Source organism: Galendromus occidentalis, unplaced genomic scaffold, assembly GCF_000255335.2.
Source record: "Galendromus occidentalis unplaced genomic scaffold, Mocc_1.1 scf7180000077530, whole genome shotgun sequence".
In the NCBI taxonomy this organism is placed as follows: Eukaryota; Metazoa; Arthropoda; class Arachnida; order Mesostigmata; family Phytoseiidae; genus Galendromus; species Galendromus occidentalis.
The window spans coordinates 861116-923558 of record NW_003805518.1 but is presented as its reverse complement, the minus strand read 5'-3'; the positions used below and the strand labels follow the sequence as shown (position 1 = coordinate 923558).

At 50.8% G+C, this 62443-nt stretch overlaps 7 protein-coding genes and 1 long non-coding RNA gene across 8 annotated transcripts; 4 read left to right on the top strand and 4 right to left on the bottom strand.

The window, feature by feature from the left end:
* Window positions 1-1716: 1716 nt before the first annotated feature.
* On the top strand, window positions 1717-5704 carry LOC100902810 (armadillo segment polarity protein). The gene is made up of 7 exons (XM_018641365.1): window positions 1717-1762; window positions 1893-2941; window positions 3057-3206; window positions 3284-3913; window positions 4022-4157; window positions 4264-4527; window positions 5242-5704. Exons 1-7 carry the CDS (start codon window positions 1717-1719, stop codon window positions 5421-5423), a joined length of 2457 nt encoding a protein of 818 aa, XP_018496881.1. The 3' UTR covers window positions 5424-5704.
* Window positions 5705-7992: 2288 nt separating this feature from the next.
* Window positions 7993-10679, bottom strand: LOC100902663 (CTD nuclear envelope phosphatase 1). The gene is made up of 6 exons (XM_003748284.1): window positions 10571-10679; window positions 10025-10359; window positions 9452-9523; window positions 9190-9345; window positions 8891-9086; window positions 7993-8810 (listed from the first exon to the last, which is right to left on the bottom strand). Exons 2-6 carry the CDS (start codon window positions 10241-10243, stop codon window positions 8530-8532), a joined length of 924 nt encoding a protein of 307 aa, XP_003748332.1. The 5' UTR covers window positions 10244-10359; window positions 10571-10679; the 3' UTR covers window positions 7993-8529.
* Window positions 10680-11165: 486 nt separating this feature from the next.
* Window positions 11166-13258, bottom strand: LOC100903145 (probable serine carboxypeptidase CPVL). The gene is made up of 4 exons (XM_003748369.1): window positions 13016-13258; window positions 12611-12938; window positions 11778-12115; window positions 11166-11666 (listed from the first exon to the last, which is right to left on the bottom strand). Exons 1-4 carry the CDS (start codon window positions 13256-13258, stop codon window positions 11166-11168), a joined length of 1410 nt encoding a protein of 469 aa, XP_003748417.1.
* Window positions 13259-28897: 15639 nt separating this feature from the next.
* On the bottom strand, window positions 28898-30991 carry Rep (Rab escort protein). Its single transcript, XM_003748283.2, has 2 exons — window positions 30692-30991; window positions 28898-30478 (listed from the first exon to the last, which is right to left on the bottom strand). The coding sequence occupies exon 2, from the start codon at window positions 30475-30477 to the stop codon at window positions 28906-28908; it is 1572 nt and encodes a 523-aa protein (XP_003748331.1). The 5' UTR covers window position 30478; window positions 30692-30991; the 3' UTR covers window positions 28898-28905.
* An 891-nt stretch (window positions 30992-31882) lies between these two features.
* LOC100902380 (uncharacterized) lies at window positions 31883-32677 on the bottom strand. The gene is made up of 3 exons (XR_145705.1): window positions 32500-32677; window positions 32177-32284; window positions 31883-32040 (listed from the first exon to the last, which is right to left on the bottom strand). It is a non-coding gene; the product is annotated as an uncharacterized LOC100902380 (long non-coding RNA).
* Window positions 32678-32911: 234 nt separating this feature from the next.
* LOC100903007 (transcription elongation factor A N-terminal and central domain-containing protein 2) lies at window positions 32912-34047 on the top strand. Its single transcript, XM_003748368.1, has 6 exons — window positions 32912-33028; window positions 33159-33270; window positions 33356-33551; window positions 33637-33741; window positions 33850-33917; window positions 33998-34047. The coding sequence occupies exons 1-6, from the start codon at window positions 32912-32914 to the stop codon at window positions 34045-34047; spliced, it is 648 nt and encodes a 215-aa protein (XP_003748416.1).
* A 720-nt stretch (window positions 34048-34767) lies between these two features.
* Window positions 34768-37948, top strand: LOC100902858 (uncharacterized). The gene is made up of 7 exons (XM_029112855.1): window positions 34768-34966; window positions 35198-35533; window positions 35620-35853; window positions 35943-36926; window positions 37011-37241; window positions 37365-37640; window positions 37730-37948. The coding sequence occupies exons 1-7, from the start codon at window positions 34889-34891 to the stop codon at window positions 37838-37840; spliced, it is 2250 nt and encodes a 749-aa protein (XP_028968688.1). The 5' UTR covers window positions 34768-34888; the 3' UTR covers window positions 37841-37948.
* A 1311-nt stretch (window positions 37949-39259) lies between these two features.
* Window positions 39260-40689, top strand: LOC100902712 (FMRFamide receptor-like). Its single transcript, XM_003748366.1, has 4 exons — window positions 39260-39371; window positions 39462-39587; window positions 39793-39951; window positions 40031-40689. Exons 1-4 carry the CDS (start codon window positions 39260-39262, stop codon window positions 40687-40689), a joined length of 1056 nt encoding a protein of 351 aa, XP_003748414.1.
* Window positions 40690-62443: the final 21754 nt, after the last annotated feature.

Sequence of the window (62443 nt, the reverse complement as noted above, 5' to 3'; positions counted from 1 at the left end):
CTTCGTGAATTCCTGTTTTTCACTTATAGGAGGGATCGAGATTCCAAATGAGGAAAGGAGAACACATCAGTCACCGTCCTATCGTAGTACATTATGGAGTATCAAAAGTATTCGACAACACCTTCACCTGAGTGACTCAAATAGGCCTTCCCAGGTAATTCCCAAGAGGCGATCGCAAGACGATCGTGGAAAAGATTCTGTGAGCCACTTGTGTCTCGCGGTGCACGTCTCTGACGCCCCTGATATAAGGAAAGCCTTCACACCTATGATGCGCGAAGTCTCGGAGGTCCCGACTGAGAAAGTGTGGGAAGCATAACTTCTGGTCACTCCCAACTGCCTTCTGGCTCAGCCTCAGCCGCGATGCATCAGCCGAGCGGCACCGACGATGACCCCTATCAAGAGATTGCTCTCAGGTGGCTCTTTGAAGCATCCATCGATGAATAAGTCGAAACTCGGAATCTAGAGCGTTCGTGTGCCAGTCCTTCAAGAGAGTCCTCGGGATTCGAGTCTCTGGGGAAGATCTCTTGAAACGAGCGATGCTTCGGATTCTGAGTGCAGATATGCTCGTGGCCCTTGATCGCTCGATCATGAATCATGAGCCGAAGCTTCTGCACCTCGAGCTCAATATTGAGCCCGAGATCGGGATCACTTCCAGGAGTGCTTCGCTCCCCAGGTAAGTATAGCCTCCCCTCAGGCCGCCCGGCTCTTGTCAGGCGAAATGCATCCATCCGAGAACCGGGCAGTTCCTTTCATGTTCACCGACAGCGTCTAGCGCTATACATGATCTGGGTCTGTGGAGTGAAATCAGTGTTTCGTACACTCCACATGCGTGTATTCTAGCGGTGAGTTCCCTCGCTCGAGTCAGAAAGAGCAAGGAGGATGCAGAGCTCAATGGGCTAACTCTTAGCGACGAGTTTCGAACAGGTTCAAGATATTCCGCTTCTGCAATCTGTCAATCGTGCTTTGTTGTCGTTAGTCAGTCGAGGAGTTTGACAGAGCCGAAGCTTGGAGCGGTGCTCAAATAGCGGGCTCTGACCCGTGATTAGATTGTCTCATGGGGAGACTTCTCATTGGGTAATGGCAGACCGAATCTGGACTCAGAACATTTGCGCCCCGAGAAAGTAGGGAAGAAATTGGGGCCTAACTGGCTCACCTCCACGGAGTGCTCAGGGGCTCATATCTAAATTCAGAACTCTACTGTGCCAAACTCCAGTTAAACAGATTCTGTGGAATCATGAAGAAATCCGATAACCTCAATCCAGGGGAACCAATGGGAATCGCGGTCCCTCTTTTCCTTGTGCTCACAACACACGGAAATGTAATTTGTGATCGAAATATCAGAGGAAGGCATCAATCATGTAAACTCTTGAGGTATCCTTGAAACTTAGACCTCCAACGATTCGAGCTCCCCCCTGTCACGTTACACGGCTCGAAGTCAGCCGGCTGCGCTTTTTGGCTCAGTTGCCCGGAGCCGGTGGTTTGAAATGAGTCTCAGGTCTGCGATTCTAACCGGCTACCACTTTGTACGACTGGAGCCGAAAAATATGGTCTAAAGTGCCGATGTCTCTCCCCTCGCTCCTTCAGCAGATACCTCGATCTCTCGGAATAGAATGCATTCTGAAGAGATTCTCTACTGAATATTTTGCTGAGCTTACCAACTCCCGGTAATTTCAGAGCGGATACTGCCTCCGGAATCCAACGAAAATCGGAGATTCGATGGCGACCGTGCAACAGGCAGCGCCACGGCGCCAGCAGCATTCCGGTGAGAACGGGCTTCCGAGATACGCGGGATCACATCGAAGTTTCGACTATGCTACATGTAGATGGCACAGAGCAGGTTCGATAATCTCGTGGCCCGTCAGTTTCGCACACTAAAAGAATTTTTCTTTTAGGCTCCCAGCAGCAGCAGACCAATCCGAAAGTCGGCTCTGCAGCTGGTTTGGATCTTTCCCGAGACCAGGAGCTCCTGATGTGGCAGCAGGACTCTTACCTGGCACCGAACCCAGGCACAGATTCTGGAGTGGCGAGTGCGGGACCCGTATCCTGCGTCGGACCACTGGACGATGACATGTTATTCGACTGGGATCACAGTTCGACTGCAGGAAGGAATTTCGGAAGCCACATGAGTGGAGACCAAATCGTGGAGGAGGTCGGCCAACAGCTCAGTCAGACGAGATCGCAGAGGGTTCGAGCGGCGATGTTTCCCGAAACCGTGGATGAGGGTCTCGATATCCCATCGACACAGTACGACCCCAATCAGCCAACCACGGTGCAACGGCTTTCGGAGCCGTCTCAGATGCTACGGCACGCCGTTGTAAATCTGATCAATTATCAGGACGATGCAGACCTAGCAACGCGAGCTATTCCAGAGCTAATAAAACTGCTCAATGACGAGGATCAAGTGGTGGTCGGGCATGCGGCAGTCATGGTTCACCAGCTCTCGAGGAAAGAAGCCTCCCGGCACGCCATCATGAACTCTTCGCAAATGGTGGCGGCTCTCCTGAAGGCCATGACAACCTCGAACGACTTGGAAACCACGCGCAATGCAGCCGGAACGCTCCATAACTTGTCACAACACCAGCAGGGTTTATTGGCCATATTTAAATCTGGAGGCATATCGGCGCTGATCAAAATGCTCTCATCACCGGTGGAAAGTGTGCTGTTTTACGCAATCACTACTCTCCACAACTTATTGATGCACCAGGACGGCTCGAAGATGGCGGTCCGACTCGCTGGAGGGTTACAGAAAATGGTCTCCCTGCTGCAGAGAAATAACGTCAAGTTTCTGGCGATTGTCACCGACTGCTTGCAGATTTTGGCTTATGGTAATCAGGAGTCAAAACTGGTTATTCTCGCATCGGGGGGACCCGCGGAGCTGGTTCGAATCCTGCGAATATATTCGTACGAAAAACTTCTGTTGGCCACCACAAGAGTTCTCAAGGTAAACACGAAATTCGAGAAGTGGGGATATTCGACAGAAATCCAGATGATGATCCGATTACAGGATATTTGAACACGAATTATCTAGAAAATCAATGAGCTGCCTCCCACCTTAGGTGCTATCCGTGTGCTGCTCGAACAAACCAGCTATCGTTGAAGCTGGCGGTGTGCAGGCACTGGCTCAGCATCTGAACAACTCGTCTGAGCGTTTGGTCCTCAATTGCCTGTGGACGCTCCGGAATCTGTCCGATGCTGCCACGCGTCAGGTACGTCCGTGACTATAGCCGTCTTCCGTGGGTTTCCGTGCGCATGTCATGACTAATGAGGTTTGACGGATTTGCAGGACAATCTCGAGGAACTTCTCCGGAACCTCGTTTCGCTGCTCTCATCTCAGGACATGAACGTGGTCACATGCGCTGCCGGCATCCTGTCGAACCTGACTTGCAACAACCAGCGGAACAAATCCATCGTCTGTCGGGTCGGCGGCTGCGAAGCGCTTGTGACCACGGTGATCCAAGCGGGCGACCGCGAAGAAGTCACCGAACCTGCGGTCTGCGCTCTTCGGCATCTCACCTCTCGCCATTCGGAGTCTGAAGTTGCGCAACAAGCGATTCGCAGAACGTACGGCCTACAAGTTATCGTCAAACTCCTCCATCCGCCGTCAAGATGGCCGCTAATCAAAGCAGTCATTGGACTGTTGCGGAACCTGGCGCTTCATCCCGATAATCACGCCCCGCTTCGAGACCACGGGGCTATCCAGAGGTTCGCGCAGATTCTCCACGACGCTTTCGGAGACATGACGGCAAACAGAGCGAACGGGGGTTGCGGTCCCGTTATCGACGGCGTTGCGATGGAAGAAATAGTGGAAGGCACCGTCGGAGCCTTACACATTCTCTCGAAAGAGGCTCATAATCGCGCTCTGATTCGATCATTGAACGTAATTCCGGTTTTCGTCCAACTTCTCTACTCGGAGGTAAGACCGTCATTGTGAGAGAAGCCTCTAGTTAAGCATCCAGATCCCAGCATCCGACTTTTCGATCCGGAGTGCGGCGAGGATTTCGAAAGGTTTTTCTGTCTTCAGGTCGAGAATCTACAACGAGTTGCAGCAGGCGTCCTCTGCGAGCTGGCCGGTGACCGCGAAGGAGCCGACCAAATCGAAGCAGACGGGGCAACGGGACCTCTGACAGAACTTTTGAGATCTGGGAATGAGGCGGTCGGTGAGTGAGCGAGACTTTTTTTCGCGGAGAATGTGAGACGAGAACGGGGGGCATGCGAGAGGGTGCTGAGATTCATTCCTCTTCCTCAATGACCCCATCCTTTCAGCTACATATGCCGCGGCAGTGCTATTTCGTATGTCCGACGATAAATCGCAAGACTACAAGAAACGACTGTCTATGGAGCTCAATGCCGGCCTGACGCGACCAGGGGACCGTGCGACGCCGCAGTCTGGCCACGGGGACCAGATGGATCTCGGCTTTGATGCCGACCTCTACAATACGGCAATGTACCCCGTTCCGCCTCAAGGGGCTCCTGGAGGTCCTCGGCCTCTCCCAAGCCACAACAACAACAACAATTACGCGACCCACGGTGAGCTATTCGTCCTCAACATCTGAGCTAGAAATGCGGCGGAGGCATGATTAGTGGATAAATCGACTCGGACTGAGTTTTGGAGGCCGGGGCTTGCGGAATCGAAGGGTCTAACTTTCTCCTAACAAGCCTATGATCTCCTTCGCCCGCCCGCCCGCCTCTCAGTGTTCGATCAAAATGTCCTCTGCTTCTAAGCAGGGAGTCGAGGAGTCTGCCCGAGTTGATACAGAAATAGAAAAACTCGTTCCGCGAAACTCCGGGCGGGAATTTCAAATTCCATTCCTTCCCATTGAACAAAGCTCTGCCCGATCTCGAGACACATGCTTGTGTTCAATAAATGACCAAAATTTCGCGGAAGCTGACCGAATTCCGGAGACTCTCCCGAAAATTTTACATATATGTATTTGAATGGAAACTCTAATCTTCTGACCGCTGCTCGGAGGGATCTGGCATTGAGTCGAGGCTGATTCGGATTTGAGGCCCTGCCTGTGAGTTCACCTTTACTTCGCGTAGTGATTGAGAGATGACGCAGTCATCGATCGTAGTTTGAAGTGCTCTTCGCGAGCCCGAATCCCAACTTAGAATTTCAGTCTCCCGCCTCCCGAGTTTCCATATCAAGTTATCCCGCCCCTTCCACACGGAGAATCGTGCCGTTTCTTCACACCGCCCGCAGCATATTCTTTCATGCTTTCTGAAGGCTATCGTTCTCTGCAGGTACTGGACAGGAAGTAAAACTCGACATCGCTCAAAGCGGAACTCTCAGCCCGGTCGCGAACTACAGCAATTCGATGCATGCTGACGCGATGGAAGCCGAATCCGATTACGATAACCCTTTGTCTGCGGTGAACATGAATACTGATACCATGAATCCGGATTGGTACACCAGTGATTTGTAGATATTCCATTCCATGCAGGAGAGATCAACGAATGACAAATCCTTCTAAAGAACGAGATGACTGCGATACTTGAGATAAGAAATGTTCAGACAAGAATGACTCGGGATCGTTTGATTGCAATGATTAATTTATTCAGTGACAAGACTACGTACATAAAGAAGGCTCGAGTTGCAGTATTGTGCTCAAGCGGTTCCTATCCTGCATTTAACGAGCCGTGGAGACAATCCCACCCCTTATGACATGACTCATATATAAATTTGTACCTCAAATAAAACGCCATCGATCTGCATTGTACTATGAGCGCGCTAAATCATCTAAGTCCGCCCCTCCGAGGGTCGGCTCCCATTAGATGCCGAGGATATCCCGAGATTCCGCCCTGGCGGATGAGAACCGGCCAGCGACCTCAATCGACGATCTCGTCGTGGAACGTAAGCGTACCGGAAAGTGTCAAGGTTCCTACATTGATCGCCTGAATTCTCACGCGTAACTTATCCACGTGATTGAGCTCATAAACCACCCTGACATCCGGGTCGCTGTTGCTGAGCCCCGCGATTCGTTCTATCGGTACGGAGTCAGCATCGGAGACAGACAGTCAAGGCTAGATCAGCTTCGGAAGAGTTTTTTTCGATGAACCGATCTATGGCGTAATAAAAGTCATACGGATGGCGTGAGCTGCGGCCGGCAATAGTTTCCCTGTGGGAGGATATCAGAGATTCTTCTCATCGTCAGAAACTTGATGTAGCAAAACCGTTACGAGGAGCTATTGTCTCTTCTCCGCGATGAATCGATATATTTGAACGAACCTGCGGGGGACTCGCGCGTGAGATTGAAATCTCCGTTTGAATACTCTCCTAAAACAGTGGCGAAGTGCCGCAGTGCTTCGATTAGATCCGACGCAGCTTGATCGAACGTTCTCGCGCTGGCGCTCGCACCGTCTCTGAACGGAACCTCAGGTGCCACTGGTTGATCGGAGATCGGAGTACTGAACTTTTGGACCAGAGTATGTCGGCGGAACTTCAGCTCCAGGCTTGCATCGAGCCGGTGAGGACCGGCGTTCAAATCGAAGAGCTCTAGCAAAGATAAGGATCCCGCCCGGCCTCGCGGCCACGAGAGGATCGGTCAATACAGAAAGTTGTTCTGGAATGCGTGGAATCCGATTCTTCGTCAATGAGCTCGGCCAGATTGTGGGGAGGGGAGCTTCCAGCATTCTCAGACTCGCCGGAGCCGGGGAGAAGTAGAAAAACAAATCGGACCTAGGTAGTTTTTGCATTCAGCGTCATATACTCTGGGTAGCCGGGAACGTTGAATCCTCCAGGCTCTCGAACCCGGTTCCCGCGTTTTGCGCCGTGGATCAGTGGTTCCAGGAACACAGGGTCGGGGGAAGGACAACACAACAGTAAACTTAAGGGCATTCTCTCAACTTGAGACGTGAGATTGGCCTCGCTGAGCGATGAGGCAAGGCGAAACGATCAAATCTCGCCCGCACTGACCATGAGCAACCAGGAACATGGAGAAGCCCCGCTGAAACATCTGGTCTTCCAGGACCGATATTCGCGTCTGGATCGCTGGATCGTTGAGTCCCGAGGCGAGAATGAGGGGTTCGCACATGAGAATAAGCCAGTCTACTTGGAGCTGATCACTGCTTGGAGCCAAGCTTGTCCAATAGTGAGAGGCTGCTTCCTCTATGTGACGGATCGAATAGTCGGCTTTTTCCGCTGGCATTCCCTCAATGTCAGCCACGCAAAGCTTATATCGTATGCAAAGACTGCGGATCGATGCGCTTTGGTCTCTTCGTGCGCCCCTGTGGTCCTTTTCCCTGGTGGGAAAGATTCCCCGAGTCATTGTGGCTGTTCCGTAGGGAATCCTATCGTGCACAGACAAGTCCGAGATGAAGCGATTTCTGAACACCGTTGCTTACAGGAAAACGAAGATTACGCTAGATTCGCTTGAGGATTATCCCAGGTCTGTGAGCGCTCCAGTCTTGCCCGAAGAAGCTCGTCGATTCACATCCTCGACGATGGAGACATCTCTCGTGTTGCGACTCGGGCTTCCGCAATCGTCTTCCGTGACGATTACACCCCGGAGTCCAATAATGATCGTATAGTATTCCCTGGCACGCGTTGTGCGATTAGAGACACTTTCTGGTGGTCATTCTCATGCGAAGCTGGAGAAGAGGCAGTCGAAATGCCAAACGCGTCAGTCTTCGAAATCGATTCTGTGGTCAAGGGAGACGACGCGCTCGTCATCTATCCCCGCGGAGCGGAAATTGAAAAAGGAGACCTTTGGTTAAGTACGGCTAGTTTCGCATCTTGAGGGTGAGAGAAGTTGCATATATTCGGCAATATTTAGATCCTCTCTGGAATTGGATCTGCCCGCAGCCGGGAGAGATGCTGCTCCCGCTCGTCGATTCAGAATTCCACGATCTGATGGACTCGGGCTACCGACACAGTCAAATTCATTCGTGCCAGCCGTTTACGATGAAGAGCTCGCATTCATCGGCTCTCAAAGACTATCCACTTCCGAATATCGGATATCGGCGCTCAGATGGGGACGAAGGAGGACTACCAGGTTTCATATCGTTTACTCTCAAGATATCTCCATTTATTTCAAGTTCCTATATTCGTCATCTGTTTCTTATTTAAGGTCAGGTTCTGTCATCCGTTTTTTTGTACGGAGGTCAAGTTGGTGGTCAATTTTCTGTCTACTACCTAGTGCGTATCCCTAATACATTCCGAGCTGCCGCTGAAGTCATTTGGTAATCACAAAAAACTCACAAAGTCTAGCTTAAAAGTAATTCTAAACGGCGCTTGTCGGTTGCGGGATGCATCAGCTAGGGTTGCTCTGAATGATGTTTGTTGCACAAAAGCGCCTTCCGAACAAAAGTTCGTCGCTACCCCAATTCAATCATGACCGCTCGCAAGGATCCTCCCAGGATCTTCAGCCGAGCCTAGGGTCACCTCGATGATTTCGTCCGAACGTGCGGCCGCCTCCGAGGATGTAAATCATCTCTCAGTTTTCCGAGGCACATACACAAATCCGAAATGGAGAGGCAAGAAGACTGGAGAGACGACCCAATGTGATTAGAGTACGCTGCTGTTCCCGAAATTCAGTCTTCTACTTCTTCGTCGTATTCTTCCAAGGCTCTGTCCTGATCTGGGCAAAAATGGATTCTCTTCCACTGGTTTCGGTATCGTCTGAGCATTGGACGAACGTCGTTTTTGCCTTTCAAAATCTTCAACAATTTCAGAATAGATAAGAGCGCTTTGTCGTTGTTGTCACCGACGAAAGAACGGATCGGAAGCGCGTTCGAAGGTTGCATCATGTACGCCCCGGGGAAGTTATCCACGAAGACAACCTTGCTCATCGGTCGCCCGAGAGCCTCGAGATCTGTCAAGTTGGAGAAGCTTTCCGTAGATTGAAATTCTTCGTGGCTTGAAATCAAGATCGGGTAGAAAAGCGAAACCAACCTTTCACGTAGACCCCTTGATAGAAAGAGCAATGTCCGCGGTAGAGTCGATAGCTGAAATATTTCCTATGCGGATCCAATCCATCGAGGATACTGTCCGCGTACGACGGGAGCGCCGCGGTGTACACCACGATCTCATACCATCTTGATGTCGTTCTCAAAAACGATCTGACGTTCGGACGCATGATGGCGCACAGCTATCAAGGGAAAGTCATCTCGGTCATCTTTGGTCGGGACGGAAGGAGCGGGAGTAAGAGAGAGACCCACCGTTTCCGTCGAACCTAGTATTGAGATATTTACTTGTTCTACGTCATGGGCTCCCGGTGGACATTCGAATGTTGTGTGTATGAGGGTCTCGTCGAGGTCGAGAACTAGCGTTGGTCTATCGTCACCCTCAGCCTTCGGAGGTAAGAGTGCTCTTCTCAATGGGAAAAGTTGTCGGAACAGTAACCGATCCTGTGGGAGAATAGCTCATGATTGCTGATGGCTTTCGAGACTTTGAGGACTCCCCAACATCGGGATATCTATTTCGCGAATATTGGGCGCAGTAAATGATGCTTACGGATGGTGAAAGGACGAATCTGTCCGGGTTCTCGTCGAAACAGACTTGCGTCGCTTCGATGGGAGTTTGGAGCTGAGGATATAATGAACGTCAACGTTTACCTTGCAGAACTCGCTCACAACACAGGGTCGTAAGAATCTGGTTTCCATTCGAATTGATTGGGTTCATGAGGGGAATTCACCAAAGTGGCCATTCTTTACTGTTCCTGATATCAGTCAAAATTTTGATGGTATTCTCTAATCGATTTGGAAGAGTTTCGTTATCGGAATGGTGTCGACAGAGATTCTTAGATCAGATAGGTCCTATGAGATTTTTGGGAGTACGATTCCTCGTCGGCAGGCAGTCGAATGGTTTGGAGATCCGAGAGCCTCGCTGGCGTGCCCGATTAGGAATCAGGGACGGGAGGCGTGTATGCCGGGCCACTCCAAGAGCCGAGACGTCGTCGATGGCGACGCCACCGAAAAGGAGGAATCTCTTGCCCGACCAGTCCGGCTTTTCCCCCCATCTACCTAGACAATCGCGTTCCGGAACGCGTGACGGAACGATTCACGGCTCATGAAATCTTGTACTCACTTCTGGACGTTGCGCGCTCGTGATTCGAATGCTGTGTAGCTCGACTGAGAGATGGGAGTGGAGCCGCATTGGTTGAGTACCGATGACGAGGAAACCGTCATCATTATAGCTAGCGTGGCCCCAGGGCTGACGCCAATCGACCCCGATGGGTTCGTAATCACGGATCGGGTACATCAGGTATGGACGTGGCGGATAATCAAAATTGTGGCACCACGGCATGGTCTTTCTGTTCCTGTAGCAATCGAGTACGATTCGCGGTCTCCGATATGGGGTGTGTTGAAATCGCGGAGTTCTTTCTCAAATGTACGCGATCCTCATGAGAGATGCAGCCTTTGCTGGGAAAATGTTCAAAAACATGCAGCTTAGCCATGGAATTCCCAGATCCGTGTATCGACACGAGCCCGTTGAAAACCTCCGGAATTTCGCGGTTCTCGAATCGCAAGTTCTTGAGAGGCTCTACGAAGAGCCTGTGTGGGAGCCCAGGTCCGCATCGTCTCCATCATGAATCTCATTTCTCACTAGCCTTTCATGATGGAATCCACTCACCTACAGGCATTGAAGTGTGAACCGCTGCACGGTGGGCTCTCGAATGACTCGTTCGAGGTGCATGTCTTGGCGTTCGGTGCGACGTCCGCCGTCCGGCACTCGTGATCAACGTCGAGGCGTGCACATCAAAGGCAGAGCCTGAAGTCGGAATCGCTTGTTGCTCTATCAATCTTGAGTCAGCTGTATCCGGGAGGTGCAAACGTTCCTCCGGAAAAAATCATGCTCCCTCAGCAGCTATCTCGGCATGAGATTGTCTCCGCTTGTCGTTCATAACTAAGAGGGATTCTTCCTCGCAGCTCGTGAGAGTACCAGCTTTCAAAGGAGCACGGATTGACTCGTGGAAATATGCACCATGAGTCGATCCGTGATCCACTGAAGGCTGATCTTACACGTTCCGGGAGAAACTCTTTTGTGCAGGGGGAATTTCCCCGTTCGTACTCGTAGAGCTGATTCCGGACGCGAGGGGAGTCTTTCATTCGAGAAATCTCTGCTCTTTATTGAGTCTCTCCTAAGTGATACCCAGATACATGTCCGAAGCATACGCTGCTTTGCTAGACTGATATTTTCCAGATCGAGTTGGTCGATGGAGAACGAATCATTGTTTCGCCCTCGTAGGACTTGTGCGGATCATTCTCGAAGATCGACCGAAGGCTTTATTATTTATGAAGCGGTCCATCATGTCGTAGGCTTGACGGGGAGCATCAAAGGGCACGAAGTGGCCGGCGTTCCGCACGAGAACTTCTGTCAAGACACCGAACTGCCTCACATACCCTACTGGCTCACCCGTCGTCTCATTTCGCCATATGAGTCGTCTGGCTTCTGAAAATGCCTGCGCCCCACCCCATCCTATCGAGTTCACGAAGGACCTCGACAACGGATATGGGACAATGATATCGAACTGTCCACTGTATATGAGAACCTTGAGACGCCTTTCCAAGGCCTCCTCGATCCATGGTTTCACGGATTTCATCATTTCGCCCTTCAGGCTCTGTCGTACCGTGAGTCCGTCATTGAAGCTTGCATTACCCACATGGAGCGCTTGCCGGGTTCCGTTCAGTTTGAGGAAGCCCTTGAAGTAATTGTAGGCCTCCGGTTCCTGATTGGGGATTAAATCTTTGAGACGAATGACTCGAGATGCACAAGGAAAGCTACACCACTATGCGGAGCATTTGGACATCTTTTCGTGATAGATTTTTCCGGATGATACCTTCGCCTGGAGAGCGTTGAACTTCAACGAGAATCCACTCTTCCTCTGAAAGTAGGACTTCGTTCTGTTGACTCTGTTGCCATTGATGAGCTCGCTGAAAACTTCGAAGGCTTTGACATAGTCGTTCTCTTTCAAGGATTCGAGAACGATTCGCTCCTGTCGCTTGAAATACTTGGCTTGAATTTCGCTTATCAGTCCGAGATTGAGTAGAAAGTCCGCGTAGCTCATCATGGTTGGGGGATCACACAGACTGCTACCGATGATGATCCCTTGGAGGTTCATCTTGGCGGTGAGGTTGTTCCGGAGAATTTCATGAGCGAGTGCAGGTACGAATTTTCCTAGAAGAGACGATTCCCTTAGTCCAACGATCGGATCATTAGTTACAGGAGGCGGAAAACAATGAGCTTCAAGTGAGCGGGCTGGCCTGCAGCTCTTCGAACCAGGTAGTCCGAAAGCGCCCGAGCCGTCCTTGCTCACTCAAGAAGCGCGAGAAAAGCCTCCAGCGATCTGTGACATTGGTTCGTAGCTTCCAATAGAGCTAATGTGGGATTTCATGCCTTAATTCTTCCACGCTAGGCGGAACTGCATATTTTTGTGTCACCTCCGAAAGCGGAGCCGTTTCCGAGTCGTTCCGTACTCACACCATCGAAGCACAAAAGATGCTCTGCGTGTGAAAGGAATTCTGCTCACAATGGGATCGAATCCCATCTAAGTGACGCCCCGCAGAGCTCATGCGAACTAAAGTCTCAGCTTCAACTTCATTTCACAAACCGAGAGACGGTCGACCGTGAACGGAGACGTGGAATTCACGGTTTCCCGACAACTCCACTGACCTGCGAATGATTCCCCGGCGACGTAAAAGTCGTTCTCTCCATATTCATCGAAAAGCGTGAAGAACTGCTGAAGTCCAATGAAGAGATCTCTTCCAACGTCAGAGAAGTTTCTAGCATGCCCGTCGGGCGAAACGTACGAAAATCCGGCGCCCACAGGATTGTCGATGTATAACATGTTGAATGATTTCGCCCATGTGGAGGCGCGCGGTTGAAGCGACAAGTTCTTCGTTACCTCATAAGGGCCATGCTCGACGAAAAGGCCGAACAAAGACGAAGACCCTGGACTGCCCTGCAGCCACAGGACCACCGGGGCCGTCGGTGAGGTATTCTGTGGATTTTGATATTTAATCAATAATATTTTTTCTTCAATTTTCTCGATCTCTCATCTACGATGGGAGCACTCACCATCGCCGGGATGAACCAGAAGAACAAGTTCGCGTTCGTTGTTTCGTTCACAGTCAAATATCCAGAATAAGTTTCAGGATTGTCACAGCCATCGAGACTTCCGACGAGACTGAGATTCCTCGCTCGCAGCAATTCGTTCCGAGAAATCAGCGGCGTCAAGAGAAGGGGAGACTGTTCGGCGCTCGAAGCAATCCATATGAGAGGCAAAAGCGTGAAGATAGCGACCCTACGGCACGGTGACATCCTCGAAGTGGATGTCGATGCAAATTCGATCTGCTCGAGAATCATCGAGGGAACTAGGCGCTCGCAAGACTGTATTGGGTCGGAGAGAGTCGGAGAGGGAGGACGGCTTTTTGAGAGACAGCAGAGAAACCAGATAGTGAGTGGAATCCGCGGAAGCACGTGGAGCCCTCCACACGTAACGGACGAAGAGTGGACGCGTCCGATTCTACAACGATCCTATCTATTTCAGAGCAGTTTGCTTGATGGGGCGAGGTCCGGTCACCAAGAATATCGTTCTGCGCGGATGGGCGAAGATCGGCGGAAGATTCTCCCACCGGGACATGGAGAACCTTCACCAAGGACGTGGCAAGGCTAGCTCCGGGAGAGGAGAATACTATCGCGTTCGTGTTCCGCCGTTATCAAGCGGATTCGGATACAACTTTCTTCGATTGAGATTCTGGCTTTCTATGTCTCGCCTTATCGGTCGAAACGAAGCATCGACCTTGACCGGGCGTATTCTGAAGTTGCTCTATGACGACCATTGCTCCAATCGGAGGGCTCGAGCAATTTATGAGGCGATCGGTCCCGTGAGCGCGGACCTGAGAGCTTAAACCTCCTCTTTCTCTAGGAGAAACCTATCGAGCTGGTTCTCAGAAGCGTCCAGAGGAACACGACAATCTCTCACCGCTTGCTCCAATCTGAGGATAATCGAGGGGTATCAGTCATTCATAGCTTCATTCTAGGCCATAGGGAAGAGCGTCGAGCCTGGACCGTCGGCATCTGGCAGTGATCTGAGGACCGCTGCGGCATTGCCCTTCTGCACCTCAATGGATATCCTCTGCAAAAGAAACTCTTCGCGAATCTGAAGCGGATGAGTTGCCGGGAGAGAAGCTGTGGGTTTTCGGTCACTCCTTACGAGAAATGCTAATATCATAATAAATATCTACCAGTTTTTCTTTGGCATTAAGATAATCGAAAAGGGTCGCGGGAGGATCGGCCCGCGGACCAGGGCTGGCCCACCCGCGATCCAATAATGGAATCCAAGAGTTAATGGGGGAGACGCGAATGCCCTAGATACAAATAAGGAAAGAGAGAGAGAGATCCTGACTCGAATTTCGATTTTTAATTCCGAGGAAGAAGTTTGGAATGCACAGATTCTGGATACCAACCTTTACGCTCTGAGCGAGAGAATCATTAATTAGCGCAGAGAGGGGTCCGCCCACGCTGGAATTCAATCTCACCCCAGCGGGCCCGGGGTTATTTATTTAGCCCACTCTTCGCTTGAGGGCATTATTCTCGAATCGTTGTTCTAGTGCAGATGCTCGCTGATTCCACTCGGCATCTTTCTCAACAAGCAAATTCACTAGTTACAATGGCTTCGATTGTGTCTTCATCGAGGAGGACGTCCGCGAGAGGATCGCTAGCGTCGATCTATGGAGCGAATCCCGTCGGTGGACCAGGAGTGGGACGCGGAGCCCTGCTCCACGCTCTCTATATCCCACTAGAAGAACTGAGGAGGCTCCAAGAAACGCCCGCATGGTTGTCGGTGTGTTCTGAGCAGATAGCGAAGCATATCGCTCGACAGGTCGCCGCTCTGAGCCGGAGGTCGGGGAGGAAAATACGGGTATTCGATCCCTTCTGCGGAGCGGGTGGAAACATCGTCCAAGTGGCTCTCATGGACGAGGTGTCTCACGTGTTCGCTTCTGACATCGATCCGTATGGAATTCGCCCCGCTCTGGACATGGCGACGCTGTATGGCGTCTCGGAGAAGATCTCCTCCAAAGTCAATGATTTTTTCGAGATGAAGGAGACTCTCTTCCAAACGCCCGTCGACGCCATCATTTCGAGTCCCCCTTAGAGGGGTCCATCCTATTCCAATGGGATTTTCGATCTTCCGAGAATGGAACCGGATTTCATCGGCATCCTGCAACACTGTGCTGACTTTACCGGGAACATCGCACTGCTGATGCTGAAAAACGTTGCGATGGACCAGGTATCTCAGACGGCGAGAGCCGCGGGATTTTCGGGTGGCGTTGAGCTTGAGCTCAACTTCCTGGCGGGTCGCGATAAGACAGCCACATCCTACTATGGGGATTTAGTGAATGATGTGAGATGAATTTCGTTTTTCTTATACTCAATAACCTACTCTTCGTTGGAATTGCTCCAATATTAATTCTTTGCTTCTTACATGTGTGTGCCATGAGGGATCATTGAGAAAAAGTAATTTTGATCTTTGGCCGGAGAGAAGCAGTTCTGCGCTCCGCATAAACCTAGGCAGTTCGCCGTGAATCTTTAGATCATCAGGACCCGAATCCCGATGTCGAAAGCGCGACACGCCTTGGAGGAGCAACGTAAGGTCAAGTTCGGAATGTCTCGTGGGAATTGTAACTAGATGTCGATGAGCCGATCCGACACCACTCACAGTCATCGAAAGATGAGGTTTCATATGTTATTCGACCTCCGTGCCCATTGTCATGGACTGCTTCGTGGGACGCTTGAGATTTCCGTGGGGCGCGTTCGGGGACACCCTACATCGGACCACGATAGTCCCACATTAATTCCCGGGAGTTGGCAGATATTCTCCGGTGTGACTTCATTGGAACCGGACAGAATTCCATCGCCTCCCCCAGGGCTCGGTGATCGGACCTATCCTGTGGAACATTGGGTACGATGGCGTACTCCGAATCCCCCACCCAGCGAGTATCCACACGGTCGCGTACGCGGACGACCTTGCCACAGAGAGGAACCCCACAGTACTCGAGGCTCGCGTGAACGAAGCTCTCGCCAAGATCAGCGAGTGGATGGGACAAATAGGGCTGACCATGTCTCCTCAGAAATCAGTGGCAAGTGAGGAACAGCAAGTTGAACGCGAGCTCGACCCGCCCGTGATGCATCACCCATTCGGAGACCACGATCACGCTTCTAGTCATCTCGCCCTTATTCCAATCGACCATGTCATACCCATCACTCATGGCACAGACAGCTTTCAGCCAACGAATATATAATAAATGTTTACTGTCGGAGATCTATAATCGTCGAGTAGTTTGCGGTTTCTCGGCCATCTCCATTCCAATGATAACGTAAGGCTCATTGAGAGGCTCTGTGTTTCGCAGCTTTCCCCCTTCAGAACCCTATAAATATGCTTCATGTATATGACCCTCCCGGACATATTTGGAACGACTCTTATTTCGTAGTCCCGGCAGATCATTTCATTTTTCTCAGCCCTATCACCACGATAGGTACATAGTCCGTTAGCTCCGAAGGTGGGGGCGATCTAAGAATACCTAAGTCGCCAACTTCTCGCGGCCCCAGGCGTTCTGAACCCAAGCACCCCAAGCAGCCGGGCGACGGAAATTTTTCCGGCAAACTTGGCAGGCAGATTGTGCAGACTTCGGCGCCTCTCCAACCGCCCGCTCATCTCAGACGAAGAGGAATGCATCCATCAGTGTAAACATGAAGGCTCTGTTTACTACCCTTATATGAGAGTGTCCCGCGTTCGCCTCTGTCATAACGCACGGCTCAGAAGACCTTCGGCTTGCGAGTATCCAGAGCTTGGTTGATGATATCCCGATCAGAACTCAGTGCCAGTGAGGCAAGATGTTCAAGAGCCGAGCAGTAGAGGATGATGATTACTCCTCATCGGAGGTTCATTTCTATCGCTTTCCGGATCCTAGTATCGCTAGCTTTTATGGCATTCGTGAAAGGCTGGCTCGAATGGACCTCCGCTTAGATCTCCTGGAGAGCAGCATCGGACAGCTGTCGCAACAGACAGCGAAAATTCTGACTCTGACGGAGACTTTGGCGTCACACGTTCCATATGCGACAATGGGCTCCGACGGCGTCAGAAACGAGTAAATCAATCAAAATTTCCCAGCTCTAAGATACGGTGCGATCCATCGCGAATCGATTTCTGAAAGAAGCGAATTGGTTCCGCCGGCAGAGATGTTCTCGAGCTCCGGTCAATTCTCGGTAAGATTGCCGTTCTACAGTTGACGTGTTCATCTTTGTCACAAAGATAATCGAAACGAGGTCGCGGGACACGGAGGATCGACCCGGGATAAAAGTGCCACATTCTACTATAGAGATGTAGTTAATGATATGAAATAAATTTCGATTCTCCTATGCTCAACATCCCTTTTCTCTCTTTGGATTAGTCTGATATTCATTCTTCACTCTTCAAACGGGTATGCCATGGAGGATCATTGACAGATAATTTCGGCTATCTCGCGAAAAACTATGCCTTCATGATCTAATCCAGGGACAGCTTAGGTCTAGAGAGCTATCGTCGGGCTCTCCGACGAGGCCTTCAGAATAGAATTCTCTGTGGGGGTCCCCGCGCGCCTGACCCTATGCGATCCCGCTACGAATCTTCATTTCAGGGCGATTGTAGAATTTGGTAGGCCCTTCATTCATACAATTCTTCCCGATTGGTCGAGCTCATCGGATGAGGGGTCATCTTATGGTGCACGACAAGGGTCAATAGCAGCGGAACCACGCAGGCGCATCTCAGGTGGAGCTGGTTTAAGAGTTCTCGTGGGACTGCGACGCTCAATTTCGCGACGGATGGCACCGATCAAGGACATGACGCTCTCTAATTACCAGAACATCCTATTCCGCAAGAATCCTTCGCACTGATGAGGAGCTGGTCTTGGTAGCGTGCAAAGAAAGGGGGAAAGGCGTTCCATCTCGGGCGGCACCCCCAAGTGGGGGGCATTCGCGAAGTGTTACCATACACCGTGGGATGAGAATGGATATCCGTCGCAAGTACAGAAGTTTCTATACTCCAGAGAGCAAAGGATCTCCAGAGAGTCGCGACAGAGATGATGTTCGGAATGAGTAGCACTTGGAAGCGTGTATGCTCAGAAGTTCTCGGGCTCTTCATCAAGGAGTTCCTCGACCTCCACTTAGGATATCCCAAGGATCGGACTTCCTAGGCGCAAAAATTGATGCCTATCCAAGAGGGGAACGAGTCGGCGGGTAAACGTGAAAAAACATGAGAGAGCCTAACCCTCATGTCATAGAGGAAGATGGATGCTTCTCTCTTTGCGGGACTGAATGTCCCATTCGAGACTACGGGCGGATGCATTTGTGCTGCACCGGACTATGCCGCTAAGGGGAACATGGGTCTGAGAGGGTGATGATTTCCACATCAATCCCGGGAGAGCGACGAGAAATGTCTGATCGGGCCTTCTGACAGGGACGTATTTCGTCCGGCTCAAGAGGAAATATGTATCAAGATCGGAACGATACAACGGGGGATTCAGGTCCCTAACCTCATCAAATTCCTCTTTCCCTACTTGGAAATCGTCGGGGTCCCCTGGGAGAATATCAGAGCGCTGCCATCGCTATCCGTCTAGGTCTAGACGGCGATCGAGGGTTGGATCAAGCGCTCCGTACCGTCGGCGTTGGTCGGCGCCTTACTTCCTGTCCACCCTTTCATCGTATTCCTCACCTCATTTCGGATGATGAGCAGTAGTTCACTCCGATCTCGATATGGAATGGAATTGTCTCGTGTGTCTCGCGGCCCTCCTCTTGCCACAAGTTTCAGCCAACACCCTACTGGCTCGTTGGAAACCAGCACGCTCCCACAAGCGCGGGAGAGCAAGTGAAGAACTCCTCGAAATCTGCAAGAATATATCCTCGCAATCTTTCGGGGATCGGGAGATAGTTTTCGTGTTCACGCTCTTTACGTCGAGCGAATTCAGGGGATCTTTCAATTTCCTCTGGAATTTGCCGAAATCTCAGGTGTTCTTGGCAGCCGAGCACTTTCTTCTGAAGCCGAACGAGCGGGAAATCATAATTTCCTGGGAGCGCGACGAGCAGCCGTCCTTCCGCGCAATAAGTGAATTTTGGGACATACATAAATTTTGCGGATCACGAGACTGCGACTACGCAGTCAAACCGATCGCGCATTTTGATTTGGAGAGACGCGTTCTCGTACAGGTCAGAGAACTCAAGAAATATGAGTATTTTGGCAGATCCCCGCAATCGATCCGCGATATTGTTCGAGACCAAATCGATCTGTCCTACTACCACACCCTGTACAGGAGCACCATCGTCGTACTCAGGAAAGAGAACGAAGAAACCCTGCATTCGACTTTGATAATCAAGAGGAGCGGCGTGATCGTGAGGAGGAATATCATGCGTCTGATCGTAGAAGACTTGGGCTCCGATGATGCCGCGAGAGTTTTCGAACCTATCCGACACAAGGCGAACACCAGTTTGTTCTACACGCTGGACTCAGCCTTGATACTTTTCCCATCTGGAACCCTCGGTGATGGTATAGCATTATCCAGCTGCGAGCACGTAAGTAGCCAGTACGTAGCCAAGGTTCGAAATCGGGGTGGCTGAGAGCTGAGAGCCCTCACTCTTGTCAGAAAGAGAGAGAGAGAGCTCTCGGAGAGCTCTCCTCTCTGAAGAGCTCCCGAAAACCGACGCTCATCGTGTGGCATTCCATTTCAGAATCAAGCCTCGTACGTGCATGCGCACAGTTTTCTCGCATATCGTTTGGCGGTCCCGCTCGAATGGCAACGGCTGCTCATCTCGAGATTGCCTCAATACGCAGCCACCGAGCTGCCTCTGACAGTTTTGTCCCTGATCATCCTTCCGTGGGTCCTCTCTGTCCGGCGATACCGATCCTTGCTCCCACTATCTTACATTTTCTCGGGCGCCTATCATCTTTTGAGTGGTGTCTCTAGCGATCAGTCGCTCATCAGTCCCTCACAACAGAGGACTTTCATACTGCTCATTTGCGGTCTAGTTTCTCTCTCGATTCAGTATCCGATAAGTTTGCTCAAGAGCGAAGTCATATCCGCGCCGTATGAGAATAGAATCCACACGTCGAACTGCTCTGTGAACATTTGTAGATCGGTTGGTGGTCGTCACGAATGGTTTCAGAAAAGTTCCACCGAAGAGCTGAGCGTAATGAGACTTCTGCGTGAGAAGACTAGCCTTTATGCTTCAGTCACCGCGGAAAATCTTCACAAGCCATGCCCACGAGTCGCTGTGTCCACGGTGAATATGCTCAACTGGACAAGACTCGCTTTTCTCGCTCGATACCAATATATATGCAATGACCCTGAGGTCATGAAGATCCTGATGAGCCATTCAAGGTCAGAATTAGCCTTCGAGGTCTCGAGCGGCACGGACGCCTCCCAACCGCTTTGCGCTTCTGAGACGAATCATGGCGGTCATGTTCTGTATGAAGAACTCGTCAAACTCACACAGGAGATTTTAGAGCACGGTTTGCACCAACTGCATAGACTCAAAGCTTCGTTCCATCCCGGGGATTTCTACGAACGGAAGTTCTGGCATACGAAGAATCTGGAATTTGACTGGGGGGATAATACAGCCTTGAAGAAAGCAGTGATTTCGGTCATTCGGAACCTGAAGGGAGCCTACGCCAAATTGGACATGCTGGGCTCCCCGGAAGATGCTTACGAGATAAGCCTCCAGAGTGTCAAAATGACTTTCCTCATGCTCTCCGGCCTCTTACTCGTCCTTTCCATAGGCTCTGTCCTGACTCACCTCTACATCGGCTGGCGAAGTTCGTAGCTTCCGATCGCCTCACATCAACGCGTGCCCCCCACCCTTCATGTCGCCCATCTCAGCTTTCTCCTCGCGCACTTCCTGCCCCTCCATTGCCGTTCATGTCCGCAAGCTGCTTGATTTCGGCAGTCATGCATGATGTGCTCGCGCGAGCCTCCGAGTCAATGATGGGTTCATGAGTCCGTTTCGATGCGTTCCTGTCGGGGACAAGAATAAAGTGAGATCGATGCGTCGGCTACTATCAATGAGGGGTCATGTTCGTCTCTTTCTTGCGTCATCGCTCCTACGGAATCATGGTGGATCTCTACCAAGCCCGGCTTGAGGAGCCTTCCCGATCCAGGGCTGGTCTGGGTTGGAGAACTCCATGCGGACGCTACTCCGTGAACGGCGATTCTCCGAAAAAAAAAATGCGGAGGGAATCCCGCACTCGGTCTCCCCTGCCTCGAGCTGCTGTCAAGCAGTGAGAAGGTCAACGAAGAAATAATTAGGGCTAGTTCAAGCCATTGCGTCCGAGCGTATGTGGGTGGGGACGTGGAACGTCTCCGATGATTCCTGGCTTCCTTGGATGGGTGCTGTGTGAGTTTCTAGCGCAAGTGAATTCGAGCGCTGAGGCAGTCTGAGCACAGCTAAAATTCGAGCTCACGGGAGCGCCGAATATAAACACACACTGTTCTTGCGCGCAAACTAAACTTGAGGCTGCAGGCATTTACAAAATCAAAATCTAACTCGAAGCTTCGGTCGAATTTCTCATCTGCTGGCACGCGGATAGCTCGTCGTTGAGAAAATATTGATCTGCGCGCGGGGAAATCCTGTGGGAATCATATGAACCCGATGTCCCGTTTGCGATCTTATGACACCAACCGGGTGTCGATCGGTGTAGGTATTGTAGAGTTGCAGGGCGTTGGAAATGGACAAGTTCCGTCACATTTCGACGTGAAAACGTCTTTCAAAAGGCTGGGGGTATTTCAAGAAAAACTTCGTCATCATGCAGCGTTTTTGTAACTTTTCGCGGGCTAGAGCTCATCAAGTAATCGACGGATTTCCACCAAATTGATGTCTAATGATTGTAAATCCACGGGAGACGATCGTGGCTAGAAATCAGGAAAATCATAATGCTCCTCAATATATCCCCGTCAAGATCCAAACACCCCTCGGAACTGAGTGGAAAAGAGCATGAATTGCTGTTTTTCATAAAATTCAGCGGATTCAGTACGCTGGTTCGATGAACGTCGGTAGATAAGCATGATTTGTATCAGTTGCATCGATGATCTCGACTCAAAGTTTTGAGTACTAAGCGATCGACATAAGCATAGTCAGAGAAGAGGTGACCGTCGCGATCACTGACGGACTCTCTGTTCCTGCCGCTTCTGTCCTCACAATCGAAACCCGCATGCACCGCTTTGAGCATCAGGCTTGTACCAAAATATAAGGGCTGCAGAAGCGTTCTAACGGGTGAGGCAATGGGGATCGAGGCAGGATTTCCACACCTAAAAGTACGATTGCGAGCGAATACGAATAATGATGTCGATCGAATGCTCATCATCATGAGGCCGGAGACTCGTAGAGCGGAAGCGTCGCGCAGAAAGGGGAGAATCTCCTTGAAAGAAACCCCGAACCTTCTCAGAGAGATCGGCGTCATGTCTGGCGCGACATCGTCACGCACTAGAATCGAGTCATACGGGGACAGATCATGTCGAGTCAGTGGCGGTGGCAGAAAGTAACGTAATGTCATTCGATCCAGAGGTATGTGAGACGGACCTCGTCGGGGCTATTGATTTTACACGGGGGGGCAGAGTACGAAATCAAATGTTCTCCAGCGACTGGCCGTTTCACGCAAATCTTCATGGAGAATGAATTTGGCCATAAATGCGACGTCTGTGATCGCCTCTGGTTCCTCCGTGATCTGAAAACGGTCACCTCCTCGACGGCGACTGTCCTATCGACTCACTCCCCGGGGGACGATACAACGCGATTTCAGCTCTGTTGCTCTAGTTACAGCACATCTCGGCGCGATAAAGTTCCACCGATGAGCATGACGAATGGCTATAGCTATCCAGCCAAAGCATCGGACTTGCCTGAGCTAGACCCCGTAAGCGATCGACTTGTCTCCCCAAGAATCCCTTACATGCAAATACGCCGTTTGCGTCGTGACGGTTGTTACGGTATTGTCGGTCGAGTCATTAATGGCCCAATTGAAATCAACACGATAGTACAGAGTTTACCGCGATCATCGGACGACGATCACTCTTTCAACGTCAATTTAAGAAGAAGCATCATGCATAAATCCTCTCATCTGCTTCGTCGAAAAGTCCACCGTGCAAGCCAAGCTGGTGAGACATCAAGTGAAATCACCGATGATTTGATTAAAGTGCATGCATTGATGCTATTTCAATAATTTGTAGATTGGATAATCCAAAGGGATATATAATAATATCTAGACTAGAAAAAGAGACAGAAAACCCTCTCTTCACCAAACTGTTTGGGGATGGTTTTCAGATTGGCAATGTCCGGGAAATCCGAATCGAGAGCTAGAGCGAAAGATGCATATAGAACGAAAATATGTATAGTCCGACTGGACTCAGAATAGGGAGCCAACCCTTAGAAAGATCCAACCCCTATCTTATCGCTCAAAGATCGTAGTTCTTGAAGACCTGACGCAAACAGATACAGTAGAACCTCGTTATGAAGGACCCGGATACAACGGATATTCGATTACGACGGACCGATCGCTCGGTCACGGACGACCCTGTGGGATCTTTGATGATAAGCGACTCGGCTATGGCGGACCCAGTGACGGGACTCTCGGATGTGACAGACTGATCGAGGCTCCATCTCTTCTCCCTATATCCTCATGCTAATCAGATCGCTTGTATGTGAACCTATCCTTGCGGGTAGGAAGTTCGGAAACAATAGTTCGACGATTCGCATTGTTTCTAGCACTCATGCGCGCCGTGAGGGAGGCTACAGCGGTGTTAACGAATATTCTCACGCTCCACCCGATTTAGGACACATCTTCGGATAGAACGGACCATTTCGGCCGCTTCCTACAAGTCCGTCATGCACGGCTCTATTGAATGTTGCATGCGAAGTTATTATCATAGAGAAGCTCGATTCAATCTATAGCCGGAAGTTGATCCATCAGACCGAATGAGCGGGCGAGAAACCAGTCTGCTGTGCGCAAGAAACCGAACGCGGGAAGATCTTCTAATGTCTAATTGTCTAATTTTCTCATCGCACGGCAACGATCGCTGAACCGAGCGGTACGGAGCTTTCACGGCAGCTCTCGTTCCGTTGTAGAACGTCGTCGAGCTTCCTGGAGGGAGTCCGTCGACGAATAACGTATGGAATCGATTTTTCAAGAAAACAGCACACGCTTGCGATGGCGTAAGCGACGAGAAAGAAGCCATAGATTTTTCCGAAACTCTCGATCGTGAACTCTTCTGTCTGGTTAGACTTCAAACGGTAGCTCCAGCATCGCTGGAAGCTTTCCGCCGCTAGGAACTCGGCAATGATCCTCTTCTCTAGCTTCTTCCGTCCCACTTCGTATTTCCGATTCGGATCTGAAAATTTGATTGGGGGTACCAGAGCGTGCGCAAAAAGCGTGAGCATCACGCGACTCTGCTGCGTGAGGGTGTGCACGAGTGCACTCCTGTGGAGGCCCATCGGTCGGGCTATGCGAGGGACATGGAAAATCCTCAAGTCCACCATGTGTAGTTCTTCTTCGTATCCTCGGGGAAAAACTGCCACAGGGCGTCTCTCGAGAGAAAAGTTCATATGCTCCAATGCGGTGTTCCTGAGGCCGCAGATGGCGTTGCCTCTCGCCAGCTCCAATACTTGTATGGTAGCGTGGGGGCATTGCTGCGCGAAAACGGAGCAGGAGACAAACTTCGATGGCTCCGAAGATGCTGCGCGGTTGAGGAATTTGGACATCATGTAGTTTCCGTATAGCGTACTAACGAAGAAATTCATCATCAGAGCTGCCGAAACGACGAAGAGGACGGGAGTCTTCTTTCGCTGGAAATCTATGGAGGCGGCTGAGAAGAAATTGAAAGCTGATGCGACGATAGCACTCGTCATCGAGGAGTTCCCCAAAAGGGACGAGAGCTTGCTCATCAGTATCAAGAGTGCCGTCAAACACATCCAACAATCCAAAGGCATGACTTCGAGGAAAGCAGACATCCCCGGCCTTAGCAGATTTTGTAGAGCATAACAGTCTGAAAAGTCTGGTGTCTGAATGACGTTGTTCGCATCGGCAAGCCTGGCGAATGGCCCACCGAAGAAGCTCAGTATGCCCAGAGGTAAGCGCACGCGGGTGTCCGTGTGATTACATAAACATTTGAGATGTATGGACATCTCATGTTGGTAACCTATCCTGTAGTTCAAGGTCTTGTGATGAAACTGCAACCCTCTCAGCGAGCATACTTGTTCCTTCGCACCGATGCAGTCGGAAGTGGGCTCGTCCCGGCTGCGTTCCCTCCAAGAAAACAGATTCGATCTTCTGATACACCAGAAGGGCCTTTTCGGAGATATCCAGCTCAGAACCGGAATCCCGAAATTGGGGTTGACAGGGTAGAAATTGTTTTCTGACACATCGAGGAATACGAAGTGCACCACACACTTGTCCCGGATATTTTGGGCGATATCTGGAACCCGATCAAGTCCCGCAATCGGACCTGACAAAATAATGATCCTCTGAGGCGCCGCCACCGCATCGAGGAAGAATGGCGCCGTATCGCTGGGGCGACGTCCGTTCCAAGTCTTCAGTTCTCCGATTGTGAGCAGGAAATCATTCTCCAATAGGAGTTCGCTCATCTCCGTGTGGAAACTTCCTCCGTTCGGAAGTATGCCTCCACCGTCGACGATGAGGAGGTCCGCTCCCGACAGCCCAGCAAGTCGTCCGTACCTCTCGGCTTCATCGACCACTTCTTGCGCATCGATTTGAAAACAAACGTATTCTTCAAATGCTAGCATCAATAAAGTAGGTAAACTCAGGATCAGCATGTCCACAGAGATCGAAATAATGTCACTTCGAACCAAATGACGACCTCGCGCCGCGAAGCCACGGGATACAGCTTCCCCGACCGAGAAATAAGAGTGACTTCTGAGCTCACCACTGCATGTTCCGAGTAAGCTGTTCGCGCGGCCTTCGCTGACAATCGACGTGACTCGATCCTGAGTGAAGACAAAAGAGTCCCGTTGACGCCCTTCATGACTTACATCTTATCTTAATTGATGTCTCTGTCTGAAGGCTCAATTTCCCTGCGATCTATCCAGGCTCTCAGCGATATCAAAAGACGCTCATACATCGACGAGAAACGTTCAAGAGGTCTGAGCGAGGCTTCACTCCCCTTCAAGACGAATGCCCCCATATCTCTCGGAGAACATACCCGAGGATCATGATTCCCTCAGGAGTTTCTCAGCTGATCTCATGCGAGTTGCTTGCAGCGGTGGCCAACTCGGGAAAGCCGGTGGACCCCCAAACCGCCTTCGCAGGAGCTGGTGGACCCCCTATTTCCCATATTGATACTTTTCATTCGCCCCATGTGTGAAGTTCTCCGATATAAGGGAGATGATGAATGAGGGAGACCCAATCAGAAGAGTTCGAGCGAATTTTGGTTTGGGGATATGGGCATTTTATTTTACGGAATATGATCGGTGAGTCCGAAATTACCAAGAACACAGAGATAGAACTCGCATTACCGCACTGAGTACTAAGAAAGCGACTCATGTGATCTGATCTCTCGTCGACCCGATGAGAGACGGTCCATGTTTGGTTCCAAGGAAGAAACCCCGAGTCGCAACTCTGCGTGGATCTCGAGGCTGAACCGGTCGCGAGTTTTGATCGCAGACAAAAACGTTTTCTCACAGAGATATGCTGTCGAGAATGGGAGTGGAATCTTGATAGCTGCGTAGTTGAGGGCTGGGTACTCGGAACTCATTCCCAGCCAAAACTCAGACCTTGAGGAGGTTCAAAACTTCATTCCGAGCGCGCCGTCCGATGCGAGGTCCAAAATCCGAACAGAACCCCTCCTAGGGTCTGCACATCCTGGATAGTAAAGTTGGAACAGCTCTTCGAGAGACCGCAGATGTAGTCGAATTATTCCGACAACTTTGGGGGAGACGGGGTTCTCTGCTCGAAAATCGTTTAGAGCAGGAAACATCAAGTAATCTCCGTCGTAAGGGGCGCTTTGCCACAGTGCGAGCTTCCTACGGGAGCCATTCATTTTCCCACGGATATTGAATAGATCGCTCTGAGCTCCTCGCAGTGACATATTGGGATCATTGGGTTTTGAGGATATATCACTCAAGTTTGCGAGTTCCGCATTCCAGTCGAGATCTCCCAGAATTCCCAGTAGCTTCGGATTCTTCTGCTGTTGTAAGAAAGGTTCCCACTCCGGTAGCAGGTTGACAAAGCATCTCAAACAAGCGAGAGTTCGATGTTGCCGGGCGAATCTCGTTAACTATGCCGTCAATACTCTATCAAGTTGAGGCGAGAGTCTCTTTGCGACAAGCTGCTCTCAGTGGATGACAGTGGATGACAGTGGATGACACAGTGGGTCGATCGGAGGTCCGGATGGGAGATCCTTCTGCCCGTCGAAAAGACTCACTCTGATCGCATCTCTCCCGGAATGTCGCCGTGGACCCCCGAAGATTTTGATGTGGACCCCCCGGGGGCCCATGGAGCCCCACTGGGCTACCGCCCAAGCCTTGAGGCGAAAACCCCTCTCAGTTCCGCGAATTTCCGCGGCTTTCTCGAGGGATCACTCATTCATTAGATTCTACCCTGCCGTTGGGGTATAGGAGGTGGATACGCTCGGATCGCTTCGCTGATGTTCTGCTGTCTGACCATGAGAATCCTATTCCTGGCTCCTGCGAGGGATCCTGGCTTGATCGGGAAGCTCGACGTCGACTCGACTTCGGAGAGTGCCCGGTCGCCCGGTATGTGGTGCATGAAGGCTAGACGTACGAACGAGAAAATTGGATAAATACATTGTGACTTGCGCATCCATTCCTGAGACAGCTTGAGCACACTTACGATCGTGTTTCTGAATCGAGACTGAATGTCCCCACGCTAGGCTTCTTTCCTTGGCGACGACTCCGCGACGGACTCTAATCATCGCAGTGCGCGAGCTGTCGTCTGGAGCATCAGCTCGCGGATCAGGTGTCTGGAGCATGTCGGGACTGATCATAAAACAGAGAATAGAGAATCGAGTCTCAAGCGGACCCTAAAAATTGAGGCTATTTTGACGCCGAGGCCAAACGCGTACGGCAGAATACCTCAACCCGAAGCTGCTCGGTCCCTCGGTTTCGCCTCTCTGAGCAGGAGGTGGGCTACTTTAACGTTTTCAAGAGCTGGATCACAATCACTCACGAGATACTTACAAGAAGACCGAACTTGAAGACCCGCGGTTCTGTGATTCTCGACTCGAAGCGTCGAGCTTCCCAATACTCATTGGTTAGCTGTATACCTCGGCCCGACTGAGCCCACGGCTCAGTTTATGACCTGATCCGCGCCCCTACACGAGCGCGGCGCTTCTCATAGACATGGAGGTGTTCGACGATGCGATGAGGCTCAGAACATGGTCAGGGTCCTCACCGAGGGAGTAATTACAGCATTCCATGCCGGAGACGGTTCTGCCTATTGTTCACCTCTGGAGAGATTCCGTAGCACAGCGTGGGATATCGTCTCGAAAAACAGGGAGCCTCCGACCCTTCACAATGATCTGAAGGGCTAATGAGTGCAAAGATGTAGGAGGTAGTGAGTAGGAGCCTCCGCGATTCCGAAATCGGTCCGGGACTTTCCGTCACTTCCCCCATGCAGCTATGTCGCGGAAGCCTCTTCTCTCTGATCTTACGCGCCATAGTGCAGCGGAGTCGGCCAGTCCGCCACCCGTACCCCTCCTACCAATCTCTCTACGCTTCTCGTTCGAGAGAAACTACAATATCGATCTCCCGCATCGAAATTGTTTCTTCGATCTGAATTCAAGGGAGGAACATCATGTCGGCGGCGGGAGGAAACCTTCGATAATATTTTTTATTATTTCATTTTGAGCTCTTTTGAATTATATTACATTTCAGCAAGCTGTACATTGCAAGATCGGTGAGCGGAATATACACTTTCATGCCGGTCCTTGTTCCGCCTCGGCCACTGGATTACCAGAGCCGTCGGATTCCGAGCCATCTCCACTTTCTTGTGCGATTCCCTGATGCTCCGCTGCCGGCTGCTGAGGGACGCCATCTTCGAAATCCAGAATTATCTCGTCTGGGTCAGGTGCTCTCGGCAGAAACTCTTCGTCTGGATACATCTTCCGAAAAACCTCTTCGGCTTGCTCGATGTGGATGTCGTAATCAAGTTGTAGGCCGGGCGTCGACATCAAGTACAAACCCGCAAAATCATCGGTCGTGGGCTTGGAACGCATCGTCGTATCGATCATATTGAAATAGGCTACCCAGACCCGCTTGCTAGAAGGATATATTTTCTCCACCAATGCTTTCAGATCTTCTCTAGCGGAAATGACCTTGCGGCAGATGAAATGAGCGACCATCAAGTTCTTCGGGCAGATCATCATTCCGGCACCTTGTTCTATGACGGTGACCGCTGGTCGATCGTTCCCGGGGGGCACTCTCAGTAAGGTCCCAGCTCCCGGCTCTTCGATCGGAGACTCTTGATGTAGTATCACTATGGCTCGTGAGATGTGCTCGTTGTTGGAGGTGTGGCTCGGATCGAAGTCCTGGTTGATGACGACGTGTGAGGCGCGGAAAGTTTCTCCTCGAGATCTGACGGCTCTGACTCGATTGTCCTCGTCGACAAAATATCCTTCCACTTGTCTGTCGAGATGGTACACGCCGCCGAAAACAGCGCAGAGCCGGCAAAAGCATTGAGCGAGCTCTCCACACCCGTATATAGGGGAAAGGAACGGACTGTTCCCATATCGACCGAGTGATCTGATAAACTTGCGCGCGTCTTCGAGAGCGCTACCAGTCGTTGTGCTCGGAGTCGCCATAGCGATCGAGTGCAGGATGAAATGCTGAAGGTTTTCCGTCAGGAATAAAGCTTTCAACTTGATGAAGTCCTCGAAAGGCTTGTCCAACCACTCAGTGAACAGGGGCTGGTTCTCGTAGTCCAAAACATTCGTTATGAAACGCATGAGCGCACGTTTCTCCACAACGTTGACGCTATCCGTGGCGAAAACATCCGCTCTAGAACAGGGGACTTGCACGATATCGTCGCCTTTCAGAGTGAGGATCTTCGAAGTCAACTTGAACTCCGCATACTTGGCAATGTTCGACGAGATGAGTAGCTCGACCATTTTCCCTCTGGCGAAAAGGAGTTTCGGCGCGAGATCGAGGTTGAATTTCCGAGAGTTTTGCTCGAGTTTCTCCAGCGACCATTCGCTGTGCTCGTTCACCTCGATCTCGACGTTGGAAAAGACAGGCGAAGCTCTCGACTGAATAAATCTGAGTCCGTCTTCAGAAGTTGCTGCTCCGTCCCCATCGGATGGCTTCGGAGGCGTCTGTAAGATCTCTGTGAGATCGTGAAAGTTGAACGAAGCAAACATGGATCCGTAATGGCTCCTGTGATCGAAATGGAGCACCGACTTCCCCACGCGTGCACAGGCTGCGGCAACGATGGATTCCGGAACGCCGGTCCCAAGCACGATGACGTCCACCTCTCTCGGTAGATCATCCATCCTGGAATAGAATTCAGATCAGTTTAGAGAAGCTGAAGGATGACGAAGGACTTGGTTCGGGACAATGAGAGAAGACAATAATGATCTCGTTACGATATATGCTGCTGATAGAGGACCTCGCAGATGAGATACCGTGGGTGGGGACTCAAAGCGGCATTTAAGAGAGAATCCATTTCAGAAAGCAGAGAAGAACTCCTGAAAGCTTATCACTAACCTTATTCCAATTGGTTGCTCCAGGGATCTTTGTCTGTTCCGTGGCTCAAGGGGATATTCCGGAAGATATTGTTACTCCTGTCACTCCTACTAGAATTTTCACGAAATCACTTCGCTATGAGGAACACAGCTGACTAGCGTGCCAAGTCGCCAGGAAAGGAAAAGCGGCATGCCTTAGCACAAAGCAGAAAGGTTCCAACGCTGTCCCCCAGAATGAGGGGCTTAAGTTCGAAAGTGCGATACGCAGAGAAGTATCGCGATTTAAAGTTCGTTCATGAGTCATAGGCGAACGGCAGTTCAATGTGTATGAGCCGCTGATGATGATGATCTCTGCTTGCGCCTGGAGGAATATGGGGATCTTCGATCTCACAGAGCCTGAAGCCCTCCCTTACGGAAGGCTCGAGGAAAGGAAGAAAGTCACATCGGATCTGCCCTGCGCGTCTCCTGATCACTTCGGCCTTTGCGATTACCAGCGAAGTTCCTTGCTTGGAGTCATGCTCGAGACGATGGGGAAAAAACCCGTGCATTCGGAAGCCCGTCCCCGGTCCCCAGCCTCGGAAGGGAGGCTGGAAGATCCCTAGAGAGCCCGAAAGAATCCTAGACGGAACTAATTTCAACTCCAATGATCTGGAGGAAGAGGAGAGTTGTGGGTTATCATTAAAGACTGGGTATCTACGACCCTCCATCGCTAATCGTAAGCATCAGAGTGGTCCCCAGTGAATTATCTTGGCTGCTGTGACGCTCCCCCGATCGGATGGAGACTGTTCTGGATCAGGTACCTCACCACTATCTTCGCTCCCCGATTACGCTTCCTATGGTATGTTTCTTCCCCTTGCAACGACCGACACGCTGTGATTAGTGACTCCTTCAACCTCGACCCTCGCCCTCAACTAAAGATGATTGTTCTCGTTGAAAAAGGCGAAGCAGACAAGGTCGCGAATAGCGCGACCTCGGAGCCGAGACAGGTCGATGCAAGACGTCTTGTTGAAGGAAAACTCCGTCATCTCGGCTTCAAGCGGTCGATTCGTACCCTGTCGAACTCTGGAAGGATCGCGCACCTGCGAAGCGGATCTGTCACCTAAGTAATCCGACTGAATATCTGATGATTGATCCTCTCAGACGTTCGAGAAACCCTTTGCTGAGAGGAGTATCCCCCAACGCATTATGAAGGAACGGATGAAAAATGAAGTCGCAAGTTATATTCTCTTGAAGCATTATTCTACATCGCTGTCCTCGTCGCTGGCGTCGCGTTTTCGAAGCGGCAAGTCCTTCGGGAGATTGTGTTCTTTGAGGCACTCCATAAATGAGATCGTTCGATCCTTCATTTCCTCGAGAGCACACGAGTAACGACTGTGAAAAGAATCGATGAACTCGTATCAGGGCAGACTGTCCCGTCGGGGGAGCGAGGGGTCAAAAAGTGGGCAAGTGCGGATCATCTTAGGTCTCGGGCTGCTAAATACCACTGGAGGGTGGTGTAGAGACTTGCATTTTGAGCGTTGAACCATCCGAGGAGACCTCGGCCCTCCAGTCTTTGGGCAAGAGAGTTTCGATCTGTTTCAGCTCGTCCTCGTTATTCACATGTATGTCAAGCTGCCTGCGATCGGACACGAATGTGAGAATATTTTTTTTACACAGGGCTCCGTGGGGAACCCGTCACGAACAGAATCGGACATACACGGCGCTGTCTGCCCTTCGTGAACGCTTCCACGTACTCGTGGAATCCCAGTCAAGTCTTCCCACTATTGGAGTCGACTAGACCGTTCAAGTCTCGCGACTCCGAATTAGCGATCAGCTCATCCTTCCGCTTACCCGATGACCGGATCTTGGGTGATCCGACCAGCACGCGTAGCCATTGCTCCGAACGATGGCCAGTTACCCCGACGAGTGAGCTAAAGCGACAGACTTCCCGCGTCGAGGAATATGCCTCGGTTGAGCACCCGGTGCTGAACAGCTGATGTTGTTGCCGCCGCCTCGATGCTCCCACTCCCTCTCTCATAAGGATCGTGCTTTCGGAGTGTGTGTAAACAGAGGAGACATCCCGGGGAGAGGCGGAGCAGAAGCCACAAGCCATTCGGCGCAACTTCTCTAGTGAGGAGACATGCATGAAAACTCTGGGCAGCCCGGATGGACTTCGGATCCCCAAGAGGATCGTTGCTGAGCGAGTGAGTGTCCGACCGATCTGTAGCCTCGCTGGGCCTCCTGTGATGCTCATTTGTGGGCCATGGAGAAATATCTCGTCAAGAAAAGGGCCCAGCCTGACTCCGGAGGAGAGGGCCCGAGCTCGTCTGGCTCTTCAACTCGCAAAAAGTTCTCCCAGAAGAGATTGAGGGATTTGAAGGTACTCCATACAATGTGAGAAAAGCCGATATGGTCCGGATCCTGGGGACTCGTTTACGACTGCACTTGAATGCGCCTTGTCAAGGGAGAAATAGTAACGGAAGGGACTTTTTGGCGATGCCGTCAAACAGGGTGTCGTGATTCTAGAGGACATAAGAAAAGCCAAAAGCTTCCTGACTGATTCTGCGTCCACCGATGAGCTACTCGAGAAAACACTGCGGAACCTCGCCAAAAAGATTCCCGGTGAGCGACCCGCCGTCTCTCCCCCATCTCAGTCAGATCAGATGAATTGGGCGCTCGCTCTCATTAATCAGAATGTCTAACACAGGTCGTGATATCCTGCTGGAGACTGGAATAGGCAAATCAGTAAGAAAACTGACGAAACATGAGAATCTCTCCGTGCAAGCCGCTGCCAAGAAGGTCTTCGATTTATGGAAAGATCATGTGATACACAAAGCTAAGCAACAGAAGCAAGAGGTCAAATTCGATCTCGAATCTCAAAGGCTCCGGGACATAGCCAGAAGGTCGTCGACGCCCTCATGCTAAACATCCTCCACTTATGACGGATAAGAATATTTCCCCTCTCACTCGATAAGTATTCTTCCATAGATGGTTTGCAGAGGCTCTATCAACAACTGCCCAGGATGATGTAGTTATCCGGCTTGAGAACACCATATTCTACTCGTGCAAAAGGATCCTCACTGCCCCTTACAGGTGCGTTCGACTGATTGCATTTCTCTACTTGACTTTGACGATTACTCTTGAGAAGGAACTATCGCTTATTCTCTCAAAGAGCTCGCTAGTAATTGACCCCTATTCTAGACGAAGCTGTCGGCAAATCGCTCACAAGCTTCGGAAGGATGTCATCCTGCAGAATAGACTCGTAGCAGGTCAGTACTTATTTCTCCCGATCTTCAATCTCATTTTAAGCTCATGGACTACCTCTCTGACTCAAGCCCTCGAATTCCAGGGAGCATCGAGATGGAGGACTTCGTCAAGAAGTACAAATGTTCAATTTGAGGCAAGCAGAGGGAGTCATTCGATCTCGGGTATGGGAATACCACAAACAACGACCGGGCGTTGTAGGCTTTGGACCCCGAGCTCTCTAGGCTGATCGAATTCGAACATGTGGAGACGAAATAATTGACCCTCGATACTTGGAATAAAATTCAGCGACCGGTGTGACGGTCTGGCGACTTCTTTCCGACTGACGTCACCTCCAGGATTCGGCTGCCACCAGAGTTTAGGCAGGCCATAGTAGGGGGAGTGATGAGTACTCCAAGGATACATTTCCAGGCTGAGGATCGATTTCGACGTCATCCCATGTCGAAGGCTACGCCCGATAACATTGGATACGCTCTGGCTTGAGCTCAAGAGGATGATACTAATAATGACGCCATACGGGCAAGCTCCGGCGCCGTCCTTCCGCGGAGGCCAATCTCGACTCCTCTCCGTGACTCACTCGAAGAAGCAGCTCGAAAGTTTCGGAAGGCCAGCATTATTCTGTGGCGGGATCGCAAACTGGGTACGGCACAGCGATTTAAAGCTCCGAAAATCCCTTCATTCTCGAATAAGTGCCTTCGCCGGATCAGGCATCGTCAGCCGTCGCGTCGGCTGTATCCTTAGACGTCGCGTTTCAGTGCTCATGAGTCCCTTGTTTCCCGATTTTTCGAATTTCGCGCGTCGTCGTCGTCTGCCGTTCTCATTCCCCTCAGCAGGAGCTTCAGAAAATAAACATCCGCAGATGCGCGGGAACCGATGGCGATACTCAGACGTTCTAAACTTCATCACTGGAATCCGCGGCTGTCGGTGATCGACGCGAGGTCTTCGAGAGAAACCCGAGAAATTTGTGCTGGTCGTCATGGAGAAATCCAGCTGCTTTGGAACGTCAGCGCTGGTCGACGAAATCATCAGCGATGCTCTTCAGAAAATGGAATCGGTACTGTATTTCTCCTTCGGGCCATATGATAGTCCTTCCCCTAATTCAAACAGCTGGATAATTGAACCAATCAAAATGATGCAGTGTTCCATGGAAGGCCCACGCGAAGGCTCTGCCGAGAAGGCCAAACCTGTGTGACAGCAGGAATGGAAACGGAAGCGGTCCGAAATCCATAGACCTACTTAATTTTTTTTTCGGACGTTTTGAGCTCAATCGACTTTCCTCGCGTAGGGTGATCTTCTCCCAGCGTCCGAAGCCTCCTCTCTGTCAATTCTGCACGGCGGAAACCCAGTCGCGCGGTCAACCTCGATCACGAATATCCCGGGTCTGCGGGGCTTCAGATCCTTCACCGACGATGTGATAAAATCCTTTATGGATAGAGACAGTCGTTTCGGTGCGATGACGAACGAGAGTGCCTCGGATGAGAACTCGGGTTCAAACCCTTTCGAAGGCTTCTCCGGGACCCAGCAGTTCGAATCGTCCGGGGAGTTCGTATCCAGCGAGAAACTATTGAATGAGTTCGAGGAGGATGAGAAACGATGTCGCGAGGAGAACCTATTCCGCGAGGTCAGTGCTCTCTGCAAAGGTCTTCACGCCTGAGATATCGCAGTCCACAGATATCATCCGAAAAGTATGGCGTCACTCCCTTCCAGAATCGACCGGTTCCCGTGGAATGCGCCTCAATTTCGGAGTCCCCGGAAAAGCTGGCGAAAAAACAGGTTGCCCCACCAGAATGGACAGAGAACTCACCGCAACTGGATTCTTTCTCCTACTTCTGCAACCAGCAAAGAGCATCGACTTACGGCGCAGATATTTCCTTCCCGAACTCTGAGAAGACTCTCCATCTGTCTCAATCGAACACTCAGGAGAAATCGGGAAATAAAGAGGTATACACAAATGTGGGATGCCCACGACGGATGTATTTTCGAGGGTACTCGGTCATTTCCTGCGAATCTACCTTGCTTTCCTACCGTAGGCGACATCGAACTACAATCCGGGTCTCCCGTACCGTTTGGGAATCGTCCTGCCGGGGGTTTCGACTACCTTCGATCTGCTCCCTCTGGCAGCTTGCTCGAGGTCGGTGGTCCTGGCGAAAAGCTCGCTGAACGGAAAACAGCTCCCCTTGTGCCAAACCAAACAGACGAGCCAGCATCTGAGTCTTGTGATAAGTCCACCGCCAGAAGCCGTGGGAGAGATACTGATCACGTTGGAACTTTCACCGAGCATTTCCCTCGCTCTGTCGGCGTTCTGCATGTCACCAGCGTTCAGCTTACCATCACGGATTTGTGTGCCCCCAGGGAGTGGGAGCTTCGTGCCTTTGAAGATCGCCTCACCCTTCCCCACCACGCTGAGGCTCGGTGTACGGTCGGCATTGGTGAAGACGAGAGAGATTCTACTCACACCTGAGACGGATACGGTTTACCTCGAGCTCTACGGTCTGACCGCGGAGAGCGCCCTCGATGTCACACTCCTCTTCCGCGACCAGGAGTTCGTGTCAGTCAGCAGCGTTCTCGAAGTCCGCAAGCTGAGAATTTCGTTCCAGTGTCGAACTGAGGGTTCGAGCTCATCGCTGGTTCTAACGAACTCGGAAAACTTCCCCGTCGAAGTGAAGTTGAGAGATAACTCCGGATGCCTGAGCTACTCGAGCTCTGTACCTCTCTTGGAGGGACAAATGATCATCAAGTCCATGAAGAGCTTCATCATGCCACCCGGACAACCAGAGCGCCTTGTGACCTTCCGTCTGGATTTGGTGTCACCGATTCGAGCTCCCTTGTCCGGTGAATGCTCGGTACGATTCCCGTCCACTCTGGCAGATCTGCGGCCGAACCTCCCGCGATTCTCATGGCTCCTGGATGATGAAGTCGAATTCTCGATGGTCGACCATCAGACCAACAAACCTCAAGCCTGGAAAGACCGAGTGGTCATCTCACCGTGCCCGATGCTCGAAAAATACATAAAGGTAAGTCTAGGGACTCCAACAAGGAGACGGTCTGCAGCCTTGAGCCACCACCCTCGAGAAAACTGAGCTGACCTCCTTTTCTAGATCGTGGAAGAGCCAGGGAATCCAACCAAGATCATCTTGAGGATAAGCAGGCCTTCCCAGCTGGTCTTCGGACGTTTGAAATTCTATCGACGAGGAGCTGATGGGAAACCCGTGGGTGTACCGTACGGATTCAGATATCCCTTCCTCGTGCCGCAGAAACCCCAGCTGCGTTGGCATACCGTCGCGGAGAACATGGCGGCTAACGTCTACCAGATACCGATGGACGGAAAGGTAAGACCAAGGATTCGTGTGTCGGTTACTTTTCTTCGCGCAGATTCCGATCCTCCTTCTCATGGTGACTTCAACGTCCGCTTAGCAAACTTTCGTCGTGTCTGATTCGACGTGCGATTTCAGCTGCGCGTTTCGAACCTCATATCCGATGACATATTCATCGTCACGCCTAGCCAAGGCTTCGTGCTGTCGGGCAAAAAATCGATTGAGCTGAACATTCGCCAACCTTGCAAAATTTACTACGGCTTGGAGGCGTGGCGACAAATTGTCAAAACCAGAGTGAGCAAACATTTGGACCAGATTAGGGAAGCGCCGCTCACGGATCTCGATCCATCCACCATGCTTTGTGATTTCTCGCAGGAGAGCAACAAGTCTCCGGATAAGAGATGTCTAGACGTGGTAAGTGGGCCCCGTTTTTTTCCTCAATTTGACGCATCTATGCCGGCGCTCCCAGGTCTCTGAATGAGCTCGAACGGATGCCCTTTCAGATCCCGAGTGATCCTCAATCGTCTGTGCGGCTCTACCAACTCTTCGAAGGGACCTTGGACGTCGTAACGCTTCAACACCACACAGAGAACGGCACCTTCTTCGTTCGATAAACGGAGAATCATTTGGAGAATATTGATTTTCAGACCAGAAAATGACATGACCGTGGTGATATTCCATGATTTATTATTATCTCGCTCAATACGATACGAAATACTGACAGAACGAACGCCTTCTTTGCAACTGGTCGGTGCACTATGAAATAAACCGAAATCTCTATCAGAAGAAAGCATTCTTCCCCGAATTCTACTCCCATAGCTGACAGAGTCTTTAGCATCCTGATCGTGCGCCGTAAATTCAAAGCGGCGCGAGACAGGGGAGGCTTGCAATCGTGGCAAAACCATCGGAAAGCGATTCCTCCTGTCAGAGCCTTGCAGAAAGCAAGTGCAGCTGGTTGTCTCCATGATCTTCCGTCGCCTCGTCAATATTAACTGTAATCGCTATAGCTTCCCAGGACTTGGGCTGGAGGAAAATCCGAATCTCAGCAGGAGGATTTACCTCCTCCGTCACCTCCAGAAGCGAGGGCACGGCCCAAACTCATTTGAGGTCCTTTGGAATGATAAACCGAGAGTCACAGTAGGATATCGCCGATCCTGACGGCCTCTGGAAAAAATGAAAGAAGGAAGATCGCCAGATGACTCTACATACCATGGGAAGATGAAGACTTGGTTGAACTTTCGTCTCAGGATAAACCAGATAGACGAAGTGATCAGCATCACTTAGGGCGGCGGAAAATCAAGGAAGTTCATGGGAGCTCGATTTCTCTCCCATCCTCGGAAGCAGCCCGACTTTGTTCTCTGACGACATTCCAATTTGGGGCAGGGGGACGGAGCGCGACAGAGGCTGAGCTTGAGTGGGTGAGGGCGGCAAGATCCGCATCGGGCTCGACGCCGTAGACAACGCATCCATAATCGACTCCGAACAGCATTCTCCATTGATATTAGAAAGCACTCCAAGAACCTCTTTCTATCCCCGCTACTTCAAGCTCGCAGAACGTAGTCGATCCCTCCTCATCCGTCTTCAGAGAATTGCTTGTGCCGCTTGACACAATGCCTCGCTCAGATCGCTTCGCCGATTCAGTCCCGCCATCTTCGGCCACAGTCCCGAAGTCGGTGGTGTCGAGGAATGGTTTTGGTTTCGATCTCACTCCTGCGAAGTTTCGGCTTTCGCGTTCCAGGCATCGAAACGATATTAAATTCGAGCCATTAAAATCAATTGTTCGCGTCCGATTGCAATCAATCGATGGGGAGCTTAACCAGGCATGCCGATTTAATTCAAGTCTTCGAAAATCTGGCAGCAGTCATTGAAGCGGGACCTGTCAACACCTAAAATGGATTATCATCTTCACGCCATTGAACCCTCGGATGTTCTTAGATGATCATTAAGTTTCAGCTTACAAGCTGTTCACGTCACCGACCGTAGGGACCTATCCACGTGTGATTCCCCTCGGAGGGTTCCGGGAAATGTAGAAAATGCCGCTTTGCTCACCGAACGCTACCTTCGAAGACGAGTACGCGTTGGATTTCCTAAACTTTGTGAGACAGCTCTTCCAAGGTGTCCTCGTCCCATTAGTGTGCGGGATTGGTAAGTCGCGGATCAGTTAGAACTGTCGCCATCGTCATGTGCCTTCGATGGGAAGACTTCACGACTTCGGACCTTGATTTGGGTTTGCAGGAACTCTTCTGAACGCCATCACGTTCATTGTGATGACCCGTCGCTCGATGAGAACCTCATCCAACATGTATCTAGCCGCGAATGCTCTGTGTGACGGCACCTATTTGGCCTGCTCGCTAATCCTAGGTGAGTTCCAGCTCCTGATTAGATTTCATTCGGATTGTTCTTGATTTTTTATGAGAATTCGGCAATCACTACGGCTGTGCCTTCACGCGCACGAATGCATGCAGTGCACAGAACGCACAGCCCTAGCGATCACGTCCTGAGGGGAGATGCGATCCACTCAATCATCGGGAGACTATAAATGATGCGCTCCGATCACTCTCCGCAGGTTTTGAACATGAGGTGCCCGAAACTGCTGCTTTCGATATATTCCGCCGACTTATACCGATTTTCGTCTCGCTCATCGATTTTTCCCAGAATTGTTCCGTGTGGCTGACCGTAATCTATACTACAGAGCGTTACGTTGCTGTTTGCCATCCGCTTCAAGGTATGGAGCTCAAAGTTTTTCAGAATTCATCCCCTTCCGATTCGCTCTCCCTTCTCACAGAAAAATTATCTTATTCCAGCGAAAGCAATCTGCACCGTTTCGCGGTCGTTGAGGACAATAGCTTTTTGCGCGATATTATGCACTGTGTTGACTTTCCCGAGACTTTTCGAGTACAGCTTCGTTGAAACAGGCGACCCTCCGATCGTTTGTCTGACCGACTCGGATCTGTACAGAAACATAACTTACCAGAATGTATACTTCTGGCTCACTGTGGTTTTGAATACTATGATACCATTCGCTTTGCTGGCGTTCTTCAATGTGAAACTAATCCGAGCCGTTCGCGAGTCAGAAAAAACTCGAATAACTCTGTCGCAGGGTCGCGGTGATCGATCTGAAGCGAAGGCGACCATTATGTGTATTGCCGTGGTCGTCTTGTTTCTAGTATGTCAAACTCCGTCGGCTTGCTCTTTGGTCTTGTACAGAGGAAAAAGCGACAACCTCATCAAAGGCCTCGGGAACATTTTCAATTTCTTGGTTTGCTTGAACGCTGCGGGCAATTTCCTTTTGTACTGCTTGTTTAGTCCGAAATACAGAGCAACTTTATTCAGCCTCTGGGAGACAGGCTGCAGTGGTTCGCAGAAAGACAATGGAGGATACGCCCCGCTGAGCGTGTTCAAATCGAAGAACCAAGTTGGATATTTCATTCCGAGTCAGCTGACCAAGCTCGATCCTCGCTGATCGCTTGATGTCTGAACTCGACCGAACGCGGACGATTCCGAATGAAGCGAAGAAATTCGAAAGACTTCCCTGGGTGCCTCACCTGTCTCCGACATTTATTCTTCCTATCTATATCTGAGTCTCACTATGGTCTGCATCGGAACTCTATCGTCTAACAGATCGATTGGAAAGCTTAGCGTTTGGCCCAGATGATCGCCGTCATGGAGAAACGCATACGGATGAAGATGACCATCGAAACGAGGTGTTTCTGGTGCCGCTGAGAGGTAGGTTACAGATGTGAGCTCGGCAGAACCTTGATCATCGATTCTGAATCTTATTCTTGACTCCACGAGCCAAGAGTTCGAGTCTGCTCCACAAGGTTTCTTGTTTCGTCGGCAACTTCCGCAGGAGATCTTCACGCAAGTCGCGATTCCCGCATTACGGTTGAGAATCCCGGGATCGGCTCGGGTTGTCGGGGCATTCAGCACAGGCAGAGACAAATTCGATGTTGCGGAATAAATGTCAACCGGAAGGCGTCACCGTTTACGAATAAATTTCCGGACCGGTACTGGTAACACAACGGGCCATTGGGATCCGGAAAGTCTATCCCTTTCAATAATTGGTCTCACTAATTCGAAGATGTTCTCCAGGGAGCCTAGACCGCCCCGTGCGTCCGTGTTCGGAGCTCCCAGATTTGAGATGGATCTCGTCAAATCCTGAACATGAGACAAACCTCCGAAGATGTTATCCAAGAATGCGTTCGACGAACATATGAAACCTAACAACAGAGTCACAATTACGGTCCGGAGCATTATGCTCAAAATTCTAAGAGACAAGACCAGGCCGTCTCCTCTTAAATACGAGCGGGAGAGGCTCTCCGATGAAAGAAGCGTCGATGAAGGCGAGCCCGACTTGTAGCACCACCGAAGCTTATCTTCCTTGCGGGATCGACGGCTGGCGACAATCGGCTACTGAAAGACATCACTGACGTCGGTTCAGGGTTTATCGCCTTCCGAATCCCATACGACGTTTCCGCGAGAGAAGTCATATACACGAGTTTTTACGTTAAAAAGGACCGATTCCGTGGCTCATAATGATAATAATATTCGGAAGCTGCTGTGCTGTAAATCTGCGCGTATTTCCCCATATGTTATACGTAGACCCTGGCAGCTGTTCATGAGCGACTCGTGAGTCAAGATTCAAGGGACTATTTCGTGACCCACAGAAGTCCACAAGAGTTGATCGGAAGTCACAAACAGTTTTGAATGGGATCGTGAAGGGAAATTAGTCCTACTTCCTCTAGGCTCCGATTCTCTAGATGTGTCATTGAGTTTATTCCACAGGCGGCTGTCGAATACCCACATATTGAGCTCCCGAGAGCGCTCTGTGCAATCAACATGGCAGGCACTTTGCAAGTCGTTGTCACTCCATATGTCCAGTTCTCTGAGTTATCCAGGCGAGAACTCAACCCGAGCGTATCTCATACTCTTCGTAGATTTGTGACAGATCGGTAGTAGCGGAAGAGCATGCTCATTCCTCGAGGATACGCTTGGTGTCGGCCGCTCTCCAGAGCGGACAGAATCTTTTTGCGATTCCGAGTCCGGTATCGCGCTCTTTTGTAGCCAACGACGTTCAACACTTGGGTCACCCTCAGCTCATTCATCGGGTAATGACTTGCTGCCGCGGGCTCCCGACCGATTTTTCGAGCTCCCAAAACACGAATGAAACTGTTCAGCGTCCAATGCCGTGCATGAGGCGAATAGGCGATGTTCCTGAGTTACAGGGGAGTCCCATTCCTTCGAAGAGTTTCCTGAATCTCCGAATCAGCTGGATCTTATCCGATCGATGTACAGCTCAGAGTCCATGGGAATCATTTTCAAGACTCCTAGACTTCAAGCTCCTCGAACTCCTCAATTTTGGTGAAACAGGGATATCTCTCGCTGCATTTTTCCGGTCGAGCGCATCATTCCCGAAGATCTGAACAGGGGATGACAGATCTCCCGAAGGGAAGGGTGCCAACTCCGAAGATCATGCCCGATGCACGCCGAATTCGGGTGAGCACGACTTCAGTTGGTTCCATTCAAGTCTTTCCCTGGCACAACCTAAGCCAGGTGCGCCATCCTCTCAAGTGATGACTCGCGGTTCTCCGCGAGAGAGACAGCAACGTTAGGACTCGCTGATGACGCTGCCCAGGTCTTATTCCAATGCCCAGTGATGATGGCGTTCAGGTATGTAGCACCCGATCGCAACTTGGATGCGCTGATCGCATCGCGAAAGATGCTCGGTGCTCTTCGCTCGTGAGTAGGGGAACTTCATATTTCCGCGGGCGATCGGGGAAGCGGTAGATGCAACAGTGAATCTGCGTGTGGAAGCACAGAATTACAGTACTCTCCCAAGGCTCCGGTGGTTTCGTCTCCGTGCAAGGACTGAATATCCCTCTCAATGACGTATCCCTGGTCCGACACTGATGGCCCAGGCCTCCCGATGACCTTCAAACTCTGGCTAACCGTGAGTACTCAACGCGCTCGGCATTCCAGCCCCCGAAGATCTGTCGGAGGGACTGACGATTGCTGCTCTTCCACGTCTCGGTCTAGAGTCCTAGAGTGACCGGGAGGATATCTTACGCTCGAGGCGGGACGCAGCAAACGGAGATCTTGTTTCATCTTCGAGAAGTTGCAGCAGATTGGTAGCACTGGGAAGAAGGAACGATTTGATGGAGAGAGCGGCTCCGTCGATCAAAGTCGGCCTGCAAGCCAGACGACCGCCCGAGTCACGCCTCCCGCTCCCTCCCTTCATCTAGATTCTAGATCATTTGCGTAGGAAATAAGTATCCCCGATCACCGGTACCATCGGAACGCGCACCCTACGGTCTTGCTCGATAACCATCGATTTCGTAACCAGAATGCGTCGAATGAATCCATGTTCGCTTCAATAAGGAAAAGCTTGCAAGAGCGCAGACCCCGACCATCGATCCATGCCTCCCGCATAGCTTGCAGGCAATCTCCAGGTTACACCTATACGATTGGGAGCTCCGTATGACTATCACCCTTCAGTGACGGAGCGCATGATCCGTCTTGTAGAGGCATCCACAGTGTTGAACCTGTTTGGAAGTGCGACATCCGGGAGAGGAAGAGACAAATTGACGCTATAGCGCTCCGTCGAAGCTCTGAGTAGTTCTGTCCAGCAACTACCAGAAGATTGATAATCTAGACGACACTCAAACTTTTTGAACTCGATCGTCTCACATATCCTTGATGTTCGGCGTTTCGAAATATACGGAAGGAGGTTGAACTGACCGGGGGCTTTTGAGTCGGATGGGACGAGACGGTTTACAGGAAGCGAGCTCTGCTGTTTTCGGAACTCGAAACACTCTCGGAAGCCTGCCTCAGACCGTCCCAAGATGGAATCGCGGCTTGTCATCGAACTTCTCGAGAGACCCGAAAGAATTCAAATCATCTAAACCATTTTGGATGAAGAACCTATCTGCCCACCTTGGCTGCTGGACGGCTGGGGCATTGATGACTTGATGAAATCTCCTGTCCTGCCGAAGATTGCTATTCCGAGCCGGCTCTGTGTGGTATGTTCAGTTCGCAGACCTGGGACTGGAAAGGAAATACTCGCGGTCGCTGAGCCGCCGAAGCGGAGGTCCGACTCACAAATCAGCGGTCGCTTCTCGAAGACTTGGGATATTCGAATGAGAGAGGCAAGGTAGCCTCCGGTGGCCACCTTGGCGGAGAGCGCCCATCCGGTCGACCGCCTCGAAGACCCGCGCGTTTCCCTTATTGAGGGTTGTTTTCCGACGGGCGCCATATTCGATTTTTGAGTTCCTCGACGAGCGCCATACGTGATACTCGCTCGGGACACTAAGCTCTAATTGGTCGAAGTGTTCCAGGTGATTCTCCCAAGAAAGAAACCGAGGATTCGCGTTTCATGCTCGGGCAACAACTTGGAAAGGCAGCCCCATCTTTGTCTCTCGTGGAACCCTTCTCACTTCATATGTGGCACCCCTCAAGGGAGACCTATGGTTCTCTAATGTTTGTACATATGTTGATGATGTTAATATATCTTAAAAACATCAATAATGTATGTTCTGAGCCCAAGGAGAGTTTCGCGCTAGACGGTCATTGGCTAGAATCCTGGAGTTCCACAGCAATCCGAGCGTGGAACCCCGAGAAAGCGTCGATGGAGCCTGGGGTTCCATCGGAGCCCCTCTGGGAATCACGGCTCTAGAACTCGTAAACTAGGCAACACTCTCGACTGAGCAGACACCGGAGAACGGGGGCATCTAAGGAACGGGATGATTCTGCGGGTAAAACTGACGTGGAAACTGCCTCCGTGGAACCAGACCCAGGACAGTATGAGTTCGGTAACTACGATCCGAGGATGGTTGACTGGGTTCCCAGATACGATTCCGAAAAGGCGGAGTTTTGACTGATGTCATCGAAGCGAATCGTTCTGAACAATTTGTTCTTGTTCTAACACTTTCGAGATATTTTTGAGAAGAAACTGCAGTTTCGGAAATGTGAAGCATTTCGGAAAAGCTCGGCAGCGCGCATCGAAGAGCTTCAACATCTTGGTAATAAAGAAAGCGTTCTGACGTGAGTTTCAAGAAATTCAGAGCATATCGGCGACCAATGAATGAAGACACGGCATTCGTCCATGAGAACAGCGGAGTCAAACGTTTAATAGCTTGGGACCATGCTTGGTAAATAACGTATCAACGAGCAAGGAAACAATCGACCGAACTTATGAGAGAGCTCGAGAACATCTTCCCGGAAAATAATATGATACTTCTCAACAACAAACCTGAGTTGTCACAGGATAAATATGGTCAACGATCCTTTTCACCAAAACTTCCCAGGCGAACGAGACGAATTCTTGGTTGCTTCAACGTCTCGCTCCTTGAATCCGCAGGGTGTGATCACTAAACATTCTTCTGGGGTTGCTCCGCTCACGAACATCTTTCTAGCACTCATACCTCGGGCTCGGAATTCGCTGAGAAATGAAATTCCACCTCATTCTACTTTCCGTCGGCACCGATTCGAGTGCGCCTCTCAGAATCGAATTTCGGGGAGGATTTTTCATCTCACGGCTCCTTCTCCGATTTCTCGGTTGGATCCGGAGTCGTAGTTGTCGTGATCGCGATTGTTGGAACGGTCGAGCGCACTCGTTTTTCGGCGGCAGCCAACAGTTTGTACGTGAAAATTCCGGGCGCAGACTTTTTCACCGATGAACTGGCACTGGACTGCTTCTTTTTCTTACCAGACTGCTCCTTCTGATCCTCCGAGACATTTTGCGACCGGTTGGAACTCATCTGAGATTGAGACGAAGGGTCGCTCGGTGGCGTCGGGATTACAGATTGATCGACGACGCCGTATTGCGGACGATGCAGGGGATGAAAATCCCCCGGGCCCCTCATAGGTAAAGGGTAAGGGTTTTGCAATTGATGGGGATGCCGCAGCAGCTCGTGGTAGTAGAACGGCTTCATGTGAGAATTGCGTAGCTGGTGCGCTCTGTGCAAGGGATGACGTCCGAACTCGGGTAGAACTTTGGGGAACATTTCAAAATGAAACTCAGGTCCGATCAGGTTTTCCAATCTTAGAGCCTCACTCGTCGGCCAAATTTCTGGCATCAGGAGCGAGGCAGCGCTCCGTAGAGAAGCCAGTTGAGCATCCTTGTGATGATTGTTCAAGCTGTTCTGGTTGAGATTTTCATGGTTCACTTGATGATGGGAATGCCGGTGAGACTGGCGGTTTTTGTTCTTGTTGTTCCCGGGCGACTTTGCCTGGACTAGAGGCTCATTAGCCTCTGCGAGTAGTTTCGGGTCGATCGGACGTAAATTATTCAAATCGACTTCGCCTCTCTGAAGGCGTCCCATGAATTCATCCATTAGCGAGTTGTCCACAGCCATCTTCCCCGCCCAATTCGGGTTCAGTTGCGTCGCGATTGGGGAACGTGTCCAATCGTCGATCACAAACGCGTGCTGTCCGGAAGCAGCGGTCTCCATTAGGGGCATCCGATGTTCGCTGAAGTCGCCGAAAGATTCCAGATCAGAATGAGTGAACGGCAAGTGCATTCCACGAACGATCGGCATGGGGCTGCTCGGGGGCAGAGCCATCGTATTGAAAACATAGTTCTCCTCGGCTAGCAGTCCATCATCCAAGTAAGGTCTCCTCCCGAGTGAGAGCAAGTTCTCCAATCCGCCGTAGCTCCCATAAGACGACCATGCCGACGGAAGTCTGCGCGATGAGGGAAGCCTGGAAGAACAAGTGAAGTCCAGTGAAAACTGTCCATGGCACATGAGGAGTCGATGGAGGGTGGGCGTCGATAAAATATCATGACAGATTGCTCACCTTTCAAGCACGATTCTCGGTATTCGGTCGCTCCCTATCCTCCTCTGTGTCAAGTTAACGGAAGCTCCCAGGGCCTCCACTTGGATTACAACAAGTATGGCCAAGACACCGAGCAACCAGCCGAGCATTTTGAGCCGATCTGAAGCGTCGGCGGCAGAAGAGTTTGATCGTCGGACAGCGAGGAGAGAATTGTTGGGAATTATTTACGTCCTCTCTTAGTCAGTCGGGATCCGGCCGAAACCGCTCGGCACGCACGCCGCGACGGAACCGCTGCTCGCCCACTGCGCTGCTAAGATCCGATTCCTACCTGTTGAGAACATGATCGTCATCGCCCTAGACGTTATGGGAAGCTATGGTGAACGACCCCTCTTCCCCACATCCCGTCAATGGAAGAAACAGGTTAAGAATATTTGTTTCCGTCACTTTTGGATGACGGCGCTGAATGTGGTTACTAATTATCCGTGGTAGTCATCGGAAACGGAGCCAATGAACTGGAACGCTTCGCCATTTGGGGAAAGACGCATTCCTCAACACGACTCATTCATCTCTATCCATACGTCCTGGATTTTTTCTCTAGAGACACCAATAGAGCCTGAATGGCATCCGAAGCGAGAGAGAATCAGAACTGTCGCCCCCGGGACTCCGGGAAATCTTCGGGGCTTATCGGACGAGGATATCCAGTAACGGCAAACATTTCTGAAAAGAGCTCGGCTTCTCCGTCGCATTCGACAAGTCTTGTAAGCAGCCTTCTGATTATTGGGCTCATGTCCAGGACGGAATCCGATCTCAGCCTCCACGGAATCAATCTGCCGACGATCGCAATCTCTGCCTCAGTCTATGCCGTGGGCGCTCATCCTGATACGATTGGAAAGAACAAGATCGCACCAAAAAGGGAAGGTGTGAGTGCATTCCGGGATCCGCGTTCTCCACGAACCTTACAAATATTTCATGCTCAATGAATTCGGTGGCGTACATCCGACGAGGATCACGTCTTAGTTCCGCGGGAATGTGCAGGGTCTGATAATAATTGTCTCGAGAAAACAAGGAGTCGAGTTTCATATAGCAAAGATGATACGGAAGACAGGGAGAAATTAAGTCAGAAACTGGACGGATATTTCATTCCCTTAAAATTACCATTGTGAAAGAGCCGGCGCTAACAACTAAGCGAATGTATGAGTAAACGAGCGACTAACATGTGAATTGTGAATTCCCATCTTCGGGAAGGATGTAGTCCCAGTCAGAGAGAAGTTCAAGCAACATTTTTCGTGGGGATCCCACGCTTGTTCGGGAACAGATCTGCCCAACTTGAGGGGAGCGTGGCATCCGAGCTATCTTGTTCCGACCAGCAAAAACAAGAGAGAAAAATGAAATATTCGTCATGTTCCATGGGAAGAATGATCTGATCGTAACTTTTAATTGCTCTCGGAAGCGTCAGAGATTTGTCCGATAAGACAGCGTGCGGTCTCGCGGAAAGGTTCCCGACAATGGTGCTTTCGACTCGCGCGCCAGCAGCTATCGCACTGGAATCATGAGATGTCCGATATCCGAACGCTGTAGGAATCAAGGATCTAATCGAAGCGGCTCCCGAAACCCGCAAGAATCAGTGGTGCTTATCTCGGTTACTTGATTCGTCTGCCGAAAATCGAATCGGGGCTCCCTGCCTTCATCGAGTTCCTCAGTCGGCTTGACGCTCAACAAGTTGCTCAGATACAATAGATGAGTCCGAAGTGGCTTTTGACGTGTCTGGGGATTGAGGTTTTCAATCCCTGGGGCTTCTCGTGAGTTTCCCATCCGTCCATCATCATGCTTGAGTTCCGGACACTGTTGACACCCCACCCGGACCGGTATGAATTGGAACGAGCAGAGGTGAGAAGAAGACACCGCATCTTGCGAAGAACTCCACTTGGCTCAAGCAGGAAACTTTGTTATAAGAATTCCCCAGATCGTGAGGATCGTACGCAGTTCTTCTCTCACTAGGCGGTGTACTTTCTTCCCGGAGCGAAATAACGCCTGAACGAGAAATCGTTGAACTTCTCAATTTGACACGGGTTCCGAAAGGAGCCCGGGGTTCTCGAGGGCTCGGGACGAGCGGTCCTTGAGGTCGCTCTTCGAGGAGAGAACTGTACAATGCTCAATCTTCTCCGATAAGAGCTAATTGAAAACACGACGATCGCGTCTGCTGTTGACGCGCGAGTGGTCGGGACTTCCGGAGGCTCGGCCTCCGGCTCTGTGGACCAATCAAGGAGTACATTGAGAAGAAATATCGTGGCCGCGGAAGCGATAGAGAATCTGTTGACAGCCGTTTCTACAGAGACTCGAAAACTTCTGCTATTTCGAAATTTGTCCCATTAGAAGCGAATTGAGCAACGCCCATCCGCGTTTTCGTGTCGTGGGATTCCACGACGCTCAGCTACCGTTCCAAGCACAATAGATTTTTGAGCCAGACCGATTTCTCGTATCGCTTCAAGATCCCGGCATGGTGTAGTCTGACTGATATGACATCATTTTTCTCCATCTCCCACAAGCATCGTCGGGGGTACTCAGACAACGGGAAATGAAAGAAACAATGAAGGCATTTGTTCCGGCGGAAAGCTGTGAAATAAATCGATGAGTTTTTGTTGAATTCTCACCGAAAGCCGAAACAATGAGACGTGTTCCATTCGCCAAGTTGAAAAAATATGGGTATTTATTGTCAACGGAGCGTCGCGCCTGTTTGAATACCACCAAAGTGATTTTCGAAAAAACAAAACTCGGAGCAATCTTTGAATTATGGCTCAATAAATCCCCGAGTCGAGTGGAAAACGACGGGAGGCGCCTTGAGAATTACTTCATTTCCATGTCGGAACGAGCCTACGCGTCCAGCTCTCTCCTCCTCCTTGGGCAGCATCTAATATCTCATTTCTGGGCTGAATACAGCTAGCCTCTGCATGACCGGGGAGTCGGCTCGTTAGACGGATTCAGAGAACGAATAATGAACCCGGGCTGATCTGCCGATTCCCGGGGCAGACCCGATACCGAACCCGGGTCTCACTGGCATCGATGCGGCGTTGCACGTTTTCAACACGAGAAGCCAGACACGCTAAGACCACTCGACCGTCCCGACAGTCTGATGCAGCATCTTGTTAATCCGGAAAACAGGCGGACTTCTTATGAGAATTACTGTTCCATTCCATCAAAGCAAACAATGTGAGTGAGAATAGATACTATTCTGCTCAAGAGCGAGCTACGATCTACGTATGCATACAAGGCGTACTCGTTGTTCCAGAGACCGATCAACGAGCATTAGCCGGGATACTCGGGGTTCTGAGAGGCAAACTCGTTCCCCGCGAAGAGTACTTGATCTTTATGATCCTTATGATTGTTTGGGTGATTGCGGTGTTTCATCGGGTTATCAAGGTTCCACCAAGCTTTCTCGTCTGTCTCGCTGAGAACTGAGATACTCGTCCGATTTTCCCGATAAATGGGAATACCAACAGCGGAGGGGTCCACCTCCCCTCAACATTATCAGAGAAGAATTCCGTCGACGGAGGAGGGTAGGAGCGCCAGATACATGTCGAACCATAAAAACTAATCTCGGGCTATTCCGCAGATGAGGAGTCCCTGGCGGGACGAGCTCATTGATCCAGATGGGCTTTGAGTCACTTCGTTCAGGGAGCCGGGAACTTTCCTCCGGAAACGGTATCGGATCAATTTGCTAAACTCACAATTTCAAGGCTTCGGGGTCATTGCACAGAAGGCTCTTTTTCGTGCTCGGTCGAATCACTGCGAAGTCGCTGTCGAATGAGCGTGATGCCGAGTTGGGGAGATGTCCATGACACTACTTCCTCCATCAGATCCGTTTGAATTGGTTCACAGTGAATTCACATCGAATATAAGCTTCCAGAGGCTGCGTTGAATCGACATGCTTGTATGAGCTCAGTTCCCACATCGTGAAATACATCCTCTCTGCCTATTACCATCTATTACATATTTACTAGTCCAACAGCGAAGCAGAGCTGGAGCTCGACTAACAATAACAAATCACTCAACCACTGCTCATCTCCAAGTGATGGTGTCGGAATTACCATAGCGCGCCGATCGTTTTTTGCAATGAGCTGTTTCACAGATTTTCTTCTTCGGCTCCAACTAGTATAGTAATATTATACTACTTCTCTCGAACGATGACGATCATACCTTGCCTCGGCGCAGAAGCCTCCGTCAGGCATCAGCAGGGGTAGCATCAGATTCCCACCCTGAACAGACGCCGCGGTCGGCGCAGGGACATGTCGTCGAATGTCGTCCTTGACCGAGAATCTCGTCAACTCGGAAAGTCGAGACTCACTGTTATCTCTCCGATGGCCAGGGCGAAGGATGTGACCAGAAATTGATCCCCACCCTAGAGCATCATGCGTAGCTTTCGTGGGCGAGCCTCCGGAAACCAAAAAGTTTGTTGCCATATGGGCGAGGCTGTAGCGCCAATGAAACCTGTCTGCCTATACCTCACGCGGCGAAAGTACATTGAGCCAGCGCTGTAGACATCAATTCCTGTGAAGCGGTTGACTTTGAGTGAGAAAAAGCGGAAGAATCTCTTAGAGACCCGTTGCCATATGGTGTTTCTACCCTCCTGAGTCCTTAGAAGCACGACACCACGACGCAGAATTTCTGTCAGGTCTGATGAGTTGTAAAATGCTGGGTAGTGAGTGCTTGATGGGTTATGGTGATCTGGATCGTGTTGTACTACTGTAGTTCCGATTGTGCGAGGGCCAGAGGCTCCACGCAGCCGGAAATTATTCGAGAAGTATTGTACGCGAGCGGTGGAGATACGTTGAGAATCTACAAATCTTTCGGGTTCGGGAGTTATCTTCCGCTGCTCTATGAATTAAGCCGGAGACAGCCGAGGTGAATGTATTAAAATTCACCCGTTTAAGATTCTTCGGCAATTCCGGTGTGAGTCGAACAGATCGATCGGATGCACGAAAAAGGTCCGCCTATCGGTCCTCAATCGGATCTGATATCGCTGCTATCTCAGAACATGAATCTCCTCCACCCATCACGAGAGTAATCCGTGCAGGTTCGCGTATAGGCAGATACACGCATCTGAGTTGATTTATCCGTCATCATCTTCCGGCTCGATAGCTCACGACTGTCACGAGCCATAACATTTGATACCTCTTGACGCCATCAAATCGCGCTCCGATCACGAATAACAACTTTAATTGATATTTGCGACGTCAATAGCAGATAGGAGTCAACAGATATGCTAATGCGAAGGGATGTTTGTATGGAGATGCAAACAGGATTCCGACTCCCGGCTGGGCATCTCGTGCCGGAAAGTCCGCGGTGTGTGAGTCTGAACCATAGTGAGCAAAGGCGTAGCGAGGGGGGGCAAAGGGGCGGTCCGCCCCGGGATCATTGCTCCGGGGGCATCACAAGGCTCGATGGAAATCCACGGAGGCCAAATTTTCTTCGAGGTTCGGTCGTTATGATTAATGAATGAAAACTCAGATTGACTTCCATAGGTATCCAGATCGTTGAATGATAGATTTGGGTTTCCGGAAAAAAACTGAGGGGTCCATCATATCGAGGTCCCGGCACGGGATTTCAGGTGTCCGCCCCGGGCATCCTCGAGGCACGCTACGCCACTGATAGTCAACTGCATAGAATGAGATCGGTTGACTCCCCATGATCCTCCGAAGTAGAGGACGAATACTTCCCGATGCATGAGATCGGATGAAGAGGCAAACATGTATTCGGACAAGTGAAAATGAACAGGTGATATCGCCTTCGAATATGGGGCGCTCAGCAAAGTCTTTTGTCAACAGGAGTCAGCATCTTGGATGAGCTGATCGACGCTGCCTGCTCGGACGACGATAGGATGCAAGATAAACACCCCTTGCTCGCACGTTCCGGATCAGATGACACAGCTGTCGCTCAGCTACAGCGCATTGGACATGGGGATTAAGTCCTCTGTCATTCCGATCACTCCGGATGCTGTACCGGTCAGTCCGTAGATATCTGAAGCACTTTCAACACTCAGGTAGGCTGCTTAGAGTTCGCCCATGAATTTCAGGAGAACATAATGAGCCACATCAAGGCGGGGAGCGTTTCTGGGTACTCCGACATTCATCAGATACTGCAGCTGTGGATGGTAAATTCGTTTCCACATCTTTCGGCCAATGCGGCTCTCGAACCTGCGGCACACTGACGTATCGGAATCCTCGTCTCGTTGGGGTGTCAGAAACCGCCGAGAAACATCGCCAGAACCGCCCGTGAATACCTCTGACCTCTGGGAGCCATTGAAAAGCGAGCGATCGCTTCGAGAATCGCGTTAGTGCCCGAACCATTCGAGCGTCACAACGTGGCCCGCAGGAATCCCCAGAAACCGAGCATTCTAGGAAATTCAATGTTTACCCAGAAAACTTGCGCAAGCGGTCCTCCAATCTGCCGGGAGAATCTGAGGCCTGAATCGTCCTCTCCAGGCTCCGGTGTCAGAAACCATCAGTTTCAAGAAAGTTCCCGCAGCTGAGACCCTCGTTCGCCCGCGAATGCGAGCGGTCCATTGAGTCAGAGTTTCCACGAGCCAGAAATAGGATCGGAATCGCTCCTCAATCCCTTTGAAATTGAGACGTCGAGATCCAAATGCACTATACGACGCAGCGCGAGAACTTTGAGGGATGTCTCTCACGGATTCATGTTATCCGACTGGTTGTTGGTCCATCGACAGACGGGGTTCCCATGGGCCCATACCACGAGACTCTACCCGATCGCGCCTACAGTATGCTGGGACTATGCTCCGATACGTTCCGAGGTTCCTCAATCCTCATATTTTCCCATGCAGTCGCCTCATCCATTGGTCGCTATTTCGAGAATTCCGACTCCGGCAGGGAGTTCGGAAATTCACTTCATTCATCATCATGGATATTTTCCATGAACCAACGGCCCTTCTGCGTCGTATGGAGGGAGAGTTCCGCGCAGCCCTCGAACGACATTCCCGAATTGTGGACGAGAGCTGCGGCTCGTTGCGGGCGGAAAAGTCTGGCTGGGAATCGACGATTGTGTGGAGGTCCTGATTCAAACATTCGGACCATTTCCGGCCGTAATCAATCACGACGGCGGTCAGCCAATCCGGTGAGTTCTTCGCATAGTCGGCACTTCTATTCTACTGCTCAGGACTACGCCTCGCGTTCATCCTTCGGGCGTCAAAAACTTCTTCCGATTTTCCCGCATGTGTTCAACAGCTTCCCATTCAAGAAGTTCCGCTCGCGTGCGCGGTAACGTGCTACAATCTTCAAGCGGGAGGGTGACAAAATATTCCGCGCCACAGCCTTAAAGCCCACACCCGTTCCATCTGGTGGGAAAATAGGAATCTATCGAGTGAGCGAGAGACGAAGGCGATGCCAACGCTAGGGACAGAGAAGACTTATGTAGATTCGACGCGAGCGACCGGAATCGAATAATCAAAACGAAGGAGATGATAGCTTCCGAGTTGGCACCCCGCGATTTCTACGAATAAATTTCGGGGAGCTTTCGAGACGCTGAAAAACAAGAAAGCTTTCAAATCTGAAGAAGATGCGCCGACTATCCTCGTACCCGACGTCTTCCCAAGAAGCGTGCTGTTCGTCACGATAGACTTCAGATTAGCCGGGAACGCCCTCAGGCACAAATGACACGAGGAGGAGAAAGCTGTATTTATCACGTTGTTCGTCGCCGACGCTCAACGAAAGCAAACAGCGACCGAGCCAGAAACCTGCGGGATAGCCGAGCTGTTCGAAACGGATCATGAAACGTTCCATCTTGAAGATAATAAGGGGAAGAGCTGCAGAATCATGAGGAATATATCAGCAGCAGAGGACTTTAAAATGATGCCTGATTCACCGTGGACGGATCAGGTGGCTAATCTCGTGGCTTCAGAAATGATGCCCGAAGCGCCCTAGTATTCGATGTTTTCCACATTCTCCTCAGCTCTGAGATTTTCATTCACATCGGAATGATTTCCATTTAATTAGTGTTCATTAGTTTATGGAGGTGAATAAGGATCCGAAACTCGACGAGGGACACCAGCGAAAGATCGTCCCACAATATTTGCTTCAGAAAACTGATGCTCGAGGAATATGATTACTTAGAGGTGGATTAGTTTTGTTGGGCTCGTGTCTTTTGAAGAGGCATCACCTGTCGGGAATTCAGGTGAGCTGAGTGAGAGGTTAATTGCGGTTCTTCAGAGGCTTCTGCGGAGAACAGAACTCGACCGAGGAATGCTCGGGCCGATGTCGTCCCGGGATGTCTTGAGGCGGCTTGAAGCCACGATCTCAAAACTCATATCTGACGATTTCAGAGTCGATCTCTCGCTCTGAAGGTGTGATCCGCTCGAGACGAACCGGATATATCGGGAGCTGGAACCGAACTGCGAAGGAACCACATAGAAGTCGATGGGCTCAATTTTCATATAGGGAGGCTATTTCGTGCGAGATGATTGAGTAACACGATCCTCCTGTGTGAGCTTAGGGACGAGAGAAAATGGGCTAGAAGAAGAGACCTTCACGGAGCATGGCAAAGCAGGTGACCTTACACGAGGGGAGGATCCATAGAATTAGATCAAGACCTGTTATGACTTCCCAGTCCCCCATCGGGCCTTGGAGCTCTGGATTTGCGCGCCAAATTACGCCTTGGATCTTCCATCGAGGACAAGACTTTCGCCACAATGTCAAGGGACGGCGCGCAAAATGGAGGAAACGGGAGCTCTCGAATTGACGGAGATTCACCCCGTACCGAGAGCAGATTCTGAGCAGAATTTCTGGCGACGAGGCGCCGCTCAACTCTTCATTCTGCGGCTCTTTGACGCGACCAAATTCTGAGCAGGGCGCTACATTGACTCGAAAATTGATCAGAAATGAGGAGTGAATTCAAAAATGGGCTGGGCCTCCTTAATGCTTGCGATGGGCAGGAGAGCACCGCTCCTGTACTCCCGCGATGGAGCACGGAGACTCGGGTCGAGCACGGGTACTTCCTCGAGAATCAGGGGCGGAGAGAATGGTGCTTAGCTAGAAATTCTTTCCTTTTGGAACGAAATGATTCCTCATCAATGAACTCCCACCCTGGAGAGTCTCCTCGGGCATCGTGGAGGCTTGGTACGCGGGACGTTCAGCGGAGGCCGGCCCCTATGACTTTGGGCAGTAGAACGCCCTGAGAGACTGAGGAACATTTCTTGTTGAAGGAAACAGGATCGAAGCGGCGATTCGAGTGGATTCCTCGACCGCGATTTTGTCTATCGGGACGACAACTCATCAACGAGCCTCTACCGTCTGCCTTCTATTCAGGAGACAGACGAATCGCTATTCCCGGACTGGAGCTGTGGTAATCGAGATAGATGCGCCGGAGAGGATGGATGACTCGAGGATTATGGGTGATATAAGTCGTCGCTACATGCGACTGCTTGACGACAGCCGTCACCTTGAAATGATACAACCGAGCTCTGCTGCATGCGGGAGATGCTCGAGGTATGATAATCCTGCATGTATCTATGTATATTTCCGGTTTGTACTCGTAAACACGACTGATCTTCTCTAGGAACGACTGTGTATCGATGACGTTTTGCGGGCAAGCCTGAGGAAGAGGGCCAACGAAACATTAATATAGTTTCAGCCGTAAATTTCCAAGCAGAATACTCTGTTACCAGCTCCAAGCATCGAATTCGCGCTTGAGAGAAGGTCAACGTGTCCGGAGAGCTCGGTGTTCGACCGCTCCGATGCCTCGTTTGTTGATCTCCTAGCTCTCAGGAAGCTTGGTCTGTGACAGCGGAGGATCGCGATCTCTGTCAAGGACTCCGTGGCTCACTCTCACATTCCGGGGCACTACAACAATCCAACAAGCGGCGCGAGAGACTCCGAACAAAAGGTCCATCCCAGCCACCTCGATTGTAGTGAGCAGATAGATCACAGGCGCGCCTTTGAATAAGTGGCGACGGGGAAGTTTTAGACGTCGTTTGGGCGTCAAGGTGATGCGGTCGCCCTTGCTATCCTCGTCCGTGTATCTGGTCTTACATCGATCTGTAAGAGATGGGGAAATTCGACGCGCTCCGCTCGGAGTCGTCAGTGTTCATATCACGTTTTAGCTTCGCACATACTCCAGGCCGAAAGAGAGCTCCAAACGAAGCTCGTGGAACATGCATAATGAACTAGGGCCCTGGAGAGATGTAATTCGGCAGACCATTCATTCTTCGAGCACGAAGTGGAGGGGTGAATGAGCGTCGTTAATAGAATCGAATGTCAATTGGTAATTCCATTCTTCTATTCAAGCGCAAGTTCCAATGAGAAAGGGGAACTCCCCGCTCTGTTCGCGGCTCCAACTGCGGCTCAGGGAACATGCCTTCGTCGCGGTCGGTGGAATAGAGCAATATTAGATCTACATCCTCGAAGGATGTAGATCCTATCTCGCTTTCGCTTTGGTTGCGGGAGTCCTGTCAACCGGAGAACATTGTTCCATAGATCCTCTTCGCTTCTCGTATGATCTGATTCATGTTCACCTCTTTTGCCCCGAATGCTCCGCGAAGTGACGTCGGAGGTGGAGCTGGCGCCCTCGATCTATTCGATCAAAGTCGAAATTCGGCACTTGAAGGGGTCGGCAGTCGGAGAATTTTTTTTTTTATTTATGCTTGAAGCCCAGCACTCGACCGAGGATCCGCCTACTGTCAGAGCTTCTTCGAGGGTCGAGCCCGCGTATTAAGAGATTAAGGAATAGCTGACTATAGCTGATTCCCCGCCCTCTTGAGCTGTTCCTTAACTAGGGATCCCTGGCTCGTTTGGTGGTCCGCCAGGGCCGAAACGGAACGAACAGCGTATACTACGCATTCTGAGCGATATCCGAAATCATTCGTGACAATTCAAGTCGATACCAGCGTCCGCCTGCAAAGGAAGAACCATCCGTCTCAGCATTTGCTCACCCCATTCCTTCGCGAGTGAACTGTTCCTTCTAATGTGTTTTTGTTGGCTGCATGGTACTATACGAAACAAAGCTGCAACGTGAGCATGGACAGCAGTTCGCTTTACGACGGTCATCAACCCTCCATCGAATCGAACCATGAAACGAGTAATAAATTTTCCCGAGTCAATGAATTCTATCGAACATGCTCGACGGGCTCATTGTATCTCGCCGAGTCGCGAACTTCATGTATACATATGTACCACAACAAGGCTCATCACAAAGCTCCATGGAGTTGAGCGTTCTGCGGAATATGGGATTCCCGCCTTCGGGAGTAATACCTAAACACTGAACGCTTGTTACCGGCATATTCGGGATCGGCTTCTTGCCCCCGTACGGGGGTGAAATTATTTAATAGAGAATATGATCATTCACCTGAGCTCTGGACGGCAGCCTACGTATCAGTCTCGAATCTGGGTCTGATGGCTCAACTCGGGCGATGGGAATAATGATGAATACATACGCATGTTCACAAATTCGCATTTATTTCAATGGAGATGATGGAACTATCATACGTGTGCATATCATATGGATCGCATGTATCCCGCTACGCAAAAGCTTCGTCCATCACAGGGAAGGGAAGGCACCGTAAAGGGTGGCACGGTCGTTCCAGCCTTGATTCCGGAGCCAGCCGTGGTCGAAGTGGGGGTGGAAGTGATGAACGTGAGTTGTTTCAAAAACGTGCTCAACGCTTGAAATGAAAAATTACAGTCAGACACGAGTTGAAGGAACGCGTAAATTGTTCGAACAGAGGTCTTCACTATCCCCGACCGATCCCCGCCCCAGCCGTCGACGCCACGTCTGGGAATCATCAAGTGCCATAGTTCAGTGATCCCCGAACTCGTTTCCCCCCAGAGCCCCATCGTTTTCTGAGCTATTCCCAAATGCGTAGTCTGCTAACACAACAAAACCATCGATTCCTATCGATGAAGTTACAGAGGATGCATCGGAACGCAAGAATGAGCTCCAGCTCGGTGGAAAAAAAAATTTGGCAGACTGATAGGAGGCTCACGAAACCCTGAGGGTTTCGCGAACCCAGTTTGAAAAGCACTGAATCGGGCCGATGAATGCCCCGCCAGATTCCCTTGGATTGTTCCCAGGGGTCGGCAGGTAGGTTTGAGCACAGAAAAATCTCGGTGGAATACGTGAGGATCGGCGATATACATCGACCATCCCTGAGCCCTGGAGACTTTCATTGATCGTTTACATATCCGCGACAGAAACACGGGAAAGATGGCAAAAACTTTCGCGCTCTGGAACGACGCCGACGTGATTATTGACTTACTGTCCTCTTCCACCGTGGCCCGCGAGTGGCCAAGGGATGGGGTACGGAATGACGTGGGGTTGCTGGTTGATGCTCATGGATGGATGTTTGTTGCCTCCGAGGATATGGCCGGCAAGGAAAGCGATGCCGATCCTCTCAATCTTGAGAGCCTGCGTGAAATCCTTAAAGAAACTCGATCCTTGAGATTAGAGAATGATTACGTGTTTTCGGACTATGCTACAACAAGGCAGCTCGAACAAAGCCCGAGCCCTGCCCGGGTTCCGATTTCATTGCCAGAATGGAGGGACCTACCGTGAGAGAGATCAACATCAATGAACAAGTGAAAAGGCTCCAACGCGATGAGAGCGACGAGATCATTGTCCCGAACGGCGAGGAACGCAACGCTCGTCTTGGATTGTTGGAAGATACCGCATTCAATGACCAGTACTTCGAACATATTTGAAGTCGGGAAGGGGCGCAGAAGGAAAGAGGCATGGCCAGGTCTCAGAGTCACAATCATGACATTGCTTATCCGCAGCCCGGAAACCCGATCTTGACACTTCCAGGAAGGGCTGCGATGGCCTCGTAGGCGAAACACAATTTTTATCGGTTTTCCCGAACCACGTATACCGAGCAGTCGGAAATCTGCTTCGCTGACAAACTATCAGTTCCCTGGAGCGGGATTCCCTCCCCAAACAAGCTCTCGGATTAAGACTGCTCAACCGATTCTGAAAATGTAAGGATAAGGCGAATCTCAGCTCGAAATGATTCACCTGAGGAGGATCCTCTCCATGAATCCCTCCAGGGAGGGAGAACGGCAGTTCAGTCTTCTTGCACTTTCTGACTCCCGGAACCTGGCGTCGATGGACTGATCATCACTGAGGGTTCGAGGTTTCGCAATTCAGGCTATCGGACCGCCTTGACCGACTGTCAGGAGACAAGACAGAGTGTGAGCCTTTCAGAAGGCCTCGACTGAGAGATGGGATGTCGTTTCCGATGTCTTTATGTCGCTCACCTGTTTATCGCTCCGCACCCGTCAGGCACAAGAGATAGATATCTTCGGCAGAGTCTTATCACAGGGAAGGTCTTCCCAGCCAAGCCAGTGGTAGCGATACGAGACAAGATGAATCATCGCTCAGAGCGAAATCAAGAATGAACTCGAGAGATTCGGAGCCTCCAGCTCTGAGGAATGGGGCGGCCCAGGAATTTAGTCGAAATATCGAGGGATTCCTGCCAGCAATGGGATGACGAGAACCGAACCGAGGGCCCGCTATCTCTCACTCACAAAAAACAGAAATCAGAACGCAGTGCATGGAGACTGTTGGACAATATTCTCAGAAAAGAAGTCTTATCCGCCTCGCGCAGGACTCTATCTCTAACGACGCCACCCGAACGTCTCGCTGACGAGATGCCCCGACCAGGATGTGATCTGTATCGATTCATGCCAGCAACTCGAAGACGGGAATCAATGGTTGCTAGATCAGTAATTATATTATCATTCACAATACATGATAGATAGCATTGGATGATACACGACCCAATTAGTCTTGAAACACTGGAACTCGATGCAAGAGCTCCCGTTCTCGATATTCTTCAGTGAAGATATCCTCATCCGAAGGCGCATCGCAGCTCTCGCTGCCGGAATCCATTTCAGGCCCTGATTCTTCGAGCTCCGGCGGGAAACTGCGGAAATACGGAGATCGTCGGCGGAACCCGCGTCCTTGGTACCTGAGAACACCTTCGGGCAATACATCATCCAAGGTTAGCATTGCCATGGTATTTCCTTGCGTAGCTCCGCCGCGCATTATTCCTCGATCTGCGGCAAGGGTGGCTATCCTCATGTTCTCGAATAAGGCACGGCCAACGCTATATTCATCTTCGACTCGGACGGTTTTCCTCAAGTTTTCCCACTGAGGTCTCTCGGATACAGAGATCTCGTCGCCGCTATCAGCCGAATCTTCGTCGGAGAAGAAACCGATATCAGAATCAGCCCTCAATGAATCGTGATGAAACACGCCCCAAGACGGGAGCGTACGGGTCGAAAGAAAGGATCAGCCTCACCGACAGTAGAGGTCACTGCACTTCTCTCATCCTTCTGATCTTTGATCTTCCGTATTCGCTGCCATTTCCGATTTGTAACGTATCTGATAGTCACGGCTAAATAGCCGAGCGTGCCGAGTTCCAGTACGACGAAGAAGATAAGTATCACCAAGCGCAGCGTGTCAGCTCCTGACGAGGGGTTTTTCGCGCACATACCGATCGAGGAAAGCCTGGAATTCAATCACGGTCTCACTCAGAGTAAAATTGGAGTAGACAGACTCCGCAACCCACGGACTATCTCAGACGGATCTCGTTGTTTCCATGCGACCGCACGTCTGTCGTCCGACGTCAGTATAGCTCCTCGTCACTGAGGACGAAGGATTGCATTCTTCCGAAGAGCGGTGGTAGAGTTTTCCCTTCTGAATGATTCGCGCATAAGAGTTTCTGCGTGAAGGGATATAGGAATTCACCGGTGCGGAGGATTACATGCGCAACGTTTGTGTGTACACGCAGCAGCTCCGACATCACCTTGGGCGCAATCCCAGTCAACTTGGCAACGGGCATTGACGGGCAAGGAACAAGAACTCGACGTCTGCTCTGGAAAATGGAGTTCTGTTTCCGAGACGTTCAAGATATATATCCCTCGATGAAACTCCGATCCAATCTATACGTCGCTGCGAACAGCGGCATCCCGAAAGGGCTCCGAATGCAAGACTCCCCCGCCGAGTATAATTCGTTCTAGAATAGCCCGGCAGGGCCCGAAGGAGAGAAGAGATTTTTACCGCTTATGTTGCACCAATACTGCTCAGAGATGAAGTTGTAGAGACATAAATCCGCGTTACATGTCGAATTCATCGCTTCGTTTCCTTTTGTCAACTATGTGTAGCCGTCGAAGTGGATTCCTCGGATGGTTCGATATCTCTCCTGTCGATCGACTTTGTCATCCATCGATAGAAGTTTCCGCACTCTCAAAACGACTGCGAAGAGTATAATTCAATACATATAGATTCCCGGTATCTGATGCAGGATGTTGATATACTGGTCCTCACCTTCGGTGCCGATTGAATTATGTTCGCGCTTCTATTGTGAGAACTCGAGGGAAGTGCCGAAAAACGAAAGCTTGGGGTGCTCGTGCTATATTCGCTTTGGCATTCCCTCCCGTCTC

What these genes read in the sequence shown, in the direction of transcription:
- LOC100902663 (XM_003748284.1), bottom strand. Translation starts at nt 10,243, where the DNA reads ATGCCGTGGTGCCACAATTTTGATTATCCGCCACGTCCATACCTGATG. An exon ending in GATTCGTCCTTTCACCATCC is followed by an intron (nt 9,346 to 9,451) that starts GTAAGCATCATT and finishes ATTCTCCCACAG; the next exon opens with GATCGGTTACTGTTCCGACA. An exon ending in TCAAGGGGTCTACGTGAAAG is followed by an intron (nt 8,811 to 8,890) that starts GTTGGTTTCGCT and finishes CCAACTTGACAG; the next exon opens with ATCTCGAGGCTCTCGGGCGA.
- LOC100902712 (XM_003748366.1), top strand. Translation starts at nt 39,260, where the DNA reads ATGCCGCTTTGCTCACCGAACGCTACCTTCGAAGACGAGTACGCGTTG. An exon ending in CCCATTAGTGTGCGGGATTG is followed by an intron (nt 39,372 to 39,461) that starts GTAAGTCGCGGA and finishes TTGGGTTTGCAG; the next exon opens with GAACTCTTCTGAACGCCATC. An exon ending in TGTTTGCCATCCGCTTCAAG is followed by an intron (nt 39,952 to 40,030) that starts GTATGGAGCTCA and finishes ATCTTATTCCAG; the next exon opens with CGAAAGCAATCTGCACCGTT.
- LOC100903145 (XM_003748369.1), bottom strand. Translation starts at nt 13,258, where the DNA reads ATGTCACCGTGCCGTAGGGTCGCTATCTTCACGCTTTTGCCTCTCATA. An exon ending in TCTGGTTCATCCCGGCGATG is followed by an intron (nt 12,939 to 13,015) that starts GTGAGTGCTCCC and finishes CAAAATCCACAG; the next exon opens with AATACCTCACCGACGGCCCC. An exon ending in TCAACGCTCTCCAGGCGAAG is followed by an intron (nt 11,667 to 11,777) that starts GTATCATCCGGA and finishes ATCCCCAATCAG; the next exon opens with GAACCGGAGGCCTACAATTA.
- Rep (XM_003748283.2), bottom strand. Translation starts at nt 30,477, where the DNA reads ATGGATGATCTACCGAGAGAGGTGGACGTCATCGTGCTTGGGACCGGC.
- LOC100902810 (XM_018641365.1), top strand. Translation starts at nt 1,717, where the DNA reads ATGGCGACCGTGCAACAGGCAGCGCCACGGCGCCAGCAGCATTCCG. An exon ending in CCGATGCTGCCACGCGTCAG is followed by an intron (nt 3,207 to 3,283) that starts GTACGTCCGTGA and finishes ACGGATTTGCAG; the next exon opens with GACAATCTCGAGGAACTTCT. An exon ending in ATCTGGGAATGAGGCGGTCG is followed by an intron (nt 4,158 to 4,263) that starts GTGAGTGAGCGA and finishes CCATCCTTTCAG; the next exon opens with CTACATATGCCGCGGCAGTG.
- LOC100902858 (XM_029112855.1), top strand. Translation starts at nt 34,889, where the DNA reads ATGGAGAAATCCAGCTGCTTTGGAACGTCAGCGCTGGTCGACGAAATC. An exon ending in AGAAATCGGGAAATAAAGAG is followed by an intron (nt 35,854 to 35,942) that starts GTATACACAAAT and finishes TTCCTACCGTAG; the next exon opens with GCGACATCGAACTACAATCC. An exon ending in ATAAGAGATGTCTAGACGTG is followed by an intron (nt 37,641 to 37,729) that starts GTAAGTGGGCCC and finishes ATGCCCTTTCAG; the next exon opens with ATCCCGAGTGATCCTCAATC.
- LOC100903007 (XM_003748368.1), top strand. Translation starts at nt 32,912, where the DNA reads ATGGAGAAATATCTCGTCAAGAAAAGGGCCCAGCCTGACTCCGGAGGA. An exon ending in CCTCGCCAAAAAGATTCCCG is followed by an intron (nt 33,271 to 33,355) that starts GTGAGCGACCCG and finishes TGTCTAACACAG; the next exon opens with GTCGTGATATCCTGCTGGAG. An exon ending in CTCCGGGACATAGCCAGAAG is followed by an intron (nt 33,552 to 33,636) that starts GTCGTCGACGCC and finishes ATTCTTCCATAG; the next exon opens with ATGGTTTGCAGAGGCTCTAT.